Source organism: Canis lupus, chromosome 18 (assembly GCF_011100685.1).
Source record: "Canis lupus familiaris isolate Mischka breed German Shepherd chromosome 18, alternate assembly UU_Cfam_GSD_1.0, whole genome shotgun sequence".
NCBI classification, from domain to species: Eukaryota; Metazoa; Chordata; class Mammalia; order Carnivora; family Canidae; genus Canis; species Canis lupus.
Window position 1 is genome coordinate 38,635,738 of NC_049239.1, and position 72,089 is coordinate 38,707,826.

The window sequence follows — 72,089 nt, forward strand, 5'->3', positions numbered from 1 at the left end:
CGGTGCATGGAGCCTGCTTCTCCCTCTGCCTGTCTCTCTCACTGTGTGCCTATCATAAATAAGTAAAAAAAAAATTTTTAAAGTCTCTTAATGTGATTTATTTTTAGCATATGCTAAAAGAAAATTTCAAATGGCCATAGTGATATATGCCCCCCCCAAAAAGTGCTTGATAAAATTTAACACTTATTCTTTACTTCAAAATATAGACAACAAAAAAGAACAAGTTTGAAAATCAGGAATAGACTTATTTATGTTGATAAGGGAGGTTGTATTCCAGAAATCAGCAGTGGACACCATACTTAATGGTGACACACTAAAAGCATTTCCATTGGGATGCCTGGGTGGCTCAGCAGTTGAGTGTCTGCCTTAGGCTCAGGGCCTGATTACAGGATCAAGTCCCACAGCAGGCTCCCTGAAGGGAGTCTGCTTCTCCCTCTGCCTATGTCTCTGCCTTTCTCTCTGTGTCTCTCATGAATAAATAAATAAAATCTTTTAAATAAATAAATTAATTAAGTAAAAGCATTTCCACTGACATCATGTCTGGAGCAAAACAGCTGCCCTTCACAGTATTTATTTAACATGTCTTTAGAAGTTATAACCAATGCAACAGATTTTTTTATATAAAATAAACTGTTAAAAATTCAAGTGGAAGTGGAAAATTGTTATAATTTATGTATTATATATATTGATATGGAGAAAACTAGAAAACAAACTGAAAATCATCATAAGTTCATAAGAGATTTCTGTGTGACATCTACATGCACGAAAAACATTTTTAAAAATTAATAGCTATAATTGCCATGCTGGTAGCAGCAGCCATATGTGACTATTAAGCTCTGGATATGAAGCTAGTCAGAATTAAGATGTATTCTCACATAAACACTGGATTTTAAGGATTTAATATGGAAAAATAAAGTAAAATATCTTATTAACAATGTTTATAAGTTATACATTGAAATGATAGTATTTTAGATACATTGTGTCAAATAAAATATGCTATGAAAAATTAATTTCACCTATTAATATTTAATGTGACTGTAAAAAAATCTTAACTGTATTTGTAATTCATACTATATTTCTATTGAACAGTGTTGGATTAGACAATGCAACAAAAGAGAGATTTTAATTCATACCATAACACAAAGAACAATCACTATTTAAGAAGCAACTTAATAAGTATCATTCTATATAAAGAAAATTATAAAATCCATAATTATAAAATCCATAAAGGACATAATTTTATAAAATTACAGAAAGACACAGGGCGCCTGGGTGGTGCAGTTGGTTTAGTGCCCAACTCTTGGTTTCAGCTCAGGTAGTGATCTCAGGGTCGTGAGATGAGTCCCACATCAGATCTGTGTTCAGCAGAGTCCACATGGGGTTTTTTCTCCCTACCCCTCTTGCCCTTCCAGCTCCTGCTCTCTCTCTCTCTCTCTCTCTCTCTCGTTCTCTTTCTCTCTGTCTCTCTCATTCTCTCTCTCTCTCTTTCAAATAAATACATGAGGGGCACCTTTGTGGCTAAGTGGTTGAGTTCTGCCTTTGGCTCAGGTCGTGATCCCAGGATCCTGGGATTGAGTCCTGCATTGGGCTCCCCACAGGCAGCCTGCTTCTCCCTCTGCCCATGTCTCTGCCTCTCTCTTTGTGAATAAATAAATAAAATCTTTAAAAAAAAATAAGTAGGTGGATCTTTAAAAGAAAAAAAAACAGAAGATATGTATAAGTGGGAAGAGATTGCAATTTTGTTAGAAGGGAAGGCTCATTAATAATGTAAGAATGTCAGTTCTCACAGAATTAGATCTATTATTTCAATGCAAGTTCAATCCAATAAGCTTTTTGTTTATGCTGTTTGATTGCTCGTGAGGATTGTATCGATGACTCCTACAAAGGGCCACTCTTTCGCATGCCTTTTGCAGTGTGATTGAAGCTTTGAGAAAGAGTGTGGCCCTTGACTGGGGTCATAGAGAGTGAGTCAATTACCCCACCCTTTGAATATTTGCCTGCCTGTTTTATGACTGTATTCAGCAGAATGCAGCCGAAGAGACGGCATTCTAAGTTCTGAGGCTCAGCCTTCACAGACCTTACACACGTCTGCTCTGATTCTGAGTCCCTGCCACTGCTGTGTGCACAAGCTTGAGCTAGCCTGTTGGAGGATGAGGCACCACTGGGAGGAGAGCCCAGTGGTCCCAGCCAAGGACTGCCTCCAGCCAGCTAAAACCCCAAATATGTGGGAGAACTAGCCAAGCTATGACCCAATCCAAAGTTGACCACAGATATATGAGCCTCCCCAGCTAAAATCAGAAACACTATCTAACTAACCCATAGACTCGTGAGCAATAACAAAAGCTTTTTCTTAAGCCAATGAGTTATTATGACAATGGGTAACTGACACATTGTTAAAGCATTGACAAGTTGATCTTAAAGTTTATCTAGAACTTTGGATGCATCACCAAAGACTGAAATATCTTGCTCTAACAGACAGCAAAATACATTCCAAACCTTCAAAAATTAAAGACACTACACTACTAAAATATATCTGGGAGTGGGGGGAGTAAATACTGAAAACAAACTCAAGAACATGTGGAATAAGATATGAAAATGAAGTGTCAGATTAATGGATAAAGAAACTAATAAATAGTATCCAATTAGCTTATCACATCAAAAAACAATTTATGAATCAAAATTATCCACAAAAATACAAGAGACTACTTTTATAAACTTTGGGTAGAGAAGGACAGCAGGGAAGCTGGCATCCTTTATCATGAAACTTAAACATTGCACCTTGCCCGGTGTTGGACAAGCTTTGGGGGGCACCTGGCAGGAGCTGATACGGCAGCAGTCTGGGCAGGGTGCCACAGCAACTAGGTGAACCAGAAAGAAAGAAACCAAATACCTAAAATCATAAATCACGGGAATAAATAAATAAATAAATAAATAAATAAATAAAACACTAACAAAAATATTTGAGAATCCCAGGCTCTGTACTCAATGCATTTAACCAGATATCATATATTAGGATAAAGGAAGTTAGTAACTATTATTATTGTTGCTGTTATTATTATTATTATTATTATTATTACTATTACTATTATTATTTGGTTAGCTCAAGGAGGCTTTTTGGTGACACACCATTTCTGCCTCTTTCTTGCAAGTTGAAAGGCTTAAGAGAAGCAATTTTTAAATAAGAAGTCTGGGGAGTATGTTGTAATTTTCTTGCACTGAATAAACAGCAGAATTCCCATGTTCAACCCTGGAGCCCCGGGAGGAGCATAATCTTGTACAGGTTGGATCTTCCGATGGAATTTCCCTAAAGATGTGTGCACTGAGGTACCTGAGGGGAGGGGTTTCCCTAAAGCATTACTCACTGGGGTGCGTGAGGTCAAGGAACATATTTACTCTCTCTCTGCCACTGCTGACAATACCTGGCCCCCTCAGTCAACAAATACTCATCCACTGTCTACTAGGTGCCAGGCAGGGTCCTGGAAGTGTTGGGAACATCACCAGGGAGGCTCACATGTGCCCCCCCGCAAAGCCTGTTGGGGGAAAAAAAACCAGACATTATTAAGTGGTTTGTGTATTTCAAAAGCAAGCCCAAGGGTGCCACAGGAGCAAGCCACCAGTAAACTTAGTCTCTCTGGGGGATCAGGGAAAGCTCCATAATGTGGCAAAACTTAATTTGAGAGCCCAGAACATGGGAGAAACCATTGGTAAAACAGTCCCTTCACAAAAGCAATCACGAAGTCATGAAGCCACGGGTGGTAAGAGCAAATGATCAGGAGAGTTTTAAATGAAACCCTTGGAAGAAACAAAGGTGGTCTTCTCTCATTCCATACACAGCCTGTGTTACGTGCTAGGAGCTATGATAAACGGGTCCAGCCTGGAGGAATGCGTTCTCTTAGCCATCATTTGTTCCACAAATATTTACTGGGTGTTACTAAATGCCAGGAGCTGCTTTAGCCACTGAGGACACAGCAGAGAACCCTGCCCTTATGAACTTACATAGTTGTGAGGGGACAAAATAAAATACAAAAGGAAAACCCATAGTATCGTTAGAGGATTGCTGTCCCCCAGGACCCATGGTTCCTGGTCATGCCACTCCAAAGAATGAAGAAGGAGACCAGACCAAGACCAGCAAAGCAAAGTTTATTGAACAAGAGTGTAAAGCTCCGGGAGAGGGAGGGGACCTGAGAGGGTTGCTGTTTTGGCATTCAAATCTAGGGGCTTAAACTGTGGAAGGAGCCTTGGTGTCCAACGAAAGATGAGTGGATAAAGAAGATGTGGTTTATGTATACAATGGAATATTACTCAGCTATTAGAAATGACAAATACCCACCATTTGCTTCAACATGGATGGAACTGGAGGGTATTATGCTGAGTGAAGTAAGTCAGTCGGAGAAGGACAAACATTTTATGTTCTCATTCATTTGGGGAATATAAATAATAGTGAAAGGGAATATAAGGGAAGGGAGAAGAAGTGTGTGGGAAATATCAGAAAGGGAGACAGAACGTAAAGACTGCTAACTCTGGGAAACGAACTAGGGGTGGTAGAAGGGGAGAAGGGCGGGGGGTGGGAGTGAATGGGTGACGGGCACTGGGGGTTATTCTGTATGTTAGTAAATTGAACACCAATAAAAAATAAATTAAAAAAAAACAAAAAAAAACAAATCTAGGGGCTTTTTTAAAGATTTTATTTATTTGTTTGTTTGTTTGTTTGTTTATGAGAGACAGACAGAGGGAGGCAGACACAGGCAGAGGGAGAAGCAGGCTCCCTGCTGGAAGCCCGATACAGGACTCGATCCCAGGACCCCAGGATCACGACCTGAGCCGAAGGCAGATGCTCAACCTCCGTGCCACCCAGGTGTCCCTCTAGGGGCTTTTATAAGCTCTTTAGGGGGACAATCTTAAGCATCCTGAGTGTGGGCCCCCTGTGATTGGCTGCTAAGGTGTGCCAATAATGGCTTCGGTCATATACCTGTTTACCTATCGGGTTATTGTTCAAGTGTTGTTAGTCTTTTGGGCTGACATCTAGAGACTAGCTGCTTCCACTTGTGATAGCGACCAATGTTTTATGGTTACTTGTTTTGTTTCAGGATGTTTTGCAAAAGTCACTTTTGCAGAGACTGCTAGACAGGATGCTATTGTGGTCTTGTCTAAGCTGTAAAACAGGATGCTAGTGTAATTTTGTCTTAGCTGTCCAGGCTTTTTTGCTTTTTTGTTGGGGACCCTGGCCCTGACTACCTAAGTGTCCAATGAATTCCTAACAGTATGTCAGATGGGGTAAGAGCTATACAGAAAAATACAGCAGAAAAGCATGTCAGTGGGGTGCCTGGGTGGCTCTGTGCTGTTGAGCATGGAGCCTGCTTAAGATTCTCTCTCCCTAAAATAAATAAATAAATAAATAAATAAATAAATAAATAAATAAATAAATAAATAAATAAAATTTCTCTCTCCCTCTCTTTCTGCCCCTCCCCCACCCCACCCCATCCCACCTCCCCTGCTCACATGTTCTCTTCTCTCTCAAAAAAAATAAATAAAAAAAACAGGCCACCTGTATGGCTCAGTGGCTGAGTGTCTACCTTCTGCTCAGGTCGTGATCCTGGGGTTCTGGGATGGAGTCGCACATCAGGCTCCCCAGGGGGAGCCTGCTTCTCTCTCTGCCTATATCTCTGCCTTTCTCTGTGTGTCTCTCATAAATAAATAGGTAAAATCTGTTTTAAAAATTTTTAATTAAAAAATAAAAAAGAAAGAGAAGGATGCTAGGGAGATTGTTTGCAATTTCAAATAGGGTGCTTGGAGGCTGCATGAGGTGATATTTGAGCAAAGATTCGAAGGAGTCAAGGAAGCAAATTATAATGGTATCTGGAGAAAACATTACAGCAGGGGGAATAGCAAATGCAAAGACCCTGAGGTGAGATCACTGCTGGTGTGTTCAAGGATCCACAAGGAGTTCAGAGGTTCAAAGTCTATCAGAAGAAACAGTAAGTATTACATGGCCGACAAGTAGATGAGAAAATGCTCTGCATCACTTGCCATCAGGGAAATACAAATCAAAACCACAATGAGATACCACCTCACACCAGTGAGAATGGGGAAAATTAACAAGGCAGGAAACAACGAATGTTGGAGAGGATGTGGAGAAAGGGGAACCTCCTGCACTGTTGGTGGGAATAGGAACTGGTGCAGCCACTCTGAAAACTGTGTGGAGGTTCCTCAAAGAGTTAAAAATAGACCTGCCCTACGATGCAGCAATTGCACTGCTGGGGATTTACCCCAAAGATACAGATGCAATGAAACGCCGGGACACCTGCACCCCGATGTTTCTAGCAGCAATGTCCACAATAGCCAAACTGTGGAAGGAGCCTCGGTGTCCATCGAAAGATGAATGGATAAAGAAGCTGTGGTCTATGTATACAATGGAATATTACTCAGCCATTAGAAATGACGAATACCCACCATTTGCTTCAACATGGATGGACCTGGAGGGTATTATGCTGAGTGAAATAAGTCAATTGGAAAAGGACAAACATTATATGGTCTCACTTATATGGGGAATATAAAAAATAGTGAAAGGGATCATAGGGGAAAGGAGGGGAACTGAGTGGGAAGTATCAGAGGAATACAAAGCATGAGAGTCTCCTAACTCTGGGAAACCAACAAGGGGTAGTGGAAGGGGAGGTGGGAGGGGGTATGGGGTGACTGGGTGACGGGCACTGAGGGGGGCACTTGACAGTATGAGCATCGGGTGCTATGCTATATGTTGGCAAATCAAACTTCAATAAATAAATAAATACACACACACACACACACACACACACACATATATATATATATGAAGGAAGTATTTTAAAATTACCATGACAACGGATGATGCCATGTCGTTTTGCTAATGAATGAAGGGAGAACATGGTAGACTTCTGGTGCTGGGCAGCAGAGAGAATGTTGGCTATTGCTAGAAGAACCTGGGCAGCAAGGTCAGTGTTACACTGAACCACTTTGCACATGACAGGTGGGAAGAAACTGATTTGGCAGCATGGGGATGGGTGCCGACAAGGCCAACCCTATCATTCTCACCTGAAACCCACCTCACCTTCCCCGAACAGTATTTTTCCACCTCTGTACATTGTTCTTTTTTGGCTCATGACCCGCTCTTCTGCAATTGTAATCTCAGTCTGAGGGTGTAGAAAACACTGCCGTGTGCCGCAGCAGGACCCCTGGGTCTTCCTCCCCGTCCCCTGCCCCTTCCCTGACTGGCTGTGTGATCCTGGGAAAGCCTCTCTATCTCTCTGCTTCCACTTCCTCAGTTGTTTTATTATCCCCCTTCCCCACCCCCAGTTGAGGACAAGAATCTGGACAAACTGTAATATCATGATTATCTCCTCTTTCTCTTTCCCACACCACCAGTTCTTACATGTGGTTACAGGTAGGGTGGGACACGTCCTCGGTCTGTGGGCTCTGGCCTCCCACAACACTCGGCAAGTGTGCTCTGCCCCCGCACCGTTGTGGCCAATCAATGGCTGACCCGCGTCCCCAAGGAGAGGTCATTGCTGATCTTGGGGTTCCTTGCACCTTCTCTCCCATCTGCATTGGTAAAAGCATTTGCCCTGTTGGGCTATCTCTAACAATGGTTAAGGGAGCCCCAGTTCTAGTTCTGACTTGTCCTGTGAGGAGTCACCAGTCTTCCAGAGTCCAGTTTCCTCTGTCTGAATAATGAGGATCATAGGCCCTGCCCCCCTCACTAGATGTGACCTGGGAGAAAGTCATTTTGTAGGTACAGGGCTCACTCCACACTCTGCCCAGAGGTAATGGGAACCTATTCACCCAGGGAAAGACAGGGCCCATTGTAGCCACCAGTCTGTCCCCCTGGGGTCGGCTACTTCATCAACTTTCTCCCTTTAATCTTCAACACAAGAGAAACCTTAGGGGAAAGAAGTAGGACAGGCACAGTGCCTGGAGAAGCAATTGGCACAGTCTGCAGGTTGGCATGACCTTTGCCAGCTCTCAGTGGTTGAGAAATGGTGGCAATTATTCTTAGCATCTGATGCACAAGCATTTTATGAGTCTCAAAATGTCCAGGCAAAAAAAAAAAAAAAAAAAAAGAAAAAGAAAGAAAAGAAAGGAAAAAAGAAAAGGAACAAGGTCAGGGAAATACTCCTGTGATAAAGGGGGTACCGGGGAGGGTCAGGTTAGAACCACCTGCAAATTCAGTCAGGGTCTCATTTTTCACTGTGGAAGGTACTCTAGATTCCCCAGGCTGAAACTCATACAAACACACACAGACACACTGTTTGTTAGCCTTAAAAATAGAACTGCCAGTTATTTCACCAGCAAACAATGGGCTTATTTGGGAATAGCAGAAATGTGCTATCGGGACAAACAAGCTGCAGCAAAAGGACAGGCAAGTCCAACAAGAGAGAGGAACATGCTTTTAGGGAGAAGGAGAAGGAGGGAGCCGGGAGGGATAATTTTAAACAAAAGCCCATTGGAGAGAGGCAAGAGTTCAGGGTGATGCTCCTCTCCTTGGCTAGGTAGCAGGGGTAGCTGATTTCCTGTAGGAAACTCAATGTACACCTTTCCCTGTTGGAGCCTGTACTTGATTGTGTTTTCCTGCGGCAGTTGCTCAGCCAGGGGGTCTGTGACTGATCATTCCTCCTGCAGCTGACACTGAGTAGGAGCCTCCGCCTCCCCTTCTAGCATTCTGAGTCCACTTTCATGAGGTTTCCTTTTATTATAACTTCCCACAGTACATACACCTATTTCCTGCCTTCAAGAATTACATAAGCTACCACGAGAGGTAGATCATATATGTAATCAATCATTTCCAAACCAGGATAGAAATCCAAGGGAGATAATATCTAAGGAAGTGGCATTTGAGCTAAAACCTGACACACAATTGCAAATTCCCTATTCACCTTGCCTTGCCTTATTTTTCTCTGTAGGAATTATCTAAAATAACATTTAATTCAGTTATTATATTTCTGGTCTATTGTCCTCACCCCTACGTATACTCTGACCACGGCTTCTCCTTCGCTTTTTTCCCACTGTATTCCTTCTAGTAGAGAAAAAAGCAAAGAGATAAAAACTGATGAGCTCTTATATTTGCCAAGTACCTTAGACCTTTCAGAATAACGTCCCCTTCATTTTATCCTCAGAAGAGCTCTATGAAGAACTGAGGTCCTTTGACTCTTCCCCATTCTATTTAAGCAGTAACATAGGCAGAGGGTAGGGGAAGGGGATGGAGGGTTGCTCAAGGTCATTCACCTAACACCCGCCAACCGTACAGAGGTATCTTAGAATCTCTCCTGGCATTTAGGAGGCACTTGAACTACAGAAATTATGATTTCATTTTTCTTATACCATATTTTTCAGAAAAAAAGTATTAAACTACTTTTTTAATGCTATCAGCTGGCTCTGTGAATATTTTTCTGACTCCTTTGACTTTCTTGCTTCCTTACAGTGCCAGAAAATAATTACCCTTCACTTTAGCACCCTTGTTTCACTGGGACCCGGGAAGGTGTTTTTCCCTCTACCAGAGGGTGGCATAGATAGTTTGGCTAATGCAAGGCTCCTGCCTGTCCCTTGCTGCTTAATAGCATGTGTTCACGAATCATATCATTAGTACAGTTGCAGGTTACAGAGTCTGAGTTCTACAACCCTGACAACCCATTATTACAATGATACTCCTTCTATGTATCATTATGAAAAACCCAGTTAAACAAAATGCAATATTTCTAAAGGATGAAAAATTATTTTCTCCAAGATGTTGGGACATTTTTACTGATTATGACTTCTCATTACTGGTAACAGATGACACTAATGGCATGTGAGTGTGTTACACAGTTACAAAGGGAGGTTAGAATAACTGTCAGGAGCTTTCCTGAAGGGCTTCTTCATTTTTTTGTTTCCCCAGGATTGAAATCAAAGCATTCCCTGTAGGAGCCCAAAGTCCACAAGGTTTTTCACGAATGCCCCCCAGCTGCTGCCTACAATACGATTTGTTGCAGGCTGAGTGGAAGATGGTGGGATCTGTAAAGATTCCTCAATTCCTCCAAGCTATCATCAATCTAACAATAAATCTTTTGATCTGGACTCTGGAATATCAGCTATGTGGGTTCTGTATATTTTCCTGGGGGACATCTGGGCAAGAATGTGCTTCTATTTTGTTGCTCTCTACCAAAGGCTGTGAGAAGCAACATATATTCTAGTATCCTGATATTTGGTCAACAAGGCCCCTGACATCCCCATTTCTGTGGGCCTGTAGTCTGAGTCCCAGGTGATGATAGGTGATAGTCCTTCCTTTGCCAGCATATACCAGGAAATGTCAATTACTCATCCTACAACAGGGAGGGAAGTCCCCACAGTGTCACACGTGATACCACATGTTTTCTCAGAGTCTGGTTTTACACGTTACTCCTGATATCCCTTGATTTTTGTACTAGTTAAGATATTTAGAATCAAGTATCAGAAACCGACTCAAATGAACTGAAGATTTTTTAAAAAGGATTTATTGGGAGGACTGAAGGGATCCTTACAGAACACGCAGGCAAGCACAAAGCCCTTAGAGAGCACATCTCCTGACAAGCTACCAGGAACAGGAGCTACCAAGCAGTGTAGCTCCTTGGTACCAGGATCTACCAAGCAGTGTGTCTTTCTCTCTTTTTTTTTTTAATTCTTTTACGTTTTATTGAAGTATAGTTGACACACAAAGATACATTAGTTCAGTTGTATACATAGTGATTTGACAAGTCACAACCTTCTTAAAATTACAGTAGGAGCACATGTTGTAGTAGTAAAAACAAAACAAGAAAAACAATAACAAAAAGAGCATTGATGATTTGGTTGGGCATAAAAAGAAAGGTAAAAATCACCTTTTCCACCCCACTCAGAGTCATCATGCAGAGACAACCACAGGAACTAGGGTAACATCTGCTCTGAGGTCTGGCTTCTTCCTCTACCTAATTGCTGAATATTTTTGAGCCTTAGTTTACCTAACTGTAAAATGGGAAGAAGAATAAGAGTTGCTTTGTAGGGCTTTTGCAACAACTAAATGGGCAGCGTTTCTTCACCTCTCATCTCTATTTCTCTACACATCAACTTCCTCTTTCTCTTCCCCTGAAGAATTGCTTCCTTTGTAATTCAGTCCTCATGATAGCATTCGGCCAAGCACTGCTCCCAGTCACACATACCGCAGGTCCAACTCCCTAGAACAATTTGTCTTTCATGGTTGCAATTTCTAATTCCTGCAGAAGGGTCTTCCAATCGCCCACCTTGAGTCAGGTGGCCTCTCCTGTTCCAGTGAACTGTGGTCATGAAGGTTGGGCTACCTTGGTTATTGAGCACCCATTTCTGTCCTTTTGGCCATGGTGTCTCCAACGCTGGGAATGAGAGTAAAAGCATTCAATGGCTCTATTATGAGCCTTGGCAGTCTCCAAAGGCATGTGATACAGCGAGAACCTGGATTCTTAATGCAACTGTGTAATACTCATGACTCTGGACTGCTACCTCCAGACATAATCTACTCATTTCACTTAAAATGGTTACTAAGAAACCTATCTAAAGCACAGCAGACCTAGGAAGCCATGTTTCTATCATATGACCCAAACTGTGAATGTGAATGTCCAAGGGACAACCTACCCAATAGTGTGTGGACCAGTTGATCCATATTCTTTCCCTAGAGAATTCCAACCAAGAAATACAGATAGTGTGATCAGTTTCATTGTAAAACCTTGACCCAATTCATCATGTATATTTGAGGACTAGTGGCCATGTTGAGTCCTTTACAAACAGCGGAAGTTTATAAAAAGAAGGACACAGGTCAGGGTGAAGTAGAGAGAAATCAGACCACACAACCCTGAGACACAAGAACATAGTTTTGGTTGCCAGTGCTTCTGGAGTCTATTTCCTATGAGGTCTGGCCACAGCGTGGCCTCATGTCCATGAAATTGCCTATTTTGTCTTTACAGTAAAATCTCCCACTTCTACTGAGCTAGCTTGGGTAGAGTTCCATTTGCCACAACCAACAATCCTACGAGAGCCCAGGAGCCCAGGTTGGGTGAGGAGTGAGCCCTGAAGGGTAGGAGATCATCTCCTTGGCCAGTTAGCCATAGAACTCCAAAGAGAATCAGGTCATACCCATACCTACTCACATCTGCCTCTTCTGTTTTCATAAAATAAAGTTCTCAGAGTTCTTTAAACACCACCAACCTGTTTTCCAAGCCTTATTGGGACTTGCTGGTGAGAGGTTACTGGGCACTGAAACACCAATGCAGTTTTTCCTGGGCAAGATGTGCTATGCTCACCTGGTTGACAGGTGATGGTCAGTAGAACTTTCAAGTCTGACATAGGGCATGAAGCAGTTGCTCCTGCAACCATTTCATAATCTCCTTCCTTCTTTCCCTCCATCCCTCAATCCCTCCTTCCCCTTCTCTCTCTTCCTCTCTCTCTCCCTTCCTTCCTCTCAACCATTATCTTTGTTACTAGAGGAAAAGAATGCAGTGATGGGTGAAAGAGACACAGCCCCCGCCCTGGAGGGGTTTATAATCCAGCCGGGAAAATAGACAGTGATTAAATATTAAAATACCACCCCAAAATGTAAAATCACACTTGTGTCAAGAACTACAAAGGAGATATATAAGCAGCTGTGAGAAAGGACCAGAAATTCATATGATTCCCATCAGAAGAGTCCTGGGAGGCCTCCTGCGAAAGTGAGCCGAGTTCTGAATGTCAATAGGAATAGGTAAGAAGTGTGTAGAAGAAGCACAGGGGATGACCTGGGCAGGTCCTGGACTGGAATTAGCCAAGGTCATATATTTGAGAGACTAGAAGGAGCCAGTGTGACCAAGGCTCAGCTAAGGGGAGCATGGTGCATAATAAGCAAAGGGGCTGGGGAAGGCCAAAGTATGTAGGGTCTTGCAAGCCATGTTCAGGGTTTGGTCTTCATCCTCAGAGCAACTGAAACCATATGTTTCAAAGAATCAGGTTGACTCACAGGTTATTGGAGGCAGTGCCTCTATCCCATAGGGAGTTCAACCTTTCCTGTTCTCCCTCATCCACAGCCTTCCCCTAATCCTCACGATACTCTCATAGGCTATTCTGTACCTGGAACCATCAGGCATTGACTTTACAACTACAGAGGGCTCTGTTATGCAGGTCATTAACTAAAAATTACCAAATGTACATTATATATATATAATATATATATATACACTTTATATATACAGATACAGATATATGTACTTGATAGATACTACATACAGATTATGTGTATATATCTTTATATCTGTCTATAAAAACATATAGATAGGAAAATAGCTGGAATGCTATTTGAGAGAAGGGTTTTAGCTTCTAACAAGTATCATCTAGGGTGAAATTTTCTTAGGTCATGGTTGATATTCTGGACTCAGCCCGCTCATACAGCCACTCTGCACTGAGCAAAATGACTAGAAAGAAGAACTCACCACAAAAGTAAGAATCAGAAACAGTATTCTCTGACACAGAGTTACAGAATTTGGATTACAATTCACTGTCAGAAAGCCAATTCAGAAGCACAATTATAAAGCTCCTGATGGCTCTGGAAAAAAAGCATAAAGGATTCAAGAGACTTCAAGACTGCAGAATTTAGATCTAATCAGGCCAAAATTAAAAAGCAATTAAATGAGATGCAATCCAAACAGGAGGTCCTAATGATGATGGGTAATGAGGTGGAAGAAAGAGTGAGTGACATAGAAGACAAGTTGATGGCAAGGAAGGAAGCTGAGGAAAAAAGAGAAAAACAATTAAAAGACCAAGAGGAAAGGTTAAGGGAAATTAATGACAGCCTCAGAAGGAAAAAAATCTATGTATAATTGGGGTTCCAGAGAGCGCTGAGAGGAACAGAGGGCCAGAAAGCATATTTGAACAAATTATAGCTGATAACTTCCCTAATCTGGGGGGGGGGGGGCAGGAACAGGCACTCAGATCCAGGATATAGAGAGGTTCCCCCACTAAAATCAATAAAAACCATTCAACATCTTGACATTTAATAGTGAAACTTGCAAATTCCAAAGATAAAGAGAAAACCCTTAAGACAGTGAGAAACAAGAGATCCCTAACTTATATGAGGAGAAATATTAGATTAATAGCAGACCTCTCCACAGAGACCCCACAGACCAGAAAGGGCTTACAGGATATAGTCAGGGACTCAATGAGAAGAACGTGCAGCCAAGAATACTTCATCCAGCAAGGCTCTCATTCAGAAAAGGAGAGATAAAGAGCTTCCAAGATAGGCAGAAACTGAAAGAATATGTGACCACCAAACCAGCTCTGCAAGAAGTATTAAGGGAGATCCTGTAAAAGAAAGACAAAGCCCAAAGAAATAATCCACAAAAACAGGGACTGAATAGGTATTACGATGGCACTAAATTCATATCTTTCAATAGTAACACTGAACGTGAATGGGCTAAATGACCCCATCAAAAGATGCAGGGTTTCAGACTGGATAAAAAAGCAAGAATGAACAAGGGGTGATAGAAAGGGAGGTGGGCAGGAGGTGGGGGTGACTGGGTGACAGGCACTGAGTGGGGCACTTGATGGGATGAGCACTGGGTGTTATGCTATATGTTGGCAAATTGAACTCCAATAATAAATAAATAAACATAAATAAATAAATAAATAAATAAATAAATAAATAAATAAGCAAGACCCATCTATTTGTTGTTTACAAGAGACTCATTTGAGACCTAAGGACACTTCCAGCCTGAAAATGAAAGGTTGGAGAACCATATACCATTCCAATGGTCCTCAAAAGAAAGCTGAGGTAGCAATCCTCATACCAGATAAATTAAAATTTATCCCAAAGACTGTAGTAAGAAATGAAGAGGGACACTATATCACACTTAAAGGATCTATCCAACAAGAGGACCTAACAATAATGAATATTTATGCCCCTAATGTGGGAGCTGCTAAGTATATCAATCAATTAATAACCAAAGTAAAGACATACTTAGATAATACACTAATAGTAGGAGAACTTCAACACAGCACTTTCTGGAAATGACAGATATTCCAGGCACAACATCACCAAAGAAACAAGAGCTTTAAATGATACACTGGATCAGATAGATTTCACAGATATTTACAGAACTTTGCATCCGAATGCAACTGAATACATATTCTTCTCAAGTGCACATGGAACTTTCTCCAGAATAGACCACATACTGGGTCACAAATCAGGTCTCAACTGATACCAAAACATTGGGATTGTCCCCTGCATATTTTCAGACCACAATGCTTTGAAACTTGAACTCAATCACAAGAAATTTGGAAGAAATTGAAACACGTGGAGGTTAAAGAGCATCCTGCTAAAAGATGAATGGGTCAACCAGAAAATTAGAGAAGAATTAAAAAGATTCATGGAAATTAATGAAAATGAAGATACAATCATTCAAAATCTTTGGGATACAGCAAAAGCAGTCCTAAGAGGGAAATACATCGCAATATAAGCATCCCTCAAAAAATTGGAAAAAACTCAAATACACAAGCTAACCTCGAACCTTAAGGAACTGGATAAAGAACAGCAAATAAAACTTACACCCAGCAGAAGAGAGTTAATAAAGATTTGAGCAGAACTCAATGAAATAGAGACGAAAAGAACTGTAGAACAGATTAAAAAAAAAAAAAACAGGAGTTGGTTCTTTGAAAGAATTAATAATATAGATAAAACATTAGCCAGCCTTATAAAAAAGAAAAGACAAAGGACTCAAATTAATAGAATCATGAATGAAAGAGGAGAGATCACAACCAATACCAAGGGAATACAAACGATCTTAAAAACGTATTATGAGCAGTTATACACCAATAAATTAGGCAATTTAGAAGAAATGGATGCATTTCCGAAAAACCACAAATTACCAAAACTGAAACAAGAGGAAATAGAAAACCTGAACAGGCCAATAACCAGGGAGGAAATTGAAGCAGTCATCAAAAACCTCCCAAGACACAAAAGTCCAGGGCCAGATGGCTACCCTGGGGAATTCCATCAAACATTTATTGAAGAAACCATACCTATTCTACTAAAGCTGTTCCAAAAGATAGAAAGGGATGGAATACTTCCAAACTCATTTTATGAGGCCAGCATCACCTTAATTCCAAAACCAGACAAAGACCGCACCAAAAAGGAGAATTATAAACCAATATCCCTGATGAACATGGATGCAAAAATTCTCAACAAGATACTAGCCAGTAGGATCCAACAATACATTAAGAAGATTATTCACCATGATCAAGTGGGATTTATCCCTGGGATGCAAGGTTAGTTCAACACTCATAAAACAATCAATGTGATTGATCATATCAACAAGAGAAAAAACAAGAACCATATGATCCTCTCAATAGATTCAGAGAAAGCATTTGACAAAATACAGCATCCACTCCTGATCAAAACTCTTTGATTTGTAGGGATAGACGGAACATTCCTCAGCATCTTAAAAGCCATCTATGAAAAGCCCACAGCAAATATCATTCTCAATGGGGAAATATTGAGTGCCTTTCCCCTAAGATCAGGAACATGACAGGGATGTCCACTCTCACCACTGCTACTCAACATAATACTAGAAGTCCTAGCCTCAGCAATCAGACAACAAAAAGAAATAAAAGGCATTCAAATTGGCAAAGAAGAAGTCAAACTCTCCCTCTTTGCAGATGACATGATACTGTACCTAGAAAACCCAAAAGACTCCACCCCAAGATTGCTAGAACTCATACAGCAATTTGGCAGTGTGGCAGGATACAAAATCAATGCCCAGAAATCTGGCATTTCTATACCCTGACAATGAGACTGAAGAAAGAGAAATTAAGGAGTCAATCCCATTTACAATTGCACCCAAAAGCATAAGATACCTAGGATACACCTAACCAAAGAGGTAAAGGGTCTATACCCTAAAAACTACAGAACACTTCTGAAAGAAATTGAGGAAGACACAAAGAGATGGAAAAATATTCCATGCTCATGGATTGGAAGAATTAATATTGTGAAAATGCCAGTGCTACCCAGGGCAATTTACACATTCAATGCAATCTCTATCAAAATACCATGTACTTTCTTCAGAGAGCTGGAACAAATCATCTTAAGATTTGTGTGGAATCACAAAAGATGCTGAAGAGCCAGCAGAATATTGAAAAAGAATACCATAGCCGGGGTCATCACAATGCCAGATTTCAGGTTATACTACAAAGCTGTGATCATCAAGACAGTGTGGTACTGGCACAAAAACAGACACATAGATCAATGGAACAGAATAGAGAACCCAGAAGTGGACCCTGAACTTTATGGTCAACTAATATTCGACAAAGCAGGAAAGACTATCCACTGGAAAAAGGACAGTCTCTTCAATAAATGGTGCTGGGAAAATTGGACATCCACATGCAGAAGAATGAAACTAGACCATTCTCTTACACCAGACACAAAGATAAACTCAAAATGGATGAAAGATCTAAATGTGAGACAAGATTCCATCAAAATCCTAGAGGAGAACACAGGCAACACCCTTTTTGAATTTGGCCACAGCAACTTCTAGCAAGATACATCCATGAAGGCAAGGGAAACAAAAGCAAAAATGAACAATTGGAACTTCATCAAGTATGGTTTCACTTATATGGGGAATATAAAAAATAGTGAAAAGGAATAAAGGGGAAAGGGGAGGCAATGAGTGGGAAATATCAGAGAAGGTGACAGAACATGACTCCTAACTCTGGGAAATGAACAAGGGGTAGTGGAAGGGGAGGTGGGCAGGGGATGGCGTGACTGCGGGACGGGCACTGAGGGGGCACTTGACAGGATGAGCCCTGGGTGTTATGCTATATGTTGGCAAATCGAACTCCAATTAAAAAAAATATACAAAAAAAAATATAGATAGATACATACAGAATAAGGGAAAGACAGAAAGACAGACATACAAAGAGAGAGGCAGACAGAGGGACTATGGATTGACACAGTGGAAATCTCAGAATTTTCCCTGTCTCCAAAATATTTGCTATCACGACATTATTACATTTGTTAAGCTCTTTATTTACTATTTAAACTAAAGTACATATTTAAGCCACATGGCTAATAGTAACATACCTTTAATATAGCAGAGACACTAGACATATTTTTTGTTAGTATCACAAGATGTCACTCACCAAGAAGACCAATTTGAATCAAAGAAAAGACTAAATTACAGCTTTATACTTGAGCTAATTGCTAACAAAGTCATTCTGAAGAATGTTTTAACGATTGAATGTTAAGACTGCTCTGCCCAATGTCACAGCTGATCACAACGGATCTCCAGACCCTACCTCATGGGTCTCCATCTCCTCCCCTCTGTGCAGGACTCAAGGCCATGATCATGACTATTCTGTGAAGTTTCCAAAATAGTGAATACAGAATAGGATGATGGTAAATGGTTATTTTAAGAATAAAGTGGAGGAGCACCTGGGTGGCTCAGTGGTTGAGCGTCTGCTTTCGGCTCAGGTCTTTACTCCAGGGTTCTGGGATCAAGTCCCACATCAGGCTCACTGCAGGGAGCCTGCTTCCCCCTCTGCCTTTGTCTCTGCATCTCTCTCTGTGTGTTTCATGAATAAATAAATAAAATCTTTTTTAAAAAAGAATAAATTGGAATCTTTTTCAATAATCACAATTCCTTATAAAGAAAACAGGCTAATGCACTCATCAGGCTAAAAACTAATCAAAGGCTTTTCTTAAACTATCTTCTTGATGAGGCTATTAATTTGCAGCCGTCTATAATGCCAATATCATTTTTTTTCCCTTGGCAGTAGGGGCAATGTTGTTTTGAAACAGTCAGTCTAAATGAACAGACATCCCTGTATATTTCCTCCAGAACTTCACTTTGCCAAACCTGAGCACGCCCTGAAGGGAATTCCTCTTTATGCAGCGGTGCCACTGGCATCAAAATGAAATTTAAGATCACTCGTTCTGTTTTTCCAGTAAAGAATTCCGGTTCTATTTACAGAAGCCAAATGTTAACCATTTTTGTGAATACTCAGAAGTTTTCTTTGCCTCAAGCTCTGTGTCTAGATCAGTCTGCTGAGGCTGCCATAACAAAATACCACAGACTGGATGGATTCATTTTCTCACTTTTCTAGAAGCTGGAAGCCCAAGATCAGAGCGTCTGTGTGGTCAGATTCTGATGAGTGCTCTCTTCCTGATTTGCAGATGGCCACCTTCTTGCTGTGTCCTCACATGGTACAGACAGCAAGCTCTCTGGGGTCTCTTGTTACAAGGACACTGAGCCTATCAGATTAGGGCCCCATCCTTATGATTTCAGTTAATCTTAATTACTTTCTTACTTCAAATACTACCACACTGGGATTTAGGGCTTTAACATACAAATGGGGAAGGAGTGGAAAAAATTCAGTGCATTGCAGCAGTCGATAACCATAGGCAGACCCTACCTGCATGGAAAAATTGAAATCATAATATAGTAAAATTTGAATAATCCCGAGGATTTGGAGGGACTTACCCTTAGCAAGGCTTGAAATTAAGAAGCGTAAATAGAGGGACCTCTTAAAAAACCTTTTTTCCCTTGAATAAACATCATCCTCACCTTCATTTATGTTCTTGATTGCACATAATTGCCTGTATACACATGTGTTTGTGTATAACACATGTTCTTGATTATGTTCTTGATTATGTTCTTGATTGCACATAATTGCCTGTATATACACATGTGTTTGTGTATAACATATAATACACATCATGTTATACACATCATATTATACACATACAATACACATCACATAATAACCTATTATCAAGTTAACAAAGTCTTGGTTCAAGAAACCTTTCTAAAAGGAAGAACCACTGGAGATTACAGATGAGTGTTATATATTGATAACATATCATATACTGAGAACAAAAGCCTCTCCCTCAAGAAACCATCACTAAATGAATGTCAAAGGCTTCTGCCTTTACTCCTAACTGACCACTTCTGACACCCAGTAGAACTGTAACAAATGTTTAATTCAGGGGCTGAGTGGCTCAGTCAGTTGATTTCTACTCAGGTCATGATCTCAGCGTTACGAGATCAAGCCCGGAATCAGGCTCCACACTCAGCGGGGAACCTAATGGAGATTCTCTCTCCCTCTGCCTCTCCCCCCACATTATACATGCACGTACACATGCTGTCTCTCTTAAATAAATAAATAAATCTTTTTAAAATTTAAATTCAATTAACCAACACATAGTACATCATTCATTTCAGATGTAGTGTTCAATAATTCAACAGTTGTGTATAACACCTAGTAATAAATCTTTTTTTTTTAAAGGGTTAATCAATTGAATCGTAAGAGTCTTGAACTACTGATCAAATACCACCATCAGGAAAGAGACCAGGATGTCACAAGGGCACAGAGGCTGGTGGAAGTTCCTACAGAAGTGTGGAAAAAGCAAAGTTAACTCCATTCAATTAATAAATATGTTAATCAAGTACTTACTACATGCAGAGATTGTGTTAAAAGAGGATCAGTCCAGCCAAGAAGACAGGCACGTTTTGAAAAATACTATGGGCCAAAATGGTGGAATGAATGGAGACCCACTGGGAACAGAGAAAGAAGGAAGAGGTCCTGCTGAGCCTTGGTGGAGACTGCGGTGGTTCAAGGAGGGAAGGGCAAGGAGCCCATGCACTGGGAAGACTGAATGGAATTTCCCGAGTTGGAAGAAAGGAAGCGGCAGGGGTGGATAACAGGCTGAGAGAGAAAGTGCTGGGAAAGCTTCCCTAGAGCAAGTGACAGCTGGGCTAGACATGATTGATAAGGGGAGTGCACTGAATAGAAAGCCAAAGTAATGACATTCCCAAACCCAGACCAGCTTGGACAAGGCCCCAGAAGGTATGAGAGTGTGGTTGCTTTGGGACCCAGCAGATAGACCCCTGTGCCTTTTTGCCATTTCCCCACATCCTGAATCTGAAGACCCAGATGTGACTCTCCCAAAGTATCCAGCAGTTGCCCACTGCACCGCCCCACCCTGCCTCCACAATCGCTGGTCTTCCCTTCTGGAAATATCTTGAGATCCATGTAATGATGTTCCCCAGCTGTCACCACCACCTTTTATTGAAACCTCCCTGTCCTTGTTTGGGTCAATAAAGGCTTTCTGTTCCCCTTAGGGACTATGTAAAGGTATTACTCTTGCCTGTAAAGACATCACTGGCTCAGAGTTTTATTCTCTCTTGAAAACAAATGAATGTCAGCCAAGGTCCTTGTGGCTTTGCTCAAAGGACTAAGTGGTTCTGTGAGAATTCCAGGCACCAAGACATAGCAAATGGGACAAATATTTGGAGATAGTACAGCTGTCCTCCAACCATACTGATCATAAAAATAGCTTCTCAAGGCTTATAATTATTTTACATTTCTCTGCTACTTATATGTAGTTAAGAGACCCAGTAGTTCTCCCTTCTGTTTGTTCTGGGGTGCTTAACTACACATAAATAGCTGAGAAATGTAAAATAATTATAAGCACCTTGAGAAACTGTTTTTACAGTCAGTATGGTTGGAGAGTTATAAGAAAAATAGTTTCTAAATTCTGGGCAGAGAGAAGAGAAACTAAGGAGTCTGGGTTGGAACTAAAATTGATCCTGTAGCAAAGACGAATGTCGGGCATAGCTGACAGCAGGAAAGGGGAGAGGTGACATAGGGAAGAATTTCTAGGGCTTACTCCTCAAGACTAGGCATCCAATGATGCAAAAATAAAGGTAAAACTTGTCTGTTTCATGTCCTCAAATTATAACAAATGCTTAAAAAAATAATTCCTCTGTTATAATAAAAAAAAGATCTTGCCATAACAAACGCTGTTCTTTTCCCTCCTTATGTCCGAGTCAATACGGTGTTCTCACTGTATCCCTGCAAAGCAAGTGTTGTTATTATCCCCATTCCACAGCTGAGGAAACAGGCTTGGAATGATGAAGGCAAGGTTCAAACCCTGGTCTGTCTGACTCCCCAACCACACTATTGTTAAAAAAAAACAAAAAAAAACAAAAAAAAAAGGCCCAGCTTTAAGACACAATCTTGACTCCTTCATGGACAGCAGGGCCAGGGCCCAGGTGAGGCCAGTGAGGTGCCCAGAGCACAAAATTTAAGGAAGGCTCATTCTCATGTTCAGGCACTGACCCTGCACTTGCATGACCCTGAGAGTGAACACCTACTTTAGAGTGGTTGCTGTGTCACACCGTCTTCAAGGGACCTATAATGGTCAGTTTTAATTGTTAACTGGCTCGGCTATGGTGCCAGCAGCTTACTCAAACACCAGCCTAAATATTGCTGTGAAGGTATTTTTTTTTAAGTGTGATTAACATTTAAATCAGTAGACATTGAGTACAGCAGATGACCCTCCATAACGGGGGGAGGACCTTGTCTAATCAGTTGAAGGCCTGAAGAGAAAAAATAGTTTTCGCAAAAGAGAAGAAGCTCTGCCCCCAGACTTCCTTCAGACTGAGGACCCATCAGTTCGTCCCTGGGTCTCCAGCCTGCAGGCCTGCTTTGGAGACTCAGACACACTCCCCCACAATCATGTGAGCCAATTCCTTAAAAAAAAAAAAAGGCAGATAGATAGATGATAGATAGATAGATAGATAGATAGATAGATAGATAGATATGATAGAGATGATAGATATGATAGATAAATCATGATGGATAGAGATTCTATTGTTTGTGTTTCTTTGGGGAACACTGACTAATACAAGACCTGAAAATCACCATCATCTAAGCAATTTAAAACAGGCACGTAACAGTTCACCTAATAGAAGAACTCAGTGTGGTGGGAAGTAAGCCTCATCACAGGTAAAAATGTGGATCCGAAGACAGACTGTCAATGTTCAATTCTAGCCTCACTACTGGCTATCTGTGTGGCTTTGAGCAACTTCCTTAACATCCCTGGGCTGCCACCTCCTCATCCATAAATGGGAAATAATATCAGTCTTTACCTCAAAGAGCTGCTGTGGAGATTCCGTGGGATGATGCATGTAGAATGCTCAGGATGACCCTTGGGCCAATAACTGGTCTCGAGAGAAGTCAATGTGCATCCGTTTGCTAGGGCTTCTGTAACCAAGTACCCCAAACTGAATGGCTTAAACAACAGGAGGTTATTGCCTCACAGCTCAGGAGGCTAGGAGTCCAAAAACAAGGCGTCAGTGGGTTGGTTCCTTCTGAGAGCTGTGAGGAAAGGGCTGTCCCAGGTCTCTGCCCCAGGCTCCTGGAGAGTCATCTTCTCTCTATCTCTCTTCCAATCACCTTCCCTCCTTTATGTGTGTCTTTGGGGCCAGATTTCCCCTTTTCACAAGGACATCAGCCATATTGGGCTATAGCTCCCTCTAAGGACCTCATTTTAACTTGATTTCTTCTGTAAAGATCTGTCTTCAAATAAAGTCACACTCTGAGATCCTGGGAGTTTGGATTTCAGCAGATGAGTTTGGCAGCAGACAGAATTCAACAATTTACACCAGAATTATAATGCCATTGGATTCGCCCAGACAACAAGTTCCTCGCTGCCTGTGGTAGATTGTGTTTCCCCTAAACCAGACCCTGAGACAGAGGTTTTTAGGCCAGTGGTTTATGTGGGAGGTGATTTAGGAACTATAGGTAGAGAAGTGGGGAGGAGAGACAGGGAAAAGGAGGAAGCCAGAGCAGGCCATGTCCATGAGCAGCTTCCTGACATTGTTCCCTGAGGCTCAGACCTGCTGGGACTTCTGGGAGGTAGCACGGAGCACACCTCAGAGCTGGCCTCCCCCAGGAACAAGAGGTCTGGGAATTTACCTATAAGAGTCCCGTCACTCCTTCACTGAGGACAGCTCCTAGGCCCTTAACCCCCTGGCCAGTGTTTACATGGGCCATGTGGCTGGGCCCATCAGGGCTGGGAGGGTAGGAGACGGTCCCTCACGTAGCCGAGGGTCACATCAGGATGTAGTCAGACTTCACACCACACGGAGGGTGTGTGGAAGGTCTCCCTTCTCTGCCAGAATGCTTTTTTCACAGGCTCCAGGAAGGAGGGTTAGGAGTTCCAGTGAGGAAATCCTCTCACCAGCCACAGGTGCCAGTTCTCCCTGGATGTGCATTTTCTGAGTATCACAATAATGGATAAAAAGGTGCATTGTAAAAAAAAAAAAAAAAAAAAAAGGTGCATTGTAATCGTATTGGATTGGGAGGTAGTATCCATTCCCACTCCTTTTAGACTCTCTCAGTGTCATCACAGAACAACAACAAAAAAATCCATAGCATTGATTTTTATCACAAAGCCAAAACACTCTACCTTATTAGTGATTGATACAGCCTGCAGAAGACCTTCGGTGTTCAGGTCCCTGGGCTGAGTATGGAGACTTCAGATCTTACTTTCCCTTTGTGCACATGGGAGTTTTGTCCCAAGCTGCTTTCCATCCTCCATGCTCTCTGTCTTTCTGTCTCTCTCTCTATCTCTGCCTCTGTCTGTCTCTCTTCCTCTTTCTCCACTGCCTTGCCACTTCCAATAATTCTGGCTCTTTCGGTCCTTTTCAGACTTGCTTATGTAACTTCCTCATCCTCTATTATTACCAGCAATTAATATTTATTGCCATGAAATGATGAGAGGTTGTACATAACAGATTAATTCCAGAGACCCCCTTCTTTCCATCAAATCCTAATCCTTCCTTCATCCTATCTGCTCTTCTCAAATGCTGAGTCATATTCTAGTGATATAGTGGTACTATTAATAATCCTTCACATTTTTATAGCTCAGGAAGTCAACCAAGGTTAGAAAAGTTTTGAAATGGCCTTCTAGTGCAGAAGCTGTGCTACTAACTGTATATAATCCCCCTTTTCTCTAGGACAGGAGTGGCGAATTGGTGGGCCTTAAGAGAAAGCCAACAGATGGGCTTTGTTTGCTACATGAAGGATTTCAAAAAAGAAGGAATTTCCCATTTAAACCATCCAATTGCAAATTTCTTGAAAAAAAAAATGTTGCAACACAAGTAATGCTTGGTTAGAGCTGAGAGGAGGTTGCTCCTTTGACAGGACAGGGCCCCTGCCATTCACAAGTCCCCACTCCAATTCTCTTCAGTCCATAGCTCTCTGTTGCTTAGCTCTTGACAGCTGAATCTTCTACAACAATCCCCAAGAATCCCATAAGTGTATGGTTGAGCACCCCGAGGTAAAAAGATGCTCACCACCTGCAATCACAACCCACTTCTTCCCTGAACTGGTCACTCCAAAGCCTCTCCTCAAACTCTGGTAGCCAAAGCACCCACCCCTGACCCTAGCCCATCTCCTCAACACTAAACAAAGGAAGAGTTCTCCACTGAGTTTTCTCCAGAGTAGCCCAGGACTACTCCCCAGTTCCTGGTCTAACTTGGCTTCTAACTTGTTTGCCAACTAGATTTTTATTTTCTGGACACAATCTACTCTGTTTTTGTTCCCTTGAAAGTATAAAATCCAAAAATGAAGGTTTTCCCTCTTGATAGATTCAGCTTCAACACTTTATCTTTGAGAATTCCATCCATGCACTAATTAAAGAAGTGTTTACTAAAACACTTACCAGGTGCCAGGCACTGTGCCAGGAGCTGGTATCACATTGGCAAGCAGCGAAAGTTCAGTGCCTGCCTTCCTGAAGCTCACACTCCAGTGGGGAGACAGCATTACTCTGAAATCTCCCAAAGACACATAAACTTACACTGTGAGGTAGGCAAAAGAAATTCCAGATGATTCCAAGAACAGAGTCATAAAAATAAAATGAAATTTTAACAAATCTAGGGAAAAACATGGGTGAATAATGTGATTATCTTAAAGAGGCTTTTCTAATCACAACAGGAAACCTCAAGGCTACAAAGGAAAAATGGATAGATCCAACTACATCAAATTTTAACATTTTTGGAAGCTAAAAGCACCATAAACATACTCAAAAGACAGACTTGGGAAAATAATCGCAACACCAATGACAAACAAAGGACTGATTTCCCCAATATGCAAATTACTCTTACAAATCAATTGAGAAAGCACATAAAAAATTTACAAAAGAAATACCAATGAGTCAAACAAATGAGACAATTCTGAGCCTCATGAATAATGAAAGAAATACAAATTAAAATAATGAGATATTTTCTAAGTAAATATTGGCCATGATATTTTAGGAGTGATACTCCCTGGAGCTGTCAACATGAAGGGAAGCTGGCATGCTTGTTCACTGCGCGTTGAAATGGCCCTTCTACAGGAAACTCAGTCATTGGCTCACTTTAAGTGTTCTGATTCTGTTATTTTAATTGTTCCTATTCTTTATTCTTTCATCCAACCTATCCCCTGTCACATCATGGCTTCCTGACCTAGCTTACATCTGCACCTTCTGGGACCCTCATACCAACCCTGTGGATTCTACTCAGTCTGTAATTTGGGGGACTCAGAACCCTGTGCTCCTGGCCTACAGGGTTTTCACACAGCCCATCCCCGTTGTCTTAGCTCTCCTAGGAAATTTGACAATGGCCTGGTTAACTCCACAGTGTCCCTGCCAAGGTTCCTGATAAAGAGAAAATCTGAACTGTCCAGGAGTGTCTTCCTACTCCAGCTCCCTCACCTATAGTAGATGATGATTCAAACTGAAAAAAACACATAAAGACCTGAAGATCCTGGTGAAACTGAGTAACATCAGAACCAGGATAGTGGAGGTGATGCTAGAGGCAGTTCCACACAATGTAAAGAAATGGAAACTAGGGGCACCTGGGTGGCTCAGTGGTTGAGTGTCTGCCTTTAGTTCGGGTCATGATGGGTCCCGGCATCAAGTGCCTTATCAGGCTTCCCACAGGGAGCCTGCTTCTCTGGCTATGTCTCTGCCTTTCTGTGTGTCTATCATGAATAAATAAATAAAATCTTTTAAAAAGAAAGAAAGGAATAAAGGAAAACTAAACGTTAATTCACTGACCTCATCATCTAGAAGCATCTGTTCCCAGCAGAGACTGGTTGTGTCTGCATGGTTTTCATGAGATAATAATACCCCTAGATCTCTGTTCCCCCAGCATGTGTGATTCACACCCCTTATGCAATGCTTGCACTCTAATGTCTGTGCAGCCCCACAAACCATAAACAGGAGAGATATACCTTATGCCATTTGTATTGTGAAAGCAATACTCATGCTGAAAACAGTTTTCCAAATTGTCTTTCACTCTCCTGCAGGTTTGGACCTTCTTTCCTTCCTTAAGGAACATCTCCTCCCCCAGATAAACTGTGAAAGTGAATAATGCAACACCACCCTCTCTGTGGCAACTTTAAAACACAGATGCTGTTTAACCAGGGTTCAATTAACCATTCCTGGCTTAATTTGCCAGGAGGAGCCAACAATATATAAGAAAGCAGAAGGGTGGATCTGAAGATGAATTGAAAACCCTTTTCTGTCAATCCTATGAATTTTTATACCATATCTTCTCTCATTATATTAAGGATTTCAGCAAATGATAGTTGAGTGCCTCTTTTTAGTAAATGGTGCTGGGGAAACTGGATATTCACATGCAAAAGAATGAAGTTAGACCCTTATCTTACACCATATACAAAAAATTAACTCAAGATGAATCAAAGATGCAAGCATAAGAGCTAAAACTACAAACTAAGAGAAGAAAACTTAGGGGGTCTTCATGACGTTGGATTTGGCAATGATTTCTTAGATGTGACACCAAGAAGATAGGTGACAAAGAAAAAAAAACAGGCAAATGGGACTTCATCACATTGAAAACTTTCAGATATGAAAGGACACAATCAAGAGTGAAGACGCAATCCTTAGGATGGGCAAAAATATTTGCAAATCATATATCTGATAAGAGATTAGTGTCCAGAATATATAAAGAACATGTGCAATTCAACAACAATTTTAAAATGAGCAAAGGACTCGAATGAACATTTCTCCAAAGAAAATACACAAGTGGCCTAAAAGATATTCAACATCATTAATCATAAGAGTCAGCCCTGGTGGCGCAGCGGTTTAGTGCCGCCTGCAGGCCAGGGTGTGATCCTGGAGACCCAGGATCAAGTCCCACATCGGGCTCCCTGCATGGGGCCTGCTTCTCCCTCTTCCTGTGTCTCTGCCTCTCTCTCTCCCTCTCTCTCGCTCTGTGTCTCAAATAAATAAATAAATAAATAAATAAATAAATAAATAAATAAATAAAAATAAATTTTAAAAAATCATTAGAGTCATCCAAATCAAAACCACGATGAAATACCACTTCATACCCATTAGGATGGACATAAAAACATAAAAACAGAAGTGACAATAACAAGTGTTGGCATAGATGTGGAAAAAATGAAACCCTTCTGCATTATTGGTGAGGATGTAGACAGTGCAGCCACTGTGAAAAGCAAGAAGTGATTTCTCAAAAACTAAACATATATTTGCCATATGATCCAGCAATTTCACTCCTAGATGTATACCCAAAAGAGTTGAAACAGGGGCTTAAACGAATGTTCATACATCAATATTCATAACAGCATTGTTCACAACAGCCAAGATATGGAAACAATTTAAATGTCTATCCATAGATAAATGGATAGAGAAAATGTGGTATCTACATACAATAGAATATTATTCAGCCTTAAAAAAAAAAAAAAAAAAAAAAACGAAGTCCTGCCATCTGCAACAACATGGGTAAAACTAAAACTAGAAGATATTATGCTGAGTGAAATAAGCCAGTTGTGGAAGGACAAATACTGCATAATTCCATGTATATGATGAGTATCTAACACTGTCAAACTCATAGCAGCAGAGATTACAATAGCAATTTCCAGAGGGGCTGGGGAGTAGGAGAAATGGGGAGCTATTTTTGGTGGATATATTTGAAATTATATTCATACTGGAAAGGAAACAATCACCTCTCAGCTTTCTGTCCAGTATCTCTGACACAGGGAATTATGTTATAAAAATCCATGTCTCCAGTGTTTTGCATAGCACTCAGTACATTTTAACATACCATTTTACATACTATATTATTTACTTACTTCTCATGTTTGAAATTTATTGTCTATCTCCTCAATTAGTATGTAAGCTCCACAAAAGGGAAGACTTTTTGCCTATCTCCTTCATGGATAGAGCTTCCAAACCACTAGAGCAGTGCCCAGCATACAATAGTCTCCCAATAAATAATTTATTGAATTAATGAAAAATATTTTAGATTATGTCTATAGTAAAAATATAAAGCAACAAGTGGGGGCACCTGGATAACTCAGTCAGTTAAGCGACTGGCTCCTGATTTCAACTCAGGTCATGATCTCAAGGTCGTGGGATTGACCATACTGAGCAGAGTCTGCTTAAAGTTCTCTTTTCCTCTCCCTCTGCCCTTCCCTCTTCTCTGTCTCTCTCTCTCTCTCTCTCTCTCTCAAATAAATAAATAAATAGATAAATAAATAAATAAACAAACAAACAAAAACAAAATCTTTTTAAAAAACAGATTTAAACAGGTTATTTTTATAATACCCTTTTTGGGAGTTTTAAAATCCAAAAAACCAAATTTCCTAAAAGATTCAAATTAGGGGGATGCCTGAATGGCTCAGTGGTTGAGCACCTGCCTTTGGCCCAGGGCATAATCCTGGAGTCCCAGGATCGAGTCCCACATCGGGCTCCCTGCATGGAGCCTGCTTCTCCCTCTGCCTGTGTCTCTGCCTCTCTCTGTGTGTCTCTCATGAATAAATAAATAAAATCTTTTTAAAAAGTGAAAAAAAAAAGATTCAAATTAGGAAGAGTTCAAATATTCACCCCATTAGAAGGGGGGAAAATGCACTTTTGTTATTGCTGTTGATGTCTTTTTTTTTTTGTCTTTGTACTATTATGCTTTAAATAAGGATAAAGTTATGTTGAGAAAAAGAAAAATACACAATGTTCTTTTCCACAATTTCCAGTGTAGTTCATGGTTTTTGAAGAAGAGATGAGTGCAAACAGCTGAGACCGTCTTTCCCAACAGGATTAAACAGATGAATTGTACAGTGTCCATGAACCATCTTGGTCTCCACAAACCACCTGGCAGATGCACCACAGGGAAGCAGGCAGGCTACTTTCCTTTCAACTTCTATCAGCTTTCCCCAATTTCTCGGGTGATTTATCCTCCTCATCCTGTATCTAAGTAAGGTTCAGGAGAAAATATTCTTTGAGGTTTGAATTCAGCATCAGGAAAAATGAGATTCAGAGCCTAGAGCTGTCTTACCTTCTTTGAACTCTATTACCAATAAAACCTTTTAGCCAAAATGCTTCATCCTTTTTTTGCCCTCTACCCCTCTTGTTGCTAAAAAGAATGAGAGACCCATGGGGAGTGGCGATGTTGGGGCTCAAGCCACTCTGTTCTTGTGGTCACTTGCATATGGCTGTGTTGAAAGTATTTTTCCTTTCTTGAAGGTTAAACTAATAGGATGTGAGCATGGGGACAGAGAAAAAATCTGAAAAGTATTTTATCTGTCCTACTGATCTTCATGCCAAAAAAAAAATCTTTTTTTGCGGTTGTTGGTGATCTTATCTGAAGTGATGACATCCACACCCATACACAAAAGTAAACATATAAATGTACACTCAAACCAAAGGGTCAAGATTATGTGCTGTGTTGGTTATACTCCACAATTCTACCCTATACTCACACCCTTATGTGCTAACCTAGTTTATTTGGCTTTAGATCTACATTTCAAATTAATGGATGTGAAAAATGGAAATCATGATTAAAATATTGGTATTGTCTCTCCCCTAGGTTTTATGGAGAAATAATTGACATATAATGCTGGGTAAGTTTAACATGTGCAATGTGATGATTTCACGCACATATGTGCTATGAAATGTTTACCACAATGAAGTTAACACATTCTTCACTTCACATAACCACCATTTTGTCATTGCTGTTGTTGTTGTTGTTGTTTTGGTACAAACATTTAAGATTTACTCTCATGGCAATTTTCATGCATATGATACAGTACTGTTAACTATAGTCACCATGTTGTTCATCAAACCCAGAGCTTATTCATCTTATGTTGGTAAGTTTGTACACTTTGACCAATATCTCCCTGTTTCCCCAATCCTCAGGCTCTGGTAACCATCAATCTACTCTCTGTTTCCATGAATTTGACTTTTTAGATTTCCCATAAAAGTGAGGTCATACAGTATTTGTCTTTCCCTGTATGACTTCTTTCACTTAACCTAATACCCTCTAGGTCCATCCATCTCACTTTGTTACAAAAAGTGAGATTTTTCCCTTTTTATGACTGAATAATATTCCCATGTGTGTATGCCACATTTTCTTTATCCATAGACACTTAGGTTGCTTCCATGTTTTGGATATCATGAATAATTTTGCAAGAAACATAGGAATGTAGATATCTCTTAAATATCCCAATTCATTTTATTTGGATAAAATACTCAGAAGTGGGATTGCTCGTTCACATGATAGTCCTATTTGTAATCTTTTGGGAACCTCCCTACTGTTTTCCATTGTGGTTACACCTATTTATATTCCCACCAACGGTGCACAAGAGTTCTCTTTTCTCCACATTCTTACCAATGTTTGTTAGTTCTTGCCTTTTTGAGAGTAGCCATTCTAACAAATGTGAAGCAGTGACTCATGATGGTTTTTATTTGCATTTCCCTATGATTAGCAATGCTGAGTATCACTATGTATCCGTTTTCATGTACCTGTTATCCGTTTGTATGTTTTCTTTGGGAAAATACCTATTCAGGTCCTCTACGCATTTTTAATTTGTTTGTTTTATTGCTATTGAGTTGTATGAGTTCTTTATATATTTTAGATACTAATCCCTTATCAGACACATAGTTTGCCCATATTTTCTCCCACTCATAGGTTGCCTTTTCATTTTACTGATCATTTCTTTTGTTGTGCAGAAGCTTTTTAGTCTGATGTAGGCTCACTTGTTGATTTTTGTTTGTTGCCTTTGCTGCTGGTGCCAAAAGGCCTTGGCTGTCATCATGCACCCTCAGGGCTACAGGGCTTTCCATAGACATATGCACAATAGTGAAGGCTGCTGACAAGAGTCAGGTTCTAAGCATGTCAGTGCACAGGTGGAAAGGCTAGCCTTGAGTGCACACAAGGCAGTGAAGTTCAGCTGTGGGAGTCTAAGCTGGAATTTTGCACTCACACAGCCACAGAGACCTGGGCTGGCCGCTGGTACAGAGGGGACAGTGGTAAAGAAGTGGGAGGGACTCAGGTGGCTGGCATCTGCACACACAGAAATCCATGGGGTGAAAACCAGTGAAATCTGGATGGGGTCCACAACTATGCTGGCTGTTGGTTTCTTCAGTGGTGAAAGCTTCTGTGTTCCTTTGCAGAGCAGGTCACTGGGAACCATGGTCATTTTCACTGTGTAACTGATACTGGCAGCTCCTGCTCTTCCTCCTTGTTCGTAGCCATGTCTTGGTGGAGAAAACTAAGTGAGTCCTCTGTACATTGCCCTGAAAGGTGAGAACCCTGGTCATTCACTGCAATCTCCCATTTCTTGGTGAAGGAAACTATTTCTAGGTGGGGAGTTCCCTCTCGGCACTAAGCAGTGCCAGCATGGGGAATGGAATTAATGCAGGCAAAAAGAAACTGTTTTTCCTTCCCTATTTGTAGGATTATTCTCCTTTTTTTTTTTTTTTTTTTTTTGTTCCACTGTGTTGTTGAAATTTCTCAAGTGGATTGATGAGCTCTCCCAGGGCTGTTTTATTCATATATAGTTGCATAATTATGGGTCTTTGTGGGGTCTCCTACACTGGCATCTTAATGACACCATTTTTTGAGATACTAAGTGATGAGATGAATATAGCACTTTGTCTCTATATCACTATAGTTAAACAGATCCATTCAAAGTCTGAAGGTCTGCTTTCTTCATCTATTCTGTATCATTTTTCATAGATTAAGACCAAAGTATTACAGCTGAAAACTTATTCCAAAAACTAGTGCCTAAGGATACAAAATCAATGCCCCCCCCCAAAAAAAATCAATGTCCAGAAGTGAGTGGCATTTCTATACACTAACAATGAGACTGAAGAAAGAGAAATTAAGGAATCAATCCCATTTACAATTGTACCAAAAAGCATAAGATACCTAGGAATAAACCTAACCAGAGAGGTAAAGGATCTATACCCTAAAAACTACAAAACACTTCTGAAAGAAATTGAGAAAGACACAAAGAGATTGAAAAATATTCCATGCTCATGGACTGGAAGAATTAATATTGTGAAAATATTACTGCTACCCAGGGCAATCTACACATTCAATGCAATCTCTATCAAAATACCATGTACTTTCTTCAGAGAGCTGGAACAAATCATCTTAAGATTTGTGTGGAATCACAAAAGACCCCGAATAGTCAGGGGAATATTGCAAAAGAAAACCAGAGCCAGGGGCATCACAATGCTGGATTTCAAGTTATATTGCAAAGCTGTGATCATCAAGACAGTGTGGTGCTGGCACAAAAACAGACACATAGATCAATGGAACACAACAGAGAACCCAGAAGTGGGCCCTCAACTCTATGATCAACTAATATTTGACAAAGCAAGAAAGATCATCCAAAGAAAAAGGACAGTCTCTTCAATAAATGGTGTTGGGAAAATTGACAGCCACGTGCAGAATGAAACTGGACCATTCTCTTACACCATACACAAAGATAAACTCAAAATAGATGAAAGATCTAAATGTGAGAAAAAAATCCTAGAGGAGAACACAGGCAACACCCTTTTTGAATTTGGCCACAGCAACTTCTTGCAAGATACATCTATGAAGGAAAGGGAAACAAAAACAAAAATGAACTATTGAGACTTCATCAAGATAAAAAGCTTCTGCACAGCAAAAGAACAGTCAACAAAACTAAAAGACAACCTACAGAATGGGAGAAGATATTTGCAAATGACCTATCAGATAAAGGGCTAGTATCCAAGATCTATAAAGAACTTATTAAACTCAACAGCAAAGAAACAAACAATCCAATCATGAAATGGGCAAAAGACATGAAGAGAAATCTCACCGAGGAAGACATAGACAATAAGCACATGAGAAAATGTTCTGCATCATTTGTCATCAGGGAAATACAAATCAAAACCACAATGAGATACCACCTCACACCAGTGAGAATGGGGAAAATTAATAAGACAGGAAACAACAAATGTTAGAGAGGATGTGGAGAAGGGGAACCCTCTTGCACTGTTGGTGGGAATGGGAACTGGGGCAGCCACTCTGGAAAACTGTGTGAAGGTTCCTCAAAGAGTTAAAAATAGACCTGCCCTATGACCCAGCAATTGCACTGTTGGAGATTTACCCCAAAGATACAGATACAGTGAAAAGCTGAGACACCTGCACCCCAATGTTTATAGCAGCAATGTCCACAATAGCCAAACTGTGGAAGAAGCCTCAGTGTCCATTGAAAGATGAATGGATAAAGAAGATGTGATATGTATATATATATATATATATATATATATATATATATATATATATATATAAATGGAATATTGCTCAGCCATTAGAAATGACAAATACCCACCATTTGTTTCAACATGGATAGAACTGGAGGGTATATGCTAAGTGAAGTAAGTCATTTGGAGAAGGACAATCATTATATGGTTTCACTCATATGGGAAATATAAAAAAAAATAGTGAAAGGGATTATAGGGGAAAGGAGAGAAAATAAGTTGGAAAAATCAGAGAGGGTGACAAAATATGAGACATTCTTAACTCTGGGAAACAAACAAGGGGTAGTGGAAGGGGAGGTGGGCGGGGGTATGGGGTGACTGGGTGACGGGCACTGAGGGGGGCACTTGACGGGATGAGCACTGGGTGTTATACTATATGTTAGTAAATCGAACCCCAATTAAAAAATATACAAAAAGAATAGACATCACCTAAAAAGAAAAAAACAACAACAAAAACTAGTGCCTAAAAAAAAGAAATGCACACCTAGAAGTTGAAGGGGATAAAAAAGAAAAAGATGCCTATATTACCAACTGGATTTTCTTAGTCAGGGTTCTCTAGAGATCCCAACCAATAGGATATATATATATATATATATATATACACACACACACATGTGGATATATATCATATATGGATATATATATATCATATATGGATATATATGGAGATTTTTCTTAAGCTACTTCATGGTGGTTTGTGGTGGTGAAACTATCACCACAATCTATATTGTATATTTTGAAATGTGTTAAAAGAGTTGATCTTATGTTAATTATTCTTATCACAAAATAATAATAAATAAGGAAGGTGATAGGCAACTTTTGGAGGTAGTCTGTTGACTACATAGGAAACTTATCATAAATAATTGGCTCACTCAGATCCTTATATGAAGGCTAAAACAATCCAAGAGACCCAGGAAAGCAGTGGTGTAATTCAGTCTGAAACCTGAGAACCAGCAAAGCCAAAGGTGTGAATCCCAGTCCAAGTACAGAAGAAAACTGATATCCAAGTTCAGACAATGAGGCAGAGAAGGGGGAATGAATTCTTCTGTCCTCTACCTATTGTTCTATTCAAGCCTTCAATGGATTGGATGATGCCCACCCATTTGGGGAGGGCAACCTGCTTTACAAAGTCCACAGATTCAAATGCAAGTATCTTCTGGAAGCATCCTCACAGATACACCAGAAATAATGTTTAGCCAAATATCCGGGCACCCTGTGACCAGTCAAAATTGACACATAAAATCAACCATCAGAAGATTCTATTTCCTAAAAGATTATGTGTAGAGTCCATTTCCAGAATGAAACCTTTCAAGAACAAGAAAAGGATGTTCATTCTGGCCACTTTTTTAAAAAATATTTTATTTATTTATTCATGAGAGACAGACAGAGAGAGGCAGAGACATAGGCAGAGGGAGAAGCGGGCTTCACGCAGGAAGCCCGATGTGAGACTCAATCCCGGGACTCCGGGATCACACCCTGAGCCAAAGGCAGACGCTCAGCCACTAAGCCACCCAGGCATCCCAATTCTGGCCACTTTTATTCAGCTTAGTACTGGAAGTCCTAGTCCAGACACGAAAAAGAAATAAAAGGCATCCAAAGTGGTCAAGCAGAAGTAACATGGTAACTATCTGTGCATGACATGATACTGTATAGAGAAAACTAAAGATTCCACACATACACATACACACACAAAAACAAATTAGAACCAATAAAGAAGTTCAGTAAAGTTGCAGAATACAAAATTAATATACAGATATCTGTTGTGTTTCTATACACTAATAACGAAGGAGCAGAAAGAGAAATTAAGAAAACAATCCCATTTATAATTGCAACAAATATAATAAAATACCTAGGAATAAATTTGGCCAAAACGAAAGACCTAGGCTCTGAAAATTATAAGACATTGCTGAAAGAGACTGAAGACAATACAAACAAATGGAAAGATATGCCGTGTTTGTGGATTGGAAGAATTAATATTATTAAAAAGTCCACACTACCCAAAGCAATTTACAGATTTAATGCAACCCCTATCAAAATACCAATAACATTTCTCACAGAAATAGAACAAATAATACTAAAATTTGAACCTCAAAAGACCCCAAATAGCCAAAGCAATCTTGAGAAAGAACACAGCTGAAGGTATCAAAAACCTAGATTTCAAGATAAATTACAAAGTTGCGGTAATCAAAACTGTATCGTGGTAGCACAGAAATAGATACATAATTAATTGGAAAGATAAAAAACCCAGAAGTAAACCTACACTTTATGGTTAGTCTATAATAAAGGAGGCAAGAATATACAATGGAGAAAATATATCTCTTAAACAAATAGTGTTGGGCAAACTGGCCAGCCTCGTGAAAAGAATGAAACTGGACCACTTTCTTAGACCATAAACAAAATGAGTTAAATGGATTAAAAACCTAAATGTGAGACCTGAAACCAAACGTGAGACTAGAAAAAAACATAGGCAGTAAATTACTTGACATCAGCCATGGAAAAAATTTTTTAGATATGTTTCCTCAAGCAAGGGAAACAAAAACAAAAAAAAACCTATTGGAAATACACCAAAATAAACAGCTTTTGCACAGCCAAGGAAACCATCAGCAAAACAAAAAGGCAACTACTAAATGGGGGAAGATATTTGCAAATGATATATCCAATAAGAGATTAATATCCAAAATATATGAAGAATTTATGCACTCAAAAAAAAAAAGAATTTATGCACTCAACACACATACACAAACAATCTGATTAAAATGGGCAGAGGACCTGAAAGACATTTTTCCAAATAAGACATACAGATGGTCAACAAACACATGAAAATATGCTCCACATCACTCATCATTATGGAAATGCAAATCAAAGACACAGATATCACCTCACACCTCACACCTATCCTAGTCAGAATAGCTAGATCAAAAAGAGAAGAAATAACAAGTGTTGACAGGGATATGGAGAAAAGGGAACCCTCATTCACTGTTGGCAGAAATGTAAATTGGTGCAGCCACTGTGAAAACAGTATGGAGGTTTCTTGAAAAATTAAAAATAGAAATACCATATGATCTAATAATTCCACTACTGGGTATTTACCCAGAGAAAATGAACACAGTAATTTGGAAAGATATTTGCACCCCTATGTTTATTGCAGAATTATTTACAATAGCCAAGATATGAAAGGAATCCAAGCATCCATCAGTAGATGAATGAATAAAAAAGTGGTATATATACACCATAGAATTTTAGTCATTCAGCCATAAAAAAAATGAAATTTTGCCATTTGTGACAACGTGAGAGGACTTAGAGGGCATTATGCTAAGTGAAATAAGTCGGGGAAAGACAAATGCCACATGACTTCACTTATATGTGGAATCTAAAAAACAAAACAAAAAAACAGATTCAAATACAGAGAACAAATTGGTGGTTATCAGAAGGGTAGGGGGGTGATATAGATAAAGGTGATTAAGAGGTACAAACTTCCAGTTATAAATTAAAGAAGTCACAGAGATGAAAAGTACACCATGGAGAATATAGTCAATAATATTGTAATAATGTCGTACTGTGATAGGAAGTGGCTATACTTATCACAGTGAGCACTGAGTAATGTATAGAATTGTCATATCACTGTGTCATTACACCTGAAAATAATATAACATTGTATGTCACCTATATTTCAATAATAAAAATAAAAAATAAAAAGAATGATATCTATGAGATAAGTAAAAACTCTTGGCACAGAACCCTGTATCCATTAGGTAATTTAATAAATGTTTTCACTCATTTATTCATATATGCAAGCAGAAATTGACCATAAATGGCCATTTCTTCCAGTGCCTTCTCACATTAATCAGAGAATTATCCACTAAAACACACTAAAACATCATTTTATTTGTACCCACTTGGTGCAGCCCTGAGGCAACTGTATTTACATCAGATACTGTACATGAACCAAAAGTCATTCATTTATGGACTATTTGTTGCCACTCACCAAGCAGAAGGTGGGAAGAATGTTGGCAGCTCCCACCACTACCAAAATAGCACACTCACTATCTTTTTCTCTATTTATGTATTTTTAAGTTGAAGGCTATTCCTGACTTTAAGCATGTAAGAAGCCCTGCAAGGGGCTATTTGATTTCTTCAACCTACTGGCACAATCTGGCATACAGCAGGAAGTTAATGAAAATGTGTTGCCCAATTGAGAGGGAGAAGTTGATAGCCATTATGATGTATACCTAAGGGAGGTCACATGCAGGGAAAGAAAGGTATACCAATGAAAAAGCAGATGCCTCCAAAAATATATTTCCCCAATTTCACCATTTTGCTAAGAATCAGTCCTATACCAACATCATGGCCATACACTTGCAAGCTTTCTCTGACCTGATACGTATTTTAGAATGAAGCACACAGTCTTGTGTGGAAACCAACCCATGTCCTGGATGTACCATCTGTTGCTTCTTCTTTTTTTAAGATTTATTTATTTATTTATTCATGAGAGACAGAGAGAGAGAGGCAGAGACACAGGCAGAGGGAGAAGCAGTCTCCATGCAGGGAGCCTGACATGGGACTCGATCCCTGGTCCCCAGGATCAGGCCCTGGGCTGAAGGCAGCGCTAAACCGCTGAACCACCCGGGCTGCCCCCATCTGTTGCTTCTTAGATGAAATGAGCATGCATCCCTCCCTCTCAACCACCACAGGCCACAAGCCACCATTCCCACCCATCACACTGCAGCCAACGGGATCTTTTTCAAATTCAGATCTGATTATTTCATGCCTCCCTCTTGGAGTAAAGTCCACAAGTCCTTAAGTGAGCCCACAAGGCTCTCTGTGACCCAGTTGTTCCTGAATTCTCAGGCTGCCTCTAACACTCCACCCCTCTCCTTATGTTGCAGCCACTCTGGCTTCCCTCAGCTCCCTAACCCATGACTATGACATACTTACTCTTTAAGCTTCAGTATAAATGTTAGTTCCTCAGGGAAGTCTTTTCTTACCACACCAAACTAGGTCAGAATCCTACTATACAGTGTAACAATATCCTGTGCTGTTTTTTCTCACTTTCCAAAGTCATATGAAAAAAATCAATTAACTGCAATGGTTTGTATCTGTCTATGCCCCAAATTCTAATCCCCATGAAGGAGAAGCCATGTCTATCTTATTTATTTCCATATCCTGAACCTAGTATTATGTCCGATACATAGTAGATAGTCAGTAAACATTTGCTGGATTGATGAATAAGATTGTGTCATCTCCATGGAGACATCTTCCAAGTAATATTTCTAGCAGATGTGGAGATCATTAAAAGGTGGCAGTCAGGAATCCCTGGATGGCTCAGCGGGTTAGTGCCTGCCTTCAGCCCAGGGCGTGGTCCTGGAGTCCCGGTATTGAGTCCCACATCAGGCTCCCCGCATGGAGCCTGCTTCTCTCTCTGCCTGTGTCTCTGCCTCTCTCATAAATAAATAAATAAAATCTTAAAAAAAAAAAAAAGGTGGCAGTCAGATTCGTGGTCATCTGTCTTCTGACAATAAAGTAAATGTCCTACAGGAGATGGAAGTAGATAATGATTTTCATTATTGGAGAATAGAAAACAGCTGGAGATGGTCCTTGAAAAAATTCTTCAGAAATAAACTAGAACTTCTGCCCTTTGGTGATCAAGAAATATTTCAAAATTATATAGGGAATTCAGTTCAGCTCTTCATCAGAACAAATTATTTCCAGTAATTAATGCAAATCATTGCATCTTTCTTTTATTCTACAGGGTCTTGGTCCTTCATGCTCTCTTGGGAAATAAGCTACCATATTCTAGGTGAACGTATTCTAGGTGAACACTTCCCAGGTTACATCTCCTTTCTCTCCCCTCCATTTATCCTTTCCTCTTTTTAGCTACTTGTATTTTCTTTGACAAACACCTAAATTGGATATGATTGAATGTTGAGAAAAGGTTTCTTTGGTCAAGGCTAATTCCCACCCCACTACCTACAACCAAAGAATGTAATTGCCCTCACTATGTAAACAAGAAGTTATTGTTTTGAACTTCTTCAAGTGCAAAAGTTAGCGTAGTAGCTTGAATTTTTTGAATTCAAGTAGCTGAGAATACACTTAGCAATATTCAGGACAAGTAAGAAAGTCAATTTTACATTTTATAGCATGTTATTATTTATAAAGCCCTTTGGCATTCCATCTCTCTTGATCCTGGCTTTAATCATAGAAAGGCAGAAATTCTTACTGATGTGAAAACTGGGGCAGAGAATTTCTGACTGAAGGTCATAGAACTAATAAAGAAATTGCTGGAATCCAAAGCTATATTTCTTTTTGCTTCAATATGCCTTTGTAATTATGAAATCTGGTTTATGTGTTAAGGAGAGAAGCCAAACCTGACAGGTGACTTGCTGGAACTTTGAACTGATGGAGCTCAAGTCTTAGTCTGCTTGGGAAACCTTCATCCCATTGAAAGCTTTCTTCAGAGCCTCCTTCACTTCCTTGTTTCTCAAGCTATAGATCATTGGGTTCAACATAGGGATGACCACAGTGTAAAATACTGACACAATCTTGTCCTCCCCAAGGGACTTTCCCATGTTACCTTTCAGGTATATGAATATGAGTGTCCCAAAGAAAAGAGCTACTGCGGTCATGTGAGAAGCACAGGTGGAGAAAGTCTTGGCTTTGCCACCTGCTGTACGAATCTTCAGAATAGCCTGAATGATGAAAAAGTAGGATATAAGAATCACTGAAATACTGGTTGTAATGACCAAGAAAGCTAAGAGGTAAATGACCCGTTCCCGTAACTTGGTGTCACTACAGGCAAGCTTCAGCAGGGGTGGGAGGTCACAAAAGAAGAAGTCCACGTGGTTGGACTTACAGAAAGAGATAGAGAAGGTACACCCAGTGCGGATCACAGCATTGACCATGGCACCAGCATATGCCCCAGTCACCAGCCCCAGGCAAGTCTGTGGTGTCATGGCAGTGGCATAGAGGAGGGGGTTACACACCGCCACATAGCGGTCATAGGCCATCACAGCCAAAAGGAAACATTCAGTGCTAGCACAGAGGGTAAAGAAGAAGAACTGAGTGGCACAGCACTCATAGGTGATGGCCATCTTATCGGTACCCAAGGTTTCAAGAAACTGAGGGACAATGACAGAGGAATAGCAAATATCCAAGAAGGAAAGATGGCAGAGGAAGAAGTACATGGGGGTTTGGAGACGAGGGTCTCTCTGAATCAACACGATCATGCCCAGGTTGCCCACCAAGGTAATGAAATAAAGGACCAGAAACACAAGGAAGAGACCCATCTGCAGCTCTGCCGGCAGCTGGAACCCCAGCAGAATGAATTCCGTCACCATGGTGCCATTCTTCTCCATGAATCCTAGGTCATCCACTGAAATCAAAAAATAAAATCTCATTAAAGATAAACTAAGGTGATTGATTTGATCATTTCAGCAACGATAATCATCTTTTAGATGTGTCGAGCACTTCACATTTTTTACAAACTTTATATCAATTGATCCTTTGGAAATCCTTCAGAGCATATATTGTTAATTCCATTTTTGAGAGAAACATAGGAGGGTCAAAGAGGTGAAGTGACTAGTTTGTGATTTCGTAGCAGAGAGGCAAAGCTGGAGCTAGGACTCTGTTTCTTAGACATTTCCAAACTTCTAACAGGTGCCAAATTGGAAACCTTCATCAGCCTCACTATGGAGCCAGAAAACACTCCGTTGGAGAAACCCTAGTGGTATAGTTTTAAATACATGGGCTTTGAAATCAGATCTAGGTTCAAATCCCTTGAGACCTTGGACTAGTTAATTCATCTTTCTGGACCTCAGGCTCCTTGTTGGAGTAATAGGGATTTCAACTCCAAAGTCGCAGTACTGTTGTGAAGAACATAAGAGATATACTGTTCCCAGCACATGATCTGACTCACACACTTAGAATTTTTTTTCTAAATTCGGCAATAACAGAGTAACATGCTCCTAGGTTCATGTACATTTTGGAATCTTTTAATCTCCAAGTCTACTCCCCCCTGGAGTCTCGATATCAACTCTATCTTTCTTTATGGTTGTTTCTGATATGCATGTGAACACAATGGAGCTGGATGCAACACAGTGAGCCATGAAGAACAAGCTCTGTTAGATCCTCTACAACCTGTTGCCTGCCAAGTCACTTCTTCCTCTCTGCTCCTGCCAAGCAGCATGGCCTGGTTTCCAAATTCTCCTCTTATTCCAAAAGACCTGTCCCATTTTTTTCAATGCCAGATCATTATCAATCAATGAGATACATGAATTGAGCCACTCCAGAATTAGCCTGCACAGCTCATTAAAGGACAAAAGCAGCACACTGAGTTCAGAATTCTAATTCAGATAGAGTCCTTGCCAAGTATTTGGACAGTCTTGTCTCTGGACCTTTGGATGCTGATGATTTGGGATAATGGGAATACTGAAGGTGGACTTCAAAGGTGGTTATTTTTGTCCTCCTTCCATCTTTGAAATAAGAACTGAATTTAAGAAAGATCTCATAGGATTTCAGATAAATAAGAAAATGAAGCTTTGATCAATGTTTGACTAAAGCTGATCTATGGATGAAATAAAGGTCAGCATCTGGTGTTTTTCCCCTACTGAATTCCTGACAATGTGAATATTTAGAAGGTTTTTTTCCCCCCTAACAGCCTAATCTAATCTTGACCTTCAGCCAAAACAATGATTTGCTCTGTTCTAAAAGGAATTCACACAAATCATCCTGACCAAAGGGGAAAACAAAGAGAGGGAGGGAGGGAGAGAGAGAGAGAGAGAGAGAGAGGCTATATTCATTTATTTATTCAATAAGAAGCTACTGAGAACTTACCATGTGCCACACATTCTTCTGGTTGCTCAGTACAATGTAGACAAGAATCTTTGCTCTTGTAGAACAGCCATTCTAGCAGAAAGCCAGTCACATGCAATACATTTTTTCAAACAAGTATGTTTTTCTATCATGATATATAATGACAAGTGCTTTGAAAACACACACACACACACACGCACACACACACATGCACACACACCAAGGTGTGGAGAAATGAGAAAGCCAAAGTAAAGAAGGGTTATTAAAAAGGACCGGTAGAAGGTTCATTGAAAAGGTGACATTTTAGCAGAAATGCTGGGGATCAAGTAACTATTTACACTTATTTGCACGCTTCTATCCACAAACAGAGGTAGAATACTAAGACACAAATCATCACCATGGGACCACCCTACTCCCAGTATGAAATATATGGAGTTTTTCAGGTCCTTATGAGACATTTTCAAGGCAGCTTTGTTCAGAACTGTCAGCTTCCTAATATAGAGAGAAGCCCCTGAGGTATGACAGTCTCAATGATCAGCCTACAATCACTGTGTAGAGAAACAGTATGGAGAGTCTTCAAAAAATTAAAAATAGAATTACCATATGATCCACTAATTCCACTATTGGGTATTTACCCAAAGAAAAAGAAAACACTGATTCAAAAAAAGAGAGATGCGCTTCTATGTTTCTGGCAGCATTGTTGACAATAGCCAAGATATGGAAGCAATCCAAGTGTCCATCCATAGATGAATGGATAAAGAAGACTATATACCATACCGTGTCTTTATACACACACACACACACACACACACACACCATGGAATACTATTCAGCCATTTAAAAAATAAGATTTTGCCATTTTTAGCAATGTAGATGGACCTAGAGAGTATAATGCTAAGTAAAATAAGTCAGACAGAGAAAGACAAATACCATAAGATTTCACAAATACCGTGTGATTTTACTCCTAAATTCCAAATTTTGAACTTGATATAAAACAAATGATTCTATCTCTCTCTAAAATAAATGAATCTTTAAAAAAAAATAAATACAAAGAAGGGACCCTAGGTGGCTCAGTTGGTTAAGCGTCTGATTCTTGCTTTCAGTTCAGGTCATGACCTCAGAGTCATGAGACAGAGCCCCATGTTGGGTTCCAGGCTCATTGGGGAGTCTGCTTGAATTCTTTCTCTCTTGAAATTCTCTCTCTTTCTCTTCCTTTGCCTCTCCTCTCCATCTACCCTGCACACACACTCTCTCTCTAATAAATAAATCTTTAAAAAAATAAATAAAACATGAAAAAAAAAAAAAACAAAGAAAAAAGAGACACAAAACAAAACAAAAAAAACCCAGACTTTTAAATACAGAGAACAAACTGGTGGTTACCAGAGGGAGGTAGGTGGAGGATGGGTAAACTAGAATAACTATACTTAACATGATAAGTCATGGATAGAAATGTTGAATCACTATATTGTACATCTGAAACTAACACAACACTGTACATTAATTTCAATTCAATGAAAAACAAAAAAAATGTTTTGAATATAAGGCTGGGCTCCCAACCATACAGCATTGTGGCTAAGAAAATGAACACAGACAGTGCTTATTTCAAACTTGGACTCATGTCGTTTTTATTTGTGAGAACTTGGGTGAGGTTCTTGACCTCTAGAGACTCAGTCTCCATATCTCTGCAAGAACAGCAGTGCTGGGGCAGTCGGGTGGCTCAGTGGTTGAGCGTCTGCCTTTGGCTCAGGTCATGATCCTGGGGTCCTGGGATCAAGTCCTACATCAGGCTCCCTGCAGGGAGCCTGCTTCTCCCTCTTCTTGTTTCTGTCTTTCTTTCTCTCTGTATCTCTCATGAATAAATAAATAAAATCTTTTAAAAAGAAAAAACAAAGAACAGCAGTGCTGTGCTGTAAGAAGTAAAAGATATACTTCGCGGATGCACTGTTTCCATGCACTGTTCCTAGTATGCAGGAAAGGGTCAATGCACTTAATTGTTACAAAAATGACTTTTCAGCCACGAGGTTGTTCTGCCGTTCAAAAATGTCATTGATCTCCATTTTATCACTGAGGCATGGGGTGGTTAGATCAACTTTCCCAAGGGCACACAGTTAAGAAATGGCACCAGGACTTCTGGCTCCAAATTTGTTTTATTTCCACTAACTTACCCCAGGGCTCATCGCTTTGGCCCAGGAGCTGAGATGCAGCGGTCAGGTTTCACAGCCCGAGCTGGGGAGGCATGGGTCAGGAGACCCACTTCATTCTAGACACTTTTAGGTCTCCTCTGGGGGACAGAAGCTATTTTCCTTGGAGGGAGAAGTGTCACACTAGGGGAGAGGCAGCTGAATAGGACAAACCCGGGAGAGTAGAGATAGTAGGAAGAGTGGAAACTGCATCTCCAGCATGAATTCAAGCCTGGTTTCTGCCCAGATGGACTGTGTAAACTGAAGTCACTATCTCCTGTCTCTGGGTCTGTGTCCTCACATGAAGAGGCTACACAGAAGCACCTCTATGCTGTAGCCTGTTCTGTAACATGAGGGTCTCATTTCTCCTCTTAAAAGTCCACTGAGAGCTGGAAAGAACACATCTTGATCATGTTAATGAAGAATGGCAGGGAGATAGCCCTCCCTGTGTGCTAGATACTGTTCTAGGTGCTTTACATCAACTGCCCCATTTACTTCTCACAACACCTCACCCCAAAATATATTGTCATTGTCTCTATTTTTGGCCCGAAAGACAAAGGCCTGCAAAGAGGAATTGATGTGGTTGAAATAAAACCATGAAACTAGGATTTGAACCACATCTGTTGGTCTCCCAGCCATGACCCCAGCCCCTATTCATTGACTCATGAGTATGGTCGTAATGAATTATCAGGTAAGGAGCAACATTTTTATGCCTGTAATTTTTTAGCAGCTTTACATAAATGACCCACTACATTTGGGCAAGGAGGGAAGGAACATGAGTTAAATAAAGATTTTGGGGAAACTGTTCTAATTTTGAGTTGGAAACACTGCATACATCTCCCCTTTTGCTGTATCACCTGTTTCTGTCATGTCTTATCTGCAGGGATGGGAGGGTAGAAAGATGCACAGGGCTCCCATCAGAATCAGACTCTGATGAAGAGTGTGCAGCCACCAAGGAGCCATCATCTCTAGCACAGCTCAAAGTAGCAGCAAGACAAAGGCCATGTGAACTAGCCTTGCTCCTGGCTCCTCCGCATCATCTACCACCTATCTGCACTTTGCCCAGATCTCATCCCTCATTTTTAATTTATTGTATCTTAGTACATGCCGTGCATTTTTATAAGCCACTTCAAGTCTCTTTTGGAAAGAAATATTTATGAATAAATAAATGCAAAATAAAATTGCCTCTTTGCCAGATGCCAGCACAATCTGAATAAGTAGCCCTATCATCATTAGACCAATAAGAGTGCCTCCAGAAGACTTTGCCAAATGGGTTCTGGAAAGACAGGGCACAAACGGTGATTCAACCCAAGTCAGACTGATCTATGGGTGATGAAGAAAGGCAGATGCTCAAGGGAGAAAATAGAAAGCTTAGGAAGGACTCCGGGTCTGTGCTACTGCAGCCGGCTCCTGAAATCCTCATAAATCCAGGTTCCTAAAATGGCCGAGGCCTCCATTTTGAGATGGTGAACTGCATGGAGGTTGCCTTAACTCAAAACACACCTCCATGTGATTTTTCTGAGTGTCAGGTAGTCCCATTTTGCCAAGGGCAGAGGACGATTTTAAAGAAAACCAAAGTTGCCGAGGTCTGTTGGTCTGCGGAGGAGCCAGAAAGTTTGGCTGCTCCAAAAACAGGCCTGCCTTGCCTCTGATATGCTGTCTAAATTCCTGAACCCATTCAAAATGATCAATAATTCTAGCTAGAACAGTCAGTTGGTTTCCTAATGATGGAGTCAGGGAAAACACATAGCACTCCACAAAATCTTCAGGCAGAGAGAAGACCCACAGGGGGCCTGCCTCAATGTGGCCTCCGAGGAAACTATTTCATCCCAGACAACCTAGATAGACTAAATTGCTGAGGAAATATGAATAGATCATTGAAGCAGCCGTTTCCTGTTTTTGAAGCTGGTAAAATAGTGGAAATTGCTCACTCGTAAGGATGCACAGGAAGAAAGTGCATCCTTAATGTCATCACGAACCCACCACGCTCCATGTTGAGCAACATCAGCATTTCACATTCTCAGCGATCTGTTATCTAATAGTTGATCCAACACAGAAATAGTTTATTTGCACACAGGCCTCCCTGGGCAGACCTCTGTAAGTCTAGGTTGTCTTTCCTCCCACCCCTTGTCACCTGTGCTCAAGACCCACAGCCCACCATAAACACACCTAAAATGTGTAATTCTTACAATCTCCAAAGCTAAAGGAGAAAGACCTCAGGATCGCCTGCTTTCTGAGATGAAGGATTCTCCCTCAAATTTCCACTGAACCTCAAAAAACTAACAGGGGTACCAGAAGAAAGAAAGCCCCATGGACTTTGGTGTTTATCTGTCATAGAGCAGAGGAAACACTGTCCTAGGAGCCGAGGGGCTGCCATGAATCAAACAATAAAAATACATGCAGAGATGATTTTAAAAGTAAAAAGTTAAAAAAAATAAAATAAAAGTAAAAAGTTTGCACTTGGAAGGGATTGTTCTAAGTGTCCAGACACCATCTTTGCAATAACGCATGCTGTGGAAAATATACTGCCATGGATCTGAGGAGTATTTATATAGCTCAGCAAAACTAATCCACTTAGATCTTCCAAGGCAGGTTTAAAGTCATTTAAAAATGGTGAGATACAAAGGTGGTATGATGAGCTTAAAGTTATGTAGCCACTGCTCTCAGCTGGAAGTACGCAACAAAGATTCATAAAAGATCTGCTTTTATACTCTGTGCCAGACAGGGTTCTGGATGCCGGGGATGTCGTGATGAATATATAGAACTAAAGAGACATGGATGACAGTTATTCCCCCTCTGCCACTATAATAGAACTGGGATCATCTGCCTGTGATGACCTGAAGAGGAAAAAGGAACAAAGAAATGAAGTACAAGATGCTTTGACTGCTACTCAAAGTGTTAGGGGGGACTTGGGTCCTCGGAAAGTTTCAATGGTGAAACACATAGCGGCTTCTTCCACCTACACTCTGCCTGTGTTCTGGTAACAAAGCGGCTCAACCTAGAGATCAAAATAGAGTCCTCAAAAACTTGTTTGGAAAAAAAAAAAAAGAACTTCAGTTGGTCATTTTCTAGTTTGATTTAAACTCATAAAGACATAGGAAAAGATTTTCCAGCAAGCCTCCCTGCAAATAGCAGAAAGGCAGAGCCAGCATGCTGTCACCAAGGGAGGCTACTTTTCTGTTCTGGCACAGTGGGGTCAGACCCCAGCCAGCTGCCTACAGCCTCTGGGCCTCAGCTCGTTCTTCTAGAAGATGGACATGCAGCTCCCTAAGTCACAGGAGTGTTGCAGGATGAAATGAGATGGCATATCGTGTGTTCAGTAAGCATTGATTCTGGGCACCTGGGGCACCTGGAAGACGCAATTGAGCATCTACCTTCGGCTCAGGTCATGATCCCAGAGTCCTGGGATCGAGTCCCACATCGGGCTCCCTGCAAGGAGCCTGCTTCTCCTTCTGCCTATGTCTCTGCCTCTCTCTGTGTGTCTCTCACGAATAAATAAATAAAATTGTAAATAAATAAATAAACATTGATTCTGTTGCACACCAGGGAAGGTGTGAGCTTCCCCTTCCCCAAATTACAAATGACTCTTAGGACCCCCCATTATCAGCACACCCATTATCACATCTGATCCTCACACAACCCACTTTCAGATGAGGGAAGTGGGACTCAGAAGGAGCAACAGACTTGTCCAAAAGTCACACCGCTAGAAAGAAAAGACAGAACTGGGACCCAGAACACTTCCCACCACACTGCCCAGCCCTTCCCCACGGTGGTGATATAGATGGGAGGTATGGGGGAAAGATCTGAAAAATGGAAATGGTTCTTCTTCACTTTGTGGTCCAACAACCAACTTCTAAAACAGCATATGAAGTCTATCCAAATGCTGACTCCAAATCCCTCCACTTCTCCTTCACCAGGGCCTGCTCTGACCCATCTGCTACCTGGGCTGAGTGCACAGTAGCATCTTGGAATGTAAAGGAGGCTCTAAAGGTCATGGTTTTGCCCTTCTGCCTTCAGATAGGGTACGCAAAGATGACAAGGGAGAGGCACCGAGATGAGGTGGGTCTTGCCTAGAAGCAAACTGCCAGTGGAAGAGGCTAGGAGTGATTAGAGCCCAGATTCACTCTCAGCCTCACAAGACACTCTCCTGCCAAGATAGCTCCTCCTTTTCTGAGCTGTAGTATTGCTTTTCTGATGCCCACAACTACTTGAGATCTCCACTTCTGAGAGAGAGGTGAGGACAGATGGATCACCTTCATTTAAAAGAGGATTGGGAGAAGAAAGGATGTGGTGATGGGGACACCTAGACAGAGCCAGCCTTTAAAGCATGAGTATCAGGTCTCTTTTGCTCTGGATGGGGCTCCTTCAACCCCTGACCTCCTCAGAGCCTCTCCCAAAGTCAGTGCCCAGCTGACCACTCCTAAATGAGAGACTTCAGTTCTCTTGCCTTAGGGGCAGCTCAGCCCAGTACCTAGCACAAGTAGCTTCATGGATCCTAGCTGTAAGAATCTAGATTTATCTCTCACCCACAACAGAAACCCTCTCTGCAGCATCGCTGATGACTGGTCTTTGAGCTACTAGTGACCCTTCCTGACAAATCATAGTGATGAAGACCTTAGATCTCCCACCAAGGAAGGCACCTGGGAGGCTCAGTGGTTTAGAATCTGCCTTTGGTCAGAGCGTGATCCCGGGGTCCTGGGATGGAGTCCCACATCAGGCTCCCCGTGGGGAACCTGCTTTTCCCTCTGCCTATATCTCTGTCTCTCTTTCTGTGTCTCTCATGAATAAACAAATAAGTAAATCTTTAAAATAAATTAATAAATAAATCTCCCACCAAGGGGATCACTCTGTTTTAGAGCCCACTTACAGCTAACAGCTCTTGCTGTAATGCCAGTACTATCACATTCCACATGCGTGCCAGAGAGTTCCAAGCTTCTCAAAGATTCAATAAGGTAGCTGTTTGCTCTTGATACTTACTTTGTTGTCTTCATTTTCCATGGGGTCTCACCTACCTTGTATATTCTTATTCTGAAAACAATCCTCTGAAGCAGGTGTGAGAGGCATCATCATAAGTCCCATGTTATAGATGAAGAAACTAAAACCCCAAAGGCTAAGTGTCATGGGTCACTGCAAGGGGGAAGCGACTAGTAACTCCGAGCACACTGGGCTCCCCAGTGAGTACTAGCTTTGGCTCTATTCTCTTAAGAAGAAAAAGAGATACACTTGTTTTACGTGAGAGGAAACCAAGATTCATATTGTCAAGTTCACTTTGCATCTGGACTGCAGTTCCTTTTCTCTGGGATCTGCCATTGTTCACACTCACCTCCAGTGGGACCAATCCAGAAAACGGGGCCAGGGGTGAGGTGAGGGGCAGAGCAGAATGTGGTGTCTAAGTGGGGCTTTGGGGGGCCAGAGGAATAAGCATGTTCAGCACCTGTCACTTTCAAGCCCCAGCATCCACAAGTACACCTATTAATAGGTGCCTGCATCTCTGCCCTGTCCTGGGCATTCCAGGAAGGCAATTAGACCGGGGCAGGGGCGCTTTTCACTGATGGGGCTTCTCTAATCAGGCCCTGAGCTGCTAATTAGGCTTCTCTGATCTCCAGAGATGAGAAACCTTCAGAAAAGAGTTCCTGCAAAGTTAGCTGTCTCAATTCCTCCCCATTCACACTTTGTCCTGTCTGACAGCTCCTGCCATAATTAAATCTCATTTAGGGGTTGGGGGAACAGAGAGATCCCACTGCATTCCATTCTCTGAGGGGTTGTCCTCAGCATGACTCCTTCAGGCCAATCTCATTGTGAGGGCTCAGCGATGAAATAAGTGATTACGTGGAGTCCCATCAGCCTGCGGACCCCTTTACTCAACTAAGATTAGTGGTCAATACATACAGGCCTTTGGGCCATGCCCAGCACACCACACCAGTTTTATCTAAGGTAACTCATGGTGGGCTCCCGACAATGACCCCCTGAGGTAGACATCACCTCTCCTGGTGAGGATGCAGAGGCTCAGAGAGGTGCGATGACCACCCATGATCACACAGGTGGGATCAGAACCAGGGGAGGGCTGACTCCACGCACCTCGTTCTTAACCACTATCCTGTACTCCCTGGTATCAGCTGGCTGATTATAAATACAACTGTTCAGGACAGAAACTTTGGCCAAGGTCAAAAAAAGTATAAATGAAGAAATGTAATCCTTATCACCAAACTACTCTAATAGGCACTGTTAACAGTTAGAGGGAAAGATCCTAGAACATAGTTATTTAGCTCATAAGCTCTGGCAGTAGCCTGGGTAGTTTCAAATCCTCCTCTGTGCTGGGGATTTAAGTGAGTTGAGTCCTGAGATGGACCCAGAGATTACAGGTGATACACAGAAGACACACAGGACAGAGTCTGGTACTAGGAATATCCTTCCAGAAATTTTTTCTAGAGAAATTTACACATATTTTACACTATTTCTATATATACTGTTCCACTGAGAGGAGTTAAGGAGAGAAAATGTAACTGTACTAAAGCTACTCAGGTGGGAGGGATCTGTGGTGTGGACACCAACCCCGTGGGAAGTGGTGGGGCCTTTCAATGGGCTGCTCATGATGTTGGCACCATTGAACATGAAGCCCCGAGACTCTATACCCTAAATGTCTGAACAATCACAGGAAGAAAAAAACTAACTCCCAAACTTGCCACAGGGGTAGCGAGATGGTCCATGTCTGATGTACCACATGCACTTGAACAATCTCAAAGGTAGCCATGATAACCTGAAGGCAAAAGATGTCCCCAAATTTTATTGTATGTGGAAATCCTCAAAACCCTTGGGTAGAGGAGAGACCCATGAGGAATGGAAGTATATTATATATATATATATATCATTTGAATAGCATTAATCTTGACCAAAAGGGAATTGAGACACTTTGATACAATTTAGTAGCATTAATTTAATAAAGCTGTGTGGTATTTCTTGTTGCTGTACATAGGACACACGCACTTGCAACGCTAAGCCTGTACCACCCAGGAGACATAACACCTCCCTTCTAGTCACTCCGTTCCTCCCTCAGGCCTTTCGGTTCCCCTTGCATTGTTGTATCGATCACTGCTCACGTAGAGAAGTCTGTTGATAATCATTTATGCAGGTCCTGTCACTTAGAAACCTTGCTGAACTCCAATAGTTGTCGGTTCATTATTTTGGACTTCCAATATAAATAAAAGTTTCTGTGCATATTTAAAAAAATATATACGGTATTTGTTATCTTCACGTGGGGAAAATTTTAAAAATTTAAACATTCCTCCAACACTGGTGTCCACTCAGCATTATACCCTGAGTGCTTTCCACCCTGGTGGTCGCATGAGGTCACATTTGATTCATACTCCCCCCAACTCGATATTTCCCAGAACCTCTCCCGTTCCACAGAGACACCCTCGTGCTGAACCATCGTGTTGCAGTCCAAGCCTGGCCACAGTACATGTGGTACCACAGTGTGTCAGCTTCTGCCCCGAAGTGCTACATCTTGAAATATTCCACCTTCCAGCCTCATGCACCAACAGAACTGGATGAGTACATCTCCCGCATCAGCTACTTGTACACCCACCACCAACAATGTGGCCCCGCCCACCAGGAAGACCCACACACACACCCTCATTCCTTTAGGGCTAATTCTGCACAAGACCACCCCAACCCAGGCCCCCAAGGATACTTTACATTCCTAAACCTCCATGGGGATTGCCATGTTCATCTGTGGCCCTTCTCAGCTTCACCCCATGCACCGCATCCGAGCAAACATGTACTGGGAGATGTTCGTGTTTGAGCCCCAGCTCCTCACATCCAAAATATCCTATTACACCTAAATGATTTGGTCGCTTTGATATTTTCAAATTTTTATTATAAAATAACAGTAATGACTACAGACCTGAGTAGATATTAAGGAATATTTCTGTGAGGTAACTTCCTAGAAGCAGACTGATGGGAAGAAAGGCATTTTCATTTGTGAGGGTCTTTATACAAATTAATAAAACTGATTGTAAGATGCTTTCCAGAACTCCACAGTGTCTGAGGAGCCTGTTGCCCAGCACCTCGCTGGGTATGACCTTGATCTTGGTCTTCTTTATCTATTTGGTGATTATGAAAGCAAAAGGGTAGCTCTGGGCTACATAAAGTGTAATTTTTTTTTTAATTTATTGTGATGTTAAACATTTTTCAAATGTTTAGATATTTATTTCTTCTTTTGCAAATTTAGCATTCGTATACGTTGCTCATTCTTCCAATGAAGCGTTTGACTTTTCTGACTGAATAATAGAAACATTAAGGATGTCTCCTTTTATTTGACAAATATTTGAGCACCTAATGTGTACCCAGAAGTGTTCTAGGTACTGGTCATATAGCTGTGAACAAAATAGATTAAATTCTTCTGCCTTCCTGGGGCTTACATTCTAATAGGCAGAGACAGAAAATAGGGTTATCAACAAACACAAGATGATGTGATAGGCTGGGATAGTGGCAGAGAAGGGGGACTCGAAGTCAGAAATGGTCTCTGACATGGCATTGACACTAGGACCAGCATGAAAAGAACACACAAGAGCATCTTTTTGTTTGAAGAGCATTTCAGACAGAGGGAACAGCAAGTGCAAAGAGCCTGGGGCAGAGATAAGTTGGGATTTCAAGTATTAGACAGAGGGCAGTAGGCGATGAAGAAGGGAGGTACACAGAGGGTAGATTACATAAGATCTCACAGGCCAGGGATGCCTGGGTGACTCAGCAGTTGAGTTTCTTGCCTTCCACTCAAGGCATGATCCCTGGGTCCTGGAATCAAGTCCCACATTGGCTCCCTATGGGGAGCCTGCTTCTCCCTCTGCCTATGTCTCTGCCTCTTTCTGTGTCTCTCATGAATAAATAAACAAATCTTTAAAAAAAAAAAAAAAAGATCTCACAGGCCAGAATAGGAAATTAGGGTTTTTTTTTAAGTGCAATGAGACATCAGTGAATGATTTTAATATAGGGAAATTATAGAATTGATGTAGGTTTTAAACAGTTGCTCCAAATTCTGAGAAATATGGATTAGAGACAGGCCAAAAAAAAATGCTATATACACAATGGAACATTACTTGGCCATAATAAGGAAGGAAATCCTGCTATTTGTGACAACACGGATGGAGGTTGAGGGCATTATCCTAAGTAAGATAAGTCAGGTGGAGAAAGACAAATACTGTGTGACACCCTTACATGTGGAATCTTAAGAAGCCTTGCTTGTATAGCATAGAGAATGTAATCTGTCATGGTGCAACAACACTGTATGGTGACAGCTGGTATTTATGATTGCGGGTGAGCATAGCATGAAGTATAGACTCATCCCATCACTGTGTCGTACCCCTGAAACTAATGTCACATTGTGTGTCAACTATATTTTGAAAAATAAATAAATAATCCTGGGACCTCTGGGTGGCTCAGAAGTTGAGCATCTGCCTTTGGCTTAGAGCATGATCCCAGTTCAGGGATCGAGTCCCACATCAGGCTCCCTGTAAGGAGCCTTCCTCTCCCTCTGCCTATGTCTCTGCCTCTCTCTGCGCTCTCATGAATAAATAAAATCTGAAAATAAAAGTAAATAAATAAGTGTTACTTTCTAGTCTATTCCATTGCTTTATATAATGAAATTTTGTGCCAGTACTATCTTGTCTTGATTACGATAGCTCTGTAGTAGAGTCCGAAACCAGGGAGTGTGTTGCAGCCAGCTTCTGTTCTTTCTCAGGATTGCTTTGGCTATTCAGAGCCTTTGGCGGTTCCAGGGTGAATTTTAGGATTGTCTATTTTGTTTCTATGAAAAAAATACCACTGGAGGGGCACCTGGGTGGGTCCGTCAGTTAAGCATCTACCTTTGGCTCAGGTCATGATCTCAGGGTCCTGGGATCCAGCCCGACATCCGGCTGCCTGCTCAGTGGGGAGTCTGCTTCTCCCTCTCCCTCTGTCCCTCCCCCTGCTTGTTCTCTCTCTCTCCCTCTCTCTCTCTATCTCTCTCCCTCCCTCTCAGATAAAATAAAATCTTTTTTTAAAATACCACTGAAATTGTGATAGGGATTGCACTGAAGCATCTTTCTTATTGCCCGCCTTGAGCTGTCTCTACTTCACATGGTAAAGAGAAAAGTCTATCAGGAACAGAGAGCATCCCTGAGTATCCCAGTTTCCAGATCAGCACGGCCACCTGCAGCTCCTGTGAGTGTTGGCAGCTAAGAGCTCACAGCTATAGCCTTCTCTGGAGCAGTGCCCTCAGCCAAGGGATCCACCTCCCCAAAGGGGGTCACACTTCCACTCTGTGGGGCAGCCCATGGTCCGTGAGCAGTCAGGATGGACTCCAAAAGACCAAATCCCTTGCCTTGAGGCAGAACTGAGTCAGGGTGTAATTCACACTCCAGAGTGGCCCTAAGGATCAGGCTAGACTCCAACTAAAACTCTATCTCTGCTCTGCTAGTTTCTGCTTCCTTCACTCCTTTACAGATCTCTTCTATGATTGCTCCCTCAGTGACGCACTGGCCCCCAAACTCTTATCTCACATCTTTCTTTTTTTTAAGGAAACAAACCTAAGAGACATCTCTTCCAAGTCAAAGCAAAAGTCCTAGGCTTGATATGAACAAGAACAACAACAAAAATAATTGTATAATATATCAAAGCACTCCAGATCTTTCCAACCTGTCGCCAGGAGAAGAAGGTGATAAATACTGTGGAATCACCCACCTCTCCAAGTTCCTCAGGGCATGTTTAGTGGAATGTTATCATTACTGGCATATTCTCCCTCCTTTTTCTCTATCTTGTCCCAATGGCCACTCTGTTGTCTACAGGAAACACAATATGAGGCACATCCTCTTACCACGCAGATATTTCAATAGGTATTTAATTACAGGAAATGATAATAAATATTGTCCAAAAATGCACTGGAAGATGGAATTCCCTGCACTGCCAGAAGTCCTGGTCTGTGGCTGCCTTCCTTCTCTGTAATATATTCTTGCTCCATCTGTCATCTGCAATGACAAGAACCACCCTGGCTCAGCTGAACGCTTGCTAATTATCAAGGGCTTTTATCCCTGCCATGTTACTTGGAGTGAATGGAGCACATGGCCTCTCTCAGACCCTGCTGATAGAGTTCCGATCCTATATTAATGAGTGGACAAATGTATACAGGGCATGGGAGTGATTTTCCTGAAGCAGAACACACATTAATGGGAGGAACAAGATGGATTCTACAGTCGAGCTAGGCAATAAGACTAACCACCAAGTAATAGCCATTAACAATGTAACACAACTAGAATCAAATGCCAAAGCCTTCAGTTCTAACACACGGAGAATGGGAGTCAGTGACCAGGGAGAGCTGGAATAGCCAGAGAATGTTTCCCACAGAAACTCCAGAAATGGATGTTTAAGGAAGGCGAACAAACAAGCTACTCATGGTATAGATTCAAATGAAGCATGTTTAGACTTCATTAGCCTCATTGAGGCATTAGCCTCATGCCTCCCTGAATCAGTAATCCACCCTTCCTAATGAAATCCTGAGTGGACAGTGCAGCTCACTTCCAGCCCCTGAGATGAGACTTGACATAAGGTCTAAGGGTGGGCACAGTGTAAAGAGGACTTCACCAGGAGTCCTCAGAATTCCAGTCCTGGCACCACCACTAACTGACTGGGACAGCAGGACACTGAGGGAAGAGCAAAGAGAAACCAGTTTCATTCCCTACAGCATCTGCAAATGAGCTTTGAGACTAACATGAGCGCGGAGTCTCGATGAAATCCCACAAGATTTGTTTTTAATGTGTGGGGAGATGAGATAATGAGCTCAAGTGTGTTCTCCCTGACAAGGCTAGCTGTTCCTGGGAGCCCCGAGGCTGTCCCAGGTGCTGACACATGATTCAGGACAACCTTTGTGTGCACTGCGTCCTTCCCCCAAAACCATCCCCAAAGCATTTTAAATATCTCGCTGGTTTGCTTAGTAAGAAGAAACCTAGAATCTGTCAGCTACATTCATCTATCTGAGCAATCTCAGCTGCCTACTACAGAATGCTTAAGTGAACTAGATTAGTTCAATTCCAAATCAAAGATGATTCCAACTGGAGTATCCCACCAGGTAATTAAGGTGTAATTATGACCTTGGTAATGTTGAAGATACTATCTCTGAAGTAAGTAAGCTTGCACACAAGCTAAGGAAGGTAAAACTGGACAGAGAATCTGGCCATTGTCATGGGAACCTGTCATCTGATGGGACTATGTTCAGACTGGGATTTCAGCTCTTGTATGAAATACAAAAGATTGGGTTTTTTTTTGGTTTTTGGTTTTTGGTGGTTTTTGTTGTTGTTTTAGAAACCTATAGCTATAATCTCTTTGGGTTTATGTATCACTAGATAAATTTTAGAAAATATATTCCACATATGAGTAAAATCATATGGTATTTGTCTTTCTCTGACTGACTTATTTCACTTAGCATAATACACTCTAGCTCCATCCATGTCATTGCAAATGGCAAGATTTCATACTTTTTTATGGCTGAGTAGTATTCCATTGCATATGTGTACCGCATCTTCTTTATCATAGAGGAAGAAAAGAAAGAGGGGAAACCAAGAAACAGACTCTCAACTATGGGGAACAGACTAGGGGTAACCAGAGGGGAGGTGGATGCGGGAATGGGTTAAATAGGTGATGGAGATTTAGGAGAGCACTTATGGTGAGGAGCATCAGGCATTTTGTGAAAGTGTGAAATGACTGTTGTCCATCTGAAAATAATATTACATTGTATGCTAACCAACTGGAACTTAAATAAAAACTTTTTTAGAAAGACAATATAAACAGTTTCATGGGGCGGGGGCGGGATACTAGACCGCAAAGCTTAGATCCAAGACTTCACTATAAATTACTGTACTACCTGTGATTATGTTGATGGTGGGATTAATCATACATACTAGAGCTTTGGTTTTGGAATAAGACAGACCTGGATTAGAATCTGGGCTTTCTCAGGGTGCCTGGTGAGCTTAATCACAGAATGTGTGACTCAGATTTTGGTGTTGTGAGTTTAAGCCCATGTTGGGTGTAGATTACTTTAAAAAACAAAAAGAATCTGGGTTCTTCCACTGACTAGTCATGTGACCTTGGACAAGTTACTTAACTCTTCAAGTTTTAGTTTCCTTCGGAACAAAATAATACCTCTATCACAGATCATTGTGAGAATTATATGACATAATGTATGCAGGATGTTTAACATTCTGATTGGCACGGAGAAGATGCTCAAAAATGGCTACCAAGATTAGGAAAAGAAGGGTACTACAGTGGTACAGCACCCCAATTTGGTGCTCAGGGAGACCAGGGTTAAGATCTAAACCTCTGGGGCACCTCCAGTGGTTGAGGGTCTGCCTTCAGCTCAGGTCATGATCCTGGGGTCCTGGGATCAAGTCCCACATTGGGTTCCCTGCTGGGAGTCTGCTTCTCCCCCTGCCTATGTCTCCGCCTCTCTCTGTGCCTCTCATGAATAAATAAAATCTTTTTTAAAAATCTAAACATCTTCTTTTTCTAGCTGTGAAACCACCAGCAAAATACTTAATGTTTGGAAACTTCAGTTTCCTCTACTGTAAAATAAAGATAAATATTCTCTTCTAATGAGATCAGGTTGGAATGAAATAAAGCCTTTACAGTGCTTAGCATGCTATCTGACTCAGGGCAAGAGCTCAGTAAATATTGACAATAATATTTTTAGACCAATCCTTGTAAGGTGAGGAAAGTTAACTTGTGTAGCACCTTCATTGTCCCCAAAGGATGCAACCTTTGCAAGAAAGACAAAGAATAATTCTGGAGAAGATTCCAAGTGAAACTAAGCAAAGATTTAGTAGCCATCTCTTCTCTGAAGTCTTCCTCCTAGGTAAGACCATCTCTCTTTCCTCATTCCCTCCAGAGATCTCATATTTGTCTACCCTACATATTTTAATCAAAGCATATTATAAGTATATATATATATATATATATATATATATATATATATATATATACAAGTTATAATGTCAATAAGTGTCCCTAAGCCTTCCTCAAATGTCTGCTGGCCAAAAACCTTGGTTTTCCTCTCTTAGAAGCCATTCTGGGTTCAAGAAGTCAGTAGCCACCCTCTACGCTGGCCCAATCCAAGATGCTTGGATTCTCCTTCCCACATAAGATCATACAAAACTGGGTGGAACCAGCTGGTCCTGAAATTCTTCTTCCTGGAAAGTATACTGGAAATTGCCTCTCTGGAAAAAAAGTAGACTCTACATTAGGGGAAAATCCATTCTAACTTTTCAAAAACTCATTATTATAGTCCCATTTTGTTACTAAGCAAATTGGGATTGGTTAAGCAGTTTCTTCAAGAACATACTAAAGGAGAGATTGGGTCCAACTAAGCCTATCTTAACCCAAAAGGAAAGAAGAAGAAGAAAAGACATGGACCACCAAAAAACTCCAAAATCAAACTTAATCTTCTTTCTCTATGGGAGTTGAGTATTTATCCAATAGTCTTAGAAGTACCATGATTTTAAAAGTTGATACTTGAGTCTGCAGAAAAAGTAATTTCCTTCCCCTAAGAGGACAGCATAATATGAAGCAAAGACCACAGAATTTGAAGTTAGAAGGTCTCAGATTCATATGTTGCTTCCTAGATGTCTGGTAAGTTAGGCAACCTCCTTAACATCTCTGAACCTCACTTTACTTATCCATACAATAGTCATGGCTATACCCAACTTTTGGAGCTGCTGGAAAGATTAGAGTCAAAGTATGAGATGGGCTTAGCATGCATGTGGCACAAAGCCGGCATGGCTGCATCTTTACTCCAGTGATCTGGGCCACCTACTTCCTGGCCCATGCGCATTGAACAGTCTTGTCTCAGAGGAAACTCCAGGATCTTCCCATGAGATAGACAAAATGGTCTATGACAGCTTCAGAATTAGAGGGTGAGAAAGATGTTGAAATCGGGCAAGCTTTTTCATGATCTGAAAACAGGAAGGATCTGATTACCCAAAGAAATGCAGGAAGATTCCTTTAATTTCAGTAATCATAGAGATGCGATTAAATGTAGAAAGGCAGCAAAACAAATTCATCGCAAAAAGCACAGAATTTGCCATCAAACCATTATCGTTCAGAACCCAGCTCTTTCATTTATTAAACTGGGTCACCTTAAACAAATTCATCTCCCAGTAGTTCAAATTCCTTACCAGTTTTAAAAAAAAACATTAAAAAATAAATAGAAAAAAAATAGATAAGATAACAGCCCTCAAAGGGCTGTTTCTAGGATACTGTAAGATAATTTTTGCCAAGCCTCAACATCTTTGGTGGAATGGATAAGTAAATGTGCTGTAAGCATACCAAGGAAGACCATAGCAAAACCAGAAAGAACAAATTAGATTTACCTACATGACATGGACAAATCACAAAAATGTAGTGCATGTGGGGGGAAAAAGGATTTGTATCACAAGACCAGGTATGTAAATTTTAAACCACATCAAAATCACTGTATTTTTTAAAGGCACACATATTTTTAAATCAACATGAAAGGATAAACACGGGAGGATATATATTTTGCATACACTAGATTGGTTACCTATGAGAAGCAAGGGAAGGATTGGGTATGGAGAGAGAAGGAAGGAAAATTAATAAAGTAAAAAAGAGCCTTGCCTTGATCAGTAATGATGACTTATCTGGAACTGGCAAGTATGATGAACTCAATTTCAGACCTAAGATCCATAAGTAACAAATCACTTAAAATAGTGCCTACATATTTTATTTACTCAGTAATTTTTAGCTAAAGAGTATGTATGTTCTAGCATAGATATTAGGAAAGTCCTTTCAAAAGCCTCATTTAACCCATATACCTAGACTACAAATCATGGTTTGTGAGAGACAAAAGAATTTTAATGATCATACAACCTAGCCCTACCATTTTGTCGAACAGAAAATAAAGCCCAAGGAGGGGAAGTGAATTTTAAAGGAGACTCAGCTACTTGGTGTCTGCCCTAGAGGTGACAACCATGGAACTTGACTCATCCCCAGTCCTAGCTGCTGGAGTCAGGTTGGGGAAACAACTTCCAGAAACCATGTTTTATATGATACATTAGTGTTTCTCCTTTATTAGTGACCTCTTATTTGAGCTGGAGGAAGCTCCCAAGATTCAAATGGTAAAGATTAAAGGTTCCTGGCTGGCTCAGTCAGAAGAGCATGAGACTCTTGATCTCAAGGTCATGAGTTCAAGCCCCACACTGGGTGTAGAGATTACTTAAAATAAAAATAAATAAGTAAACTTTAAAGACATAATAAGTAAAATGGTAAAAATTAAAGTGGAAAGAAAGATTTTAGCTATTTTTCATTATTATTACTGAGCTATAACTGACTTATAATATTATATAAGTTTAAGCTTACAATGTCAGTTTGAAACATTTATACATTGCAATATATATATAGTGTTAACTAGCACCTCTATCACCTCCCACAGTTATTGAGTCCTCTTTGTGGTGAGGATAATTAAGAACTAGTGTTTTAGCAACAACAGTGTTGTTGACTATGATACAATATTTATAATACAATATTGTTGACTATAATCACTATGCTGCCCATTTGATCTCCAGAACTCTTATCTGCCAGTTACAAGTTTTTACTCTTAAACTGCATCTTTTTAATGCCATCTAAAAGGCTTTTGACCACACACTAATAATTATATAATTTTATTTTTTTAATAATAAATTTATTTTTATTGGTGTTCAATTTGCCAACATACAGAATAACACCCAGTGCTCATCCCGTCAAGTGCTCCCACTCAGTGCCCGCCAACCAGTCACCCCCATCCCTCACCCTCCTCCCCTTCCACCACCCCTAGTTCGTTTCCCAGAGTTAGGAGTCTTCCACGTTCTGTCTCCCTTTCTGATATTTCCTACCCATTTCTTCTCCCTTCCCCTCTATTCCCTTTCACTATTATTTATATTCCCCAAATGAATGAGACCATATAATGTTTGTCCTTCTCCGATAATTTTAAAAACCACATCAGTGGGTAATATGAGGGACCTGTCAACATAAAGAGCAGATTCATCATCTTCCAACTTCTGGAAGCCTTTCATGAGAGGAAGAATTAAATTTGCTGTGAGGGTCTGGAAGGAGTAGAACTGAAACCCATGTGTGGAAGATAAAGAGAGAGAGAGAGACTTACAGATCCAAAACAAGAATTAGCAGCTAGAACTGTCCACAGATGGAGGCTGATACGCTATCCAGATCATCAGGCAGACGGTATGCAATAGAGGACACTTCAGAATCCCATGGGGACTAGAACACATGCTGATCAGTTTCTTCCCAAATCTGAGTCTGTATACCTCTCGTCTTCACAGAAATTTCCAAATACAAACCAGAATTAATTGGAATCAGAAACACCAGCTCAGGGCTCGGTTCCGAAAAATGTGGAAGAACATTGATGCTCAAGGAGAATCAGCCAGGTACAGAATTTCTCAAAAGCAAGCTCTATAAATTGGCCCAGGAATATAAAGCTAATTTCCACCATAGGGAGAAAGAATCTGTCCTTCACGTCTGGGATTTTGTTGTTCCTGTTGTTACTTCTCATCTTCAGATCAATTGTACAAATTGAATTCATGGCCAAGAATAATCTCACCACAGTAGCAGAGTTCATTCTCATGGGCTTTACGGACTACCACATGTGGGAGATTACCCTCTTCCTGATGTTTCTCATTTTCTATATTGTCACCCTTCTGGGGAACGTGGGAATGATCATTCTGATCCAAGTGGATGTCCAACTCCACACCCCCATGTACTTCTTCCTGAGCCATCTCGCCCTGCTGGATGCCTGCTATGCCTCAGTGATCACCCCTCAGATCCTGGACACACTGGCCACAGGCAAGACAGTCATCTCCTTTGGCCAGTGTGCTACGCAGTTCTTTTTCTTCACCATCTGTGCAGGCACAGAGTGTTTCCTGCTGGCAGTGATGGCCTATGACCGCTGTGTCGCTATTAGCAACCCACTGCTCTACACTGTGGTCATGAATCCCAGAATCTGCTGGGGTTTGGTGGTTGGAGCCTTACGTCTGTGGGGTGTCAGGAGCCATCCTTGCGTACCACATGCACCTTCACCCTCTCCTTCTGTGACCTACAATCAGATCAACTTCTTCTTCTGTGATGTCCCACCCCTGTTGAAGCTAGCCTGCAGTGACACAACAAGCACGGAGATTGTCATTGTCTTCTTTGGCAACTTTGTGATCTTGGCCAATGCCTTGGTCATTCTGATATCCTATCTGCTCATCATCAAGGCCATTCTGAAGGTGAAGTCTCCAGGTGGCAAGGTCAAGACTTTCTCCACATGTGCCTCCCACCTCACTGCTGTGACCCTTTTCTTTGGGACTCTCATCTTCATGTATCTGCGGAGTAGCTCCAACACGTCCCTGGAGGAAGACAAGGTCGTGTCTGTCTTCTACACTGTGGTCATTCCCATGCTAAACCCTCTGATCTATAGCCTAAGAAACAAAGATGTGAAAGCAGCCTTCAGAAAGGTCACTAGTAGATTCCAGGTGTCCCAGAGTGTGTAGATATGAGTGACAGGACCTCTCCTCTTGGTCCATTTTCTTCCCATATCAATAGATCCTAATAGGTCCCAACATTATATGCAAATTAAAGAGAAGGTAGATTGGTATCAACAGGCACACAAGAAAAACTGCAAATATGATAAAATTCATTTCCAGCAGTCCCATGATGCTTTTTTCTCCTCTCCTTCTCCCGCCTCCAGTCCATTCCTTACCACACAACAATCTTATGATACTCTTTGATATCGTAACTTACAGAATTTCAGAGGCCCAGGGGGTCTTGAGTTTATCTCATCCCACCCTGCATCTTTGAAGCCATGCTTAGGCTTCCATTTTACCTTCTCATTTTTTGCTTCCATTAATATTTGTATTTTTCTGTGTCAAAGATTCCATGTAAGGGATTCTAGTGATCAATGCTAAATAGTCTTTTTTTCTTTAAATACACGAATAACTGATAACCTCAGTAAGCAAGGAGTGCTGTATAAGACAAAACCAAGTCTCCAAATGGCCAAGGGAAGGGAAGTGTTTGAGAACAGGCCTTCCTCTTCACCATTCTAGTCTTGAGACACCCTCTAAGGCAGCTTTCCTTCTTACTCATGCCACAACGATGAAATTTGCAAACTGCCTTACCACTTGATGGCTCCCTGGCTCTGTTATTCCTTCTCATACCTCCAAGATGAACTAAGCCACCTTACCTCTGGCTCCTCAGCTGAAAACTCCCTGGTTCCTGATGGACAAAATGCATTGCATTTTTCCCTTGTCACATTGCCTGCTTTGTGAACAATCCCTATCAAGTATCCCATTCCCAGGAACAGCAAAGTCAGAAAACAAAGACCTTCCAGCAGAAAGTCTGAGGAGAGGAGAAAGTAACTAACTCCTGCATGACACAGCAAACACTTCAGGGCAGAGTCTTCTTTGCTCATTGCAGAACACACTCCAAGTTCAGATCTGGAACAGATAAGCTCTTGAGAATTGCTTTTGAACAGATTTTTATGGCACATGCCTGGACTCATTTGAGCCTCATGGCAAACTCTGTAAGGCAAATAAGGAAGACAGGGTTGAATAGAAGATTTCCATTTTGCAGTTAAGAAAATGCTTTTTCATAATCCTTTTGCTCAGAGTACCTTTGTTCAGAGCAGGCAGTGGTAGGGCATGGCTTTCAGACTCAAGTTTATATCCAAATATTAATTCTACCACTAATTTGCTGTGAAATCTATGGTAAATGGCTTCATTCCTCAGATTCTAATTTTTGTCAGGTCTAAAATAAATACAACAACTCCTAATTCAAGAGCATATTATAAAAAAATAAATAAATAAGATGAGGGGCACATGGCTATTTTGGTCAGAAGAACATGCAACTCTTGACCTGAGGGTTGTAAGTTCCAGCCAACGTTGGGCTTGAAATAAGTAAATGAGGCAATGAATAAGAAATCTCCTAGCACAAGGGTGTCTGATGGCTCAGTAAGTTAAGTGTCCAACTCTTGATTTCAGCTCAGGTCATGGTCTAAGTGCCATGAGCTTGAGCCCTGGGTGGGGCTTTATGCTTATCAGGGAGTCTGCTGGAGATTGCCCCACTCCCTCTCCCTCTGCCCTTCATCACTTTCCCAACCCTACTCTCTCACTCTAAATAAATAAAACTTTAAAAAAATAAACTTTTTTTAAAAAATAAAACTTTTTTTAATCTCCTAGCACAAATCCATTGCTCAATATGGATTGACATATTGACTCATTGCCCTAGCTCCTAATAATGAAATAATAATAATGATGAAAGCTCCTATTATATGCCAGATACCATTCTAAGAAGTTTTATATGCATTTAAACAACACTATGATGCTTTAGCAACCCTATGATAGGTGCAATTACTATCCTCACTTAGACATGAGTAAACTAGGATACAGAGAAGTTAAAATAAGTTCCCCAAGGTCACAGATTGTTCTCTTCCTTCCCCTCTCCCTCACTTTCACCTTAGACCTTGCTACAATTCCATTGCCATTAATAAAAATGAAACAGATCTTGAACAAGTGATAGTGAAAGTCAGTGAACTGCAGAAGATGAATAACTCAAACCTTTTCATCCAAGAAATAAAACAAACATGGGTGTCTAGCTGAGGTGGGGGTACATTTATCTGCATCCCACATGGTCAAGAATAACCAAGAGATGTCTTTGTATTGAATATATTGTCATGTGCCTTCTCTTAGACCTTGATGTTAATGAGAAGTTGGTCTTCCATGACCCCCCATATGGGAACCATTGTATTATAATGGCCCACCACCCCACCTACAGTTGATTGGTTCAGAAATGAGCACCTGGGGCACCTGGGTGGCTCAGTGGTTGAGTGTCTGCTTTTGGCTTAGGTTGTGATCCTGGGGTCTTGGGATTGAGTCCCACATCAGGCTCCCTATAGAGAGCCTGCTTCTGTCTCAGCCTATGTCTCTGCCTCTTGTGTGTCTTTCATGAATAAATAAATAAAATCTTTTTTAAAAAGGGGAAAAAATGAGCACCTGACCCAGTGTAGGTTTAATAAAAATTTTTCCCTGGGCATTATGAAACTGAACATGTGAAAGAGATTCAGAACAAGAGTCCAGGCTGACCAAGGTGGAGAAGTCAAGATAGATTTTTTAAATGAAGCAGTTATTCAAAGAGAATGGCAATAATAGACCAAAAAAAGAGTCCTGACAAGTTCCATTCCCTGCTTCCCAGTGCACTGAGGGGCAGCCATAGTAGTTTTCTTGCTTCCTTAAGACATACTGTGTTTGATGTTTAGGCTCCAAGACTAAAATCCCCTTTGGGAACTAATTCAAGCTTAGTCATTAGGTTCAAAAAATTCCATACTTGTAGAACTCTAATGAAGAGGAGTTCTTCAGCATGTTATAGCAGATCTGTATTCATGCACACTGATTATATTCACCCCTTAAAGAAAGAAAAGACTGGGTCTCAGTATCCTGTGTACTTCTATCATATTCTCATTATAGAAGAAACTTCCTCACCTAGAGCTCTTTGTTTAGGTAACCACTGTTCTAGCATTTGCCCTTGCCCTTCAAGTGATAGACTAGAATAAGCCTCTGACCCCACTTTCATCAACACATGAACAGAATAGAGAGCCATGACGTGCTCTAGAGTTATATAATGGTTATTAAGCAAAACCAATAAAGTTATCTCCCTCTTAAGGGTCTAAACGGAAAAATAAGGGGAAAGATTAAGTTATTTGAGAAACGAAACTCACAAATTATAATTAGAAGTGGAAAAAATGGCTGTGTCATGTTAATGGCAGACCAGAGAGAAAATGAGCAAAGTCAGATGCTGAGGAGGCAGCAATATAACCCAGTCCCTTGTGCTGCATTAGATCTTCCAGGTCTTGAATTATGTTCCAGACTGAGTTCTAGGGCTCTCCATAGATCTCTGAGAAATCCCTGCCTCCCTTCTGAAGCATAAGAATCTTAGCCATAGACCCACATTCTGTTAGACAATCTGAGTGGGTCTCTGTCTAAAATATCTAGCAACTCATTGCCCTAGTTCCTAATAATGAAATAATAATAATGATGATAGCTCCTATTATATGCCAGACCTTATTCTAAGAAGTTTTATATGCATTTAAACAATACTATGATGCTTTAGCAACCCTATAATAGGTGCAATTACTATCCCTACTTAGACATGAGTAAACTAGGATACAGAGAAGTTAAAATAACTTTCCCAAGGTCACAGAAGCCACAAAAACCATAGATTTGAGCTCAGGAAATCTAGTTCCAGAAATTCCATTCTTATCTATTGTATTATATCACCTTTGAATGCCATTTTATACACAACTGTCCCTTCTTTGATACAGAATCATTTAAGGCAAAATAGCCTTGCTCATTAGGCTCTTTCTCCAGGAATCAGAAAAAAATGGTTTTCCTCCTTCAGAACTGGAAGTCATGTGAAAAAAAAACATTCAAAGTTGGATGGAGAGGTCTGCAAAAGATGAAATATGAAAGAACACTTTAACAAAGAGAGGATCTTACTTTTCGCAAATGCCTATGCACCTGCAGGTTCTTGGCTAAGCCACTAAAACAAAAACTGGAAGAAATTCCACATAAAGGGTGTTCCATGAAGATTCATTCAGAATCCACACGAAGCTGGGGTGAAGAGACCCTATTCTCTGAGACTGCTAAGATGCCACCAGGGCATTTAGGTCAGCGTCAGCCATATAATGCTTGTCCCAGACAAGGCAGCTCTGTTGACACTTGAGAGAATGAGAGCAACACTGATTCTCGGATCTACCTACCAAGCACTAAATCCAAGTTCACTTGACAGAATGAAAGCAACACTGATTCTCAGATCTACCAACCAGGCAGTAAGTCCAAGTTCTTTACATTCAACTTCTCTTAATAAAAGGAAGGAGGTCAGGAGAGACTCATGCCTTCTTCCCAACATCTTCTGCAGGCCTACAAAATAGAAACTGCACAAATCATTCTTCCTCCATAATCAACCTACAAGACCTACTCCTTTACTTTATTCGGGTCCCTCCTGAAGTGTGGCCTCATTTTGGAGAAACCTTTCCTGACCATCATATCTGAAATAATAACTCCCCTATTGCCTATTACTTTCTATTCCCCTCTACTCTGCTATTTATTCTTCAAGACACTTAACAATACTTGATATCTGTTTGTTTTTATCACTGCCCCTAGTAGAATGTTCTTTATTGTTGCCCCCATAAAAGCAAAGACTGTCTGCCCTTTTTCGTGCACCTTCTGGCTCATAGTAGGTGTTAAATAAATATCTAATGAAAAGCATTAAGAACATAGACATGAATAGGACTTTCATTTCTGGCAATACAGTGGACTGGGGTTTTTCTAACCAACCTCACTCCTAAAGAACATGAAAAGAATAAATAAAAAGGTGAAAAGACACAAAAAAATCAAAGGCTGAACATCCATGGGAAAATAAGAACTCTAAGAAGTAAGCAAAGTATTGAAACTATGTTTGCCTTCAAAAGCATCACTCATGAGGCTATCTTAGTTGTCTATTGCTGTTAATTGGTACCTTAGGGGCTCCTGGCTGGCTCAGTCAGTACAGCATGCAATCCTTAATCTCAGGGCCATGAGTGCAAGCCCCACATTGGATGTGGAGCCTACTTTAAAAAATAATGAATAAATAAACAAACAAACAAATAGCTAGCTTGAAACAGCAAACTATTGCACCGTTTCTGTGGGTGAGGAATCCAGGCACAGGTTAGTTGGATTAGTTGGTAGCTGGCTTACGGTCTCACAAAACTAATTAAGATGTTGGCCAGGGCTCTCATTATGTTGATAAGACTTGAGTCCACCCCTCTGTTGGCTGAGTATGCCCATTCCTTGGTACATGGTCCTCTCCATAGAGAAACTCACACATGACTCTCATGGGAGCAGGTGCCCAAGGCAGACACCATAGTCCTTTTGAAACCTAATCTCAGAGGTAACATCCCATCACATCCCTAAATGTGTCAGTACTCATTAAAGAGGTTCTGTTGATCAAAAATATGATTAAGAAGATGAAAATCAGGGTGCTTGGCTGGTTCAGTCAGTAGAGCATGCAACTCTTGGTTTCTTGGTTGTGAGTTCAAGCCCCTCCCCCCCCCCCGTTGGACATGAAGTATACTCTAAAAATATAAATAAATAAAAAGAGAGAGAAACTTCAGCTTATTAAAAAAAAAAAAGAAGATGAAAAATCAGGACACAAAATGTGAGAAAATATTTTTAAGATTTGCAATCACATCTACTATCGTGTGTGTGTGTGTGTGTGTGTGTGTGTGTGTGTAAAAGTGATTAAGAGGGGAAGGGTTGGGCAGCCCTGGTAGCTCAGCAGTTAAGCGCCACCTTCAGCCCAGAGCCTGATCCTGGAGACCTGGGATCGAGTCCCACATCGGACTCCCTGCATGGAGCCTGCTTCTCGGACTACCTGTGTCTCAAGAATAACCAAGAGTTGTCTTTGTATTGAATATATTGTCGTGTGCCTTCTATTGGACCTTGATGTTATGAGAAGTTGGTCATAAGGAAACGAACTAGGGGTGGTGGAAGGGGAGAAGGGCGGGGGGTGGGAGTGAATGGGTGACGGGCACGGGGGGGTTATTCTGTATGTTAGTAAATTGAACACCAATAAAAAATAAATTAAAAAAAAAAGAAGTTGATCATAAGGGATGGACTGAGACATAAGCCCCCCCCCGTCTCTCTCTCTCTCATGAAATAAATAAATAAATAAATAAATAAATAAATAAATAAATGGGTTAAAAGAAAAAGAAAAGGTAGTACAAATGCTCAAACAGGCAATTCACAAGGAGACTGTCGCAATAACCAATATATCTATGAAGAGATGCTTATTCTCTTTAGTAATCAGGAAAATCAAATTAAAAACTCAATATGCTCACTATATAAGCAAAAATTTTTAAGTATGACACCTCTCTATTGACAAATATGTAAAAAATTAGTATAAACTAGTTTAATTTAGTAGGAGTATTATCAAATTAAATTTTGTAAAATATTTTGGAATTAACCTTTAAAAGTCAAAGATACACATAACCACTAACCCAGATATTTCAGTGACCTAGGTATACACAATGAAGAAATTCTTGCCCATGCCCACCAGGATATAGGTTCATACATGTTCATAAAGCATTGTAATAGCGTAAAACCCAAAACACTTACCTTTAGTTTTTTATTCTTCCAATCCAGAGTGTGTATGTGATGGCTGGAGCCTGATAGCCATTATGGACCATAAAGTAAACTTGAAACTGGAAGCCACACTCAGAAAGCAGCAGAGCAGAAAGACAGAGAAGCCTAAGCCCCTGATGACATTTTTAAGCCACCATACCAGCCATAAGCTGCCTTCTCTCCAGGCTTCTTCCATATAGGATAGAAATAAGCATTTATCTTATTAAAGAAAACAACTAGAAAATAAATACATGTATATATGTGTGCATGTCTATATACACACAGTCCAAAAATATGCTTAACTAAGCCATATTGTTAGTATACATGAATGGATGAAATGGCCCTCCCCTTCTCCTTGGCAACAACAAAATAGGATTCAAGGCACCCTGCTTTGTTGTTGTTACCGATTTTCCACCAGTACAGTGGTCTTCTTCCATTTCAAAGTTACATACACTGTAAGACTGCACACTATCCCCACAGAATACTCTGGAAGGCAGATGCTTACACTTGATGCTTAAGATCTTGCCACAAGATAAAATGGAAGTAGTGTGTGGCCCACTGAGGGCTAAGGAACTTGTATTTATGGTCCAGTCAGGCTTCCCAGGAATGGTGAATCTTGAACTGGGTCTGGAAGGAGACATAAGTGGACAAACCAGACTTATAGGAAAGCCAGCCTGATGGAATGTGCTACCATAGTCCCAGTCTCCTCCCCACTGTAGCCACCTTCTCCCATCACTTCTCACCACCCCGCACAACCTCCAGCTGGCAGCTGAGAAGCTACATGAGCTCTGGAGAGCCATGCAACCCTTCTGGGCCTGTTCCTTCATCTGTGATGTGTCAATGTAAGTCTGGATTCTCTCTCAGTTTTTTTTCCCCAGCCCTGGAAGAAATGACATGAAGGTGACAATGTTCACTCCCTGAGGAACATGGGAAATGGTGTTATTCAGGTTTTCTACTTATCGCCCTGAGCCTTTTAATCCCCAGACTCATTGTTTTCTTCCCTAGATGGAGAGACAGGGGCCGCAGTGTTAGCTCTTACTGAAGGGGGCTGCCTCCTCCCAGAAGCCCTCGCCCTTCATTTGGTGATCTTCAGGTAAGTCTGGGCTCACACAGTCCCCACTGTAAGGTAAACCATGACAGTGAATCATGTGGAAAAGCATCTGTCTTCTGTTTATCATTATCACCTTCACACACAAGCATCCTCCTAGGTGATGTCTATAAATAGATGTTAAAACCACCAAAGGATTCAATTAGATCAGAAAATTCAGTGATTCGGAAACAAGATGATTTTAATTGGGTTGTTTGAGCAAGAAGGCAAAACAGTTAGCCACCTGGAGGACCTGTAGGTTGCAGGACTCTGGATTCCATCCAGTGACACTGGGTAAACTGGGTAAACAGTCTGGCCCTACTACCCACTGGAAGCATATTTGAAGGGGGGGGGGTTCAACATACATGTACAGCCAACCTGGGGACAATGAGATAATTGCA

General features: G+C 40.9%; 2 protein-coding genes across 9 annotated transcripts; one reads left to right on the plus strand and one right to left on the minus strand.

Annotated features, from left to right (window-relative positions):
- Nucleotides 1-10,514: 10,514 nt before the first annotated feature.
- OR9I2 (olfactory receptor family 9 subfamily I member 2) lies at nucleotides 10,515-41,748 on the minus strand. 8 transcript variants are annotated; one of them, XM_038563198.1, is made up of 4 exons: nucleotides 41,247-41,748; nucleotides 40,968-41,082; nucleotides 40,762-40,879; nucleotides 10,515-11,369 (listed from the first exon to the last, which is right to left on the minus strand). In XM_038563198.1, exons 1-3 carry the CDS (start codon nucleotides 41,746-41,748, stop codon nucleotides 40,807-40,809), a joined length of 690 nt encoding a protein of 229 aa, XP_038419126.1. In that variant the 3' UTR covers nucleotides 10,515-11,369; nucleotides 40,762-40,806. The 8 variants fall into 8 exon arrangements, 4 of the variants coding, with proteins under 4 accessions (XP_038419126.1, XP_038419127.1, XP_038419125.1 ...); XM_038563197.1 differs by lacking the exon at nucleotides 10,515-11,369 and adding an exon at nucleotides 31,354-32,395; XM_038563199.1 differs by lacking the exon at nucleotides 40,762-40,879.
- Nucleotides 41,749-62,993: 21,245 nt separating this feature from the next.
- Nucleotides 62,994-63,941, plus strand: OR9I1 (olfactory receptor family 9 subfamily I member 1). The gene is given in 4 exon segments (NM_001388594.1): nucleotides 62,994-63,438; nucleotides 63,440-63,467; nucleotides 63,469-63,506; nucleotides 63,508-63,941. Coding segments are annotated over 4 exon segments (945 nt in total).
- The last annotated feature ends 8,148 nt before the right edge of the window (nucleotides 63,942-72,089 follow it).

Bases quoted from the DNA above. Each gene is read 5' to 3' on its own strand.
- OR9I2 (XM_038563198.1), bottom strand. From the start codon at position 41,748: ATGGAGAAGAATGGCACCATGGTGACGGAATTCATTCTGCTGGGGTTC. The intron at 41,083-41,246 runs GTAAGTCCAACC...TTCATCATTCAG, and splicing joins TACCTTCTCTATCTCTTTCT to GCTATTCTGAAGATTCGTAC. The intron at 40,880-40,967 runs GTAACATGGGAA...AATGATCTATAG, and splicing joins CATATTCATATACCTGAAAG to CTTGAGAAACAAGGAAGTGA.